Below are 71,580 nucleotides of genomic sequence, written 5' to 3'. Positions count from 1 at the left end.
ATTTCTTTTCAATTACAAGCGTTCATCCCCTTCTGTATTTTTTCAACGAGAGGAGATCAGATCATTCAAAAACGTTCTTATAGCTTTGTTCTTTGATCTTGTAATGTCTCTGTGAAAAGTTGGAATTCGGTACAGTTGTTCTATAATGGATTCAACTGGGGTGTTTCCCAGAACTTTGGAGTTCTTAATCCGAAGTAAAATTATGTGTTTCTTATTTTTGTTCTTGTGTTGCATACTTTGCTGATTCATATAGCATTCTTGTTTGAATTTCTGGAAGGAAAGTTACTTAACACTGATGTTGCGCTGGCTGCTTCATAGAGTTTTTCAAACATGTTTCATGTTAAGATTGTGACATGAACTTAACAAACTCTAAAAGCTAACTCAAGAGAAAATAATCGTCCAAATTTATATATACATCTATCAGGTATTTTATCTAACCGATTGGACAACTAACACACCCTCTCACGTCCAAAAATCAATATTTGGATCGTGAAATTTTCAAATGACCCACTATAGGTAGAACGGTGGCTCAACTATGAGCAATCCAACACATAACGGTGAAACATAAGCTCTAATTCCATGTTAAGATTGAGACTTTTACTTAACTCAACCTTAAAAACCAGCCTTAAGAGAAGATGATTGTCCAAATCCATATATACAATTCTCAAGAATTTTATCTAACCGATTAACATTCTAAGTTCTTGTTTTATAAAGTTTTCGGCTATTTTAACGAACTTTAAATCTGTTTTTTGTTTTATATTAAACATATTTTTCTTATAAAGCTTTTGAGGGTATGTTGCCACTCATTTTTCTTGACAAGGCTTGGTTGATAAATTACATAATTAGAACTTCAATAAAAAGGATATAAAATTAAAGCTCATGAAATATATATATATATATATATATATATATATATATATGGTAAAGATCTATAAGTATTTGTGCGTATAAATACATACCTTGCAACCAGACACTTGCTTTTCAACGATATTTCTCATCAAGCCGATCTTCATCTTCTCCTCATTTTTCTCTTTGATTTCTTCTGGGGAATAAACATTTACGTCTTCTTCTTTCTCCATCATTCTTTTCTTCCTCGAAGCAAATTTCAGCAGGAATGGCTTCCTTCTCCACCGAATTTTATGAATATAAGTACTTAATTTAATGAATTTATGGACTTATATATACAGGGTGAAGGACGGTGAGTCGGGGCATATTCATAATTTCACAGCTTGGTATTTTTGAATAGCATTTGGTCAAGTCATCATGTAGAAAAATAAAAAAATAATGCAATCTTCAATAAAAAAATATATATTTTGAAAAAAATCTTCAATATAATTTAAAGATAAGGGGTGAAACTGATATAGGTGGCTCATGCGAGAGGTGGGCGACCTATTATTGCGTGAGCTGCATTTAATGGTCATAACTAAACTACAACCACTCTTTTGAACTAATTTTTTATTGGGTTTTTAAGAAAATTGCAAATTTTTTTGATTAATTTCTTATATATATACACATTTACATATGTAAAAAGAGGGATGAAAAGTATTTACTAACTACAAGAAGTCGAGTTTGAAAAAGATTAGGTTGTTTGGTGACTTCTTTCTTTGTATTATTGGCGATGTTTTGCTTTGACTTTCTAGAGCTTTTGAAAAGTATATTGAAAATAAAACTCTCTTCATGGAATATTGCTCTGGTTTGGTCCAATATTGACCGATAATCAGAATCAGGGAGGTATACGACCTAAGCCGTTCAAGAGCTACTAGGAGTTCGGTTCGCTAGAAATTTCGCTTGAGATTGTTCGTTAAAATTATGGAGCCGAACTCGAATTTAAGGATATTTGGCTTCTAAGCTCGCTAGCTTGTTAGCGAGCCCGAGATCGACTAATTTTTTTGGGCTTTGAGTGTACAATAATAACTTGCATTGAACACGTAGAAATTTGTGCGTAAGGGGAGTGATTAAAATGCTATAAAATAAGAAGCATGCCCCCTTAAATTCTCATATAACTTAATTGACATTTTGGCTAAGAATGCACGACGAGCTCGAAAACGAGCTCAGGAATGATCTTGTTTAACGAGCTCGAAATCGAGTCCTCTTAACAAATCGAACTTGAGCCAGACTCTTTAAACATGATAAATTAGCTATTAACGAGCCAAACAAGCTTAAAAGAGCTCAAGCCTATATACACCTTACATGAGGCAAACTCGAGCATGATATTGTTCGACTCGACTCGTTTACATCCCTAATTCGAATAGATTCAACTTGATAAAATGAAAATGGATTGAATAAAAAAATCTTCATTGACATGAGTTTAACATATTTATTTGAAAATTTAATTTAAGAAGAATAACATATTAAATAATAATTTAATCTTATTAAAAATTCACGGGGAAAGTGAAAGATCACTTTGTCTCAGGTTGTAAAAAATATAGAAAAATAGTTATTTGGTCTACTAATTTGCTTAAATCTTGGTTTTGGTCGACTCGTTTTTCTAAGTTTTGTTTTGATATACTAACTTTTAATTTTTGAATATTTTGGTTTAATTGTCGATGTGACACTGAAAATTCTGATGTGATATCGAAAAATACTTATATGTCATCGAAAATGATGATGTGATGTTGAAAATTGATGACTCGTCAAATGCCACATCCACCATCTGACCAAAAAGAGTCGAAAACTAAAAATTAGCCAACAAAATTAAACTTTGAAAAGTTAGTGGACCCAAACCCAAAATTGAGCAAGTTAATGGACAAAAAAATCATTTTTCTATTAAATAATATCATCTTTTTATATATATGTATTTTTTCGTGGTAAAATTGTATAATTAATAAAAGTTATCATTTTCCTCCTATGCTAAGAGCTATGAGGATTTAGTCTATCCTCCACGAGAGTGATTTTTTTGATATCTCAATACTATTAGATCATGTGAGTAAGTTGTCATTTAATATAATTAAAAACCTCAAATAAGGAAACCCCCATAATTGTGACAGAGTCATTCTAATTATGTATGCAATTAATTATATTTGTATTATTATTATTATTTTTTTTAAAGACCGTAATTCTTAGTTTTAAAATCAAATCCAAACACAGCCTTGATGTATAGTTCTTTGTAAAACATTTTTCGAAGAATAATATCGCGAGTTTGACTACAATTATTTGAAAAACTTAAAGAAAAAAAGAGAAAAAAATTGTAATTATGGTTTTAAATGTTTGTCTATTTGCAATTTTGTCGTCAATTTTAGTTTTAATTTTGTATCTTTCAATTTTTGGAAGTTCGGTTATTTTTTGACACAAACCCTCGTGAGTATCATGTTGGAGAAAGTACTAAAATTTCAAAAAAAAAATAAAACTAATATAAATAACTAAGATTGAAATTTGACAATATTAATTGCAGAGAGGTCTGTTGGGACATCATATTCTCACATCCAAGACGCAGGGAAAGTTAAAAATTTTTGTTTTTGGGCCTTGTGTGTTTAAAAACATTCATAGGGCGTTTATGATTATACATTTGCGTTTTTAACGCTTGGACTTCAAACTATTCCGATTTTTACGCGGAGATAGTCCTTCTTGTAAATCCATACGAACGGCTCTTCTCATTTAATCGTCTAATTGGATCCACGATCAGAAACTGAATTCCTTGTTTGGATTGCACTAGTAATTCCAAACAATTTGTGCGTTGAGACTGCAATCTCCGAATTTATAAAATCCAGAGATGATGCAACGATGGAGGCGCGGCAATAAAAAAAAAAACCAAAAAACCAACAATTTTATTTCTTTTTCTTTGTGGTGGCCGAGAGGTTTTTCTAGGGAAGATAAATTTTTGTTTTTCTTTTGTGTGAAAAAACTAGGTTAGTAGTTATGAGTCCTAGTGGTATATATATAGAGTGAGACTCCTAATCTAAATAGGAGTCCCTCTCCCACAAGGACTCTAATAATTTCATTATATTGTAAACTCCCATATAATTCATATATAATGTATTTATTAACCTTTAATGATACATGATATAATAATATCATATACACATTTTATATCACTATATAAAATATATACATGTATATATATATATATATTAAATTAAATAACTATTATTTAATTTATAAACTAACTCCTTAGTTAATTTAATTCTAGACTCCTCTAGAATATTTATGAGAATTTATGCATGTTAGTAGTCACCACTACTAGCACAATCATTTAATTAGTAAATTTCAAATTCACTAAAAAATGATTCCGAACTCATTATAACCCTGATTGACGATCCGAGAGCGCCGATGTACCAAGGATACAAATCTTGTTCATATAATGAAAATCGAAAATTTCGAAGATCAAAATTTTAACTTACCATATTGGGCAGCTGCCAATTTTAGTGAACTCCTTCACAAAATAGGCAGTTCCACTCTCCTTCCTTATCTAGCAATCATGCCCACTTCCATTTCTTCCGTCCTATGGAATCAGCTCATAAACTTCTTTATAAGCTTCTTGTTTGATCTCCATTAAACTATAGTCGCCAAATTCCAACTCCTTGAAATTTGACTATCTCAACGGGAACACAGAATCCGATACTTGTGTGACCCTCAATGGTTCAGGGATACAGCTAGCCGTGGATTCACATTTCCATGTGATTCAGAATAATATTTATTCTTATTCGGGTTTACCTTAGTTAACCCCATTCTTTTCATCAACTCTTTGATCAAGATGTCAGAACTCATTTCCGATTGCACCCATCGGATCATGGTAAGAGCATCTAGTAGCATCGCCCCATGATCTCCTAGGTATCACTGATAGTGCCTGCAAAAACCTTTAGTCGTGGTTAGCGTACAATACGGTCCCTTCAACACATATATCCCGATCGAATCTGCAACCATTGGTATATCGAGAGTTGCATGTGAATTCGATAACGATGCGATTTATTTTTGAGTACTAACAGTGACATTGTATGTGCAACTAGGAAAACACCTTCCCTAAAGTACATTTCTTGCTCTGGCCAGAGGCTCCTTGCACTATTAACTCATCAGATTACATATGATATCTTCACTCGTAGTCGAACGGTGAATCCCCGACTACAATGTATTCTCCTACATATTTCGAAACTACACCCAACGTCGCCACCTGATGACCCTCGATGGAGTCGGTAAACGGATCAAAGTGCATGCTAGTATGTATAGCCCCTACATTGTCCCGGGTCAAAGGACTAATGGTGTACAACCATAACTACGGACTATTCCACTCGATAAGTGATAACCACTTGGAAAGTCCGATAGAGAGTAGCTAGTCTCGAGCTCAAGCGACCTTTATCCATGTTTTAGGCGTCTGAATCAACTAGGAACAAATTTAGATTATACAGTGTTTATAAGGATGGCAATTTCCTCCGAACCCGTTGGAGGATCCGATACCCGACTCGAATAGAAGAGGGTATGGAGGGATTTTTAGACCCGATTAAATAATTGGGTAATCGGATATGGGGATTTTCGGGTTCGGGTATGGAGGCGGGTTTGATATAATCCGACCTACACCCGACCCGAATATCCGTTTAAATTAATATATATAAATATATATATATATATATATATATATATGTATATATATATATAGTAATTATATTTATTTATATTAAAGATTCATCTTCTCAAATCCAAGTAAATCGGTACTTTTGTTTTCTCTTTCCTTTCACTTTCACTTTTACGTTTCAAGGTTTTACCACTATTTTATTTTTCATTCAATTTCTCATCTTCTCCACCGGTAAATTTATTTCATCTTTGACTTCAAAAATTGAAAAATACTTTATTTCTTGATTATGGTTCATTGTATTCCTTTTTTGTTTGCATATTTCCCAATTCATTTTATGGTTTTTTTAACCAATTAATTTTGGAAGTTTGGAATGTACGTGACTTTGTTTTTTTATTGGTTTTGGTTTTGATTTTTTTTTTAACTTGAGCTATTTTTAATATTTTGTTATTTTTCTATAAAGTTTATTTTGCAAATTTTTATCATTAATAATTTTTCTTATTGTTCATTTAAATAATTTTTTAAATATTCATAACTTAGTTGAAAAAATTTAAATTTGAAAAAATTCAGTTGTATATGATAATAGGGTATTCGGGTAGGGTATGAGTATCCGATAATCCGACGAGTATGTGGATGAGGATGAAATTCAATATCCGATGGGTATGGGGATGGGTAGGGGGTGAATTTAATAAATGAGTATGGGGATGGATGTATGAAATCCGACCCATACCCTACTCATTGCCATCCCTAAGTGTTTACAAATGAGTTTCAACATCGAATTACGATTCATTTGTATTAAAGTATAATTAAGGATTTTATCTATGTTGATTGCATAAGTATACAGATAAAGTATAATACCATAATCGAATAAAATCGTAAAATATTATTAAAATAAAGATTGTTTTACATTAGAGTCAATAAAAGCCCTAGCCACAAGTTGGTTTGCCGGACACCTACTATAACAATTAATATATAAAATCAATATTATAATTTTCCAAAAGTAAATTATATCTAAAAAAATTCATCCAAAATTTTCTGAAAGTCATTTCGTTGGGATGAATTAATGGCCCATGTTAGGAAAATGGTCGAAACGTTGATCTTGGACTGTTGTATGATTTACAAGAGTGAAATTGTATAGTTACTATCAGTTATGATTTTTGGTAAAACAACAAGCGCTTGATCCTACAATTGATATCAGATTCAATATCATGTGTTTGATTTTCATAGATTGCATACAATCAGTGAAATTATTAGAAAAAAAGGAACAGTTGGAGTGCGAGAATTTCATCTACTAGGATAATGGTCGACATGTGATGGTTGGACTATTATACGATATAAAATTGGAGTCACGATATTACCATCAGCTATTCCATGAATTTGAAACACACACGAACCAATTATTGGTGCTAATGTAGAAGGAATTAGCATTAAGACAACTCGGTAAACATCATTTAATTTGAACGGGGCGGATAGCTAGATATGTAGCCACATACACGTGAAGATTGGTGAGTTTTTGTTTGAACTTTCTCTATTATTTTGTGATAGAAAATTACATTTGGAATACAGCAGCATATATGGTACTAGTGGTTGGGAGCTATTATTATGGACACACTAGCTACTTCCAAAATTTTATATCCAAACCAAATATATTTTTAAAAATTTATAGTGAAATACTTTAAAAAAATATGAATCAAATTATCAATAATTTCTTCTCTAATTATTTTATTTTTGCTTCCAAAATATTTATCAATATTCTTGGGTATCTTTGAATTAATCCCTCTTGATCTGTGTTGCACAAATATTTAAGAGTAAGTGCTTAGTTATTACTTCTAAAAAATATTATAAACATTGATACTCACGGGAAATTTAGGGTCCGATTCCAGCAAGTGTCACTAGTCCAGACACATGTTTCGAATTTGTCCTGAGCCTGAAATCACGAAGAAGACCGTTAAAAGGGCCGCGGGACCGGGAGGGTGTCCCGGCGTAGCCCCTCCGACGCTCAATTCAGAGACTGATGATATATGGGGGAGCAGCTAAGGGTGCTGCCGAAAAACAATAGAGTGAATGAGAAATCAAACACTCAAACCTGGTATTTCTCCTAAAATTTCACTCGAAATCCTTAATTTACCTCTATTACAATATTGATTATTGAAAGATTGTATTTTATCTAAACTCAAAACAAAAACGAAAACAAAAACAAAAAACAAAGCATTACCACAAAAACTTGAAAGGTTAATTATAGATAGGAGACAACACACTAATAAATGTTATGGTTGCAAAAAAATTGTAATTGTTGAGAATACAATCAAAGTCCTATATCGAAAATATAAGGAGAAGAATATTAGTTAATAAAATAAAAAGATATTGTAAGGTCTAGGAAATTCGAACTACGTAACCTGACTGCATGCAATCTAAGGTTTTTATTTAAAATATGTGTTTAATGATTTTTATGCATTTATTGCATGATTATTGCATGGTTAGGTGTTGATTCTTGGTTATTTAAAGTCTCATGCATTAGGGTTTTAAGTTGCATTTCACACTCGAACGAGTAACGGAGACCGGAGATAATGAGGAAAAATATTTTTATTTAATATTTAGTTTTAATTATTTAATATACGGTGTATTTAAGTGTGATTTTTGAAAATGAGCTTTGGTTGGGTATTTTTACTCTCCGGATCATATTTTAAACCGATGCGCAAATTTTAACGATTCGGAGAACTTTTTGCGGGTTCAGACAATATTTTCTAAAATGTACCTAAACGAAATATTTCTCGGTAGTGTTTTTGGGTTCGATGAGGCTATTTTATTGCATAATGACCCTAAAATCCTTTTAAACTTAATTAGTTTAATTAAAGGCCCATTATACTAACATTTATTATAATTAACACTAAAAATAAAACCCTAACCCTAAACCTAAACACTCGGCCGCCCCCTCCCTCTCTTTCAACAGCATCCTCACGAAAAGAACTAGCATCCACTTCAAATTCTTCAAGAGTTTTCAAAGATAATCATCCTCCACCTATCCGGTGCTCGTCTTATGCATAGATATCCAAGTGTTCGAGCGTTTTAACGCAAAGACACGTCATGTATCCCTTTTTTTCTCATTATTCATGCCATTTATATGCTGATGTATATGTATTTGTACGAGGAATTCTTTTATTTATCACGTGGTATCATTTTTGCGAAGCTTTGACATGAAAAATGCATCTTTTTGTTATATACTCACGTTAATTTTTGCTATTCTTGTGTAAGGGGCTGTCGACTTGGGTTGCTAGGGGGCTGATAATGTCGAGAGTCAAGGTGTCTAAGGGTTGGAGGCAAGGGTCGGCCGAGTTGAGGGGAAAGACGACGGGTTGTGCTTGTGTTAGGGCTCAGCTATGGCTATATCGAGAGATTAGGGTGTTGCAGCCGTACATGGCTCGATTCCAGCTAGGAAGATGAACCTCTTGGGTCCGTGACAGGGCTGGAAGAGGGCTATGAACAGCTGGTTGTGGTCTTGAAACCGATCGAAAGTGTTTGGTTGAGGAGTGGATCGGGTGGTTCGATCGAAGGGGCTATCGGATTTTTACGCTCCACAACATGCATGGGGATGAGGGATAGGGTCATTTTGGTCCACGAGAGTCCAGGGGTGGTCTAGGAAGGGTTGGCTCGGGGTTGGTCCTTGTCGGTTTGGGCTAGAGTCGAGAAATCGAGGCTAGGATAAAACTAGGATTTCGTGGTAGGTGCGCTGGAAATTCCAGAAACTTTCAGGCGTGGTTCGTAGGTCCTAAGGGGTCTGGAAAGATTGGTTTAGGGGCTGGTCATGTAGGTTCAAGTCACGTATGAGTTGGGAAAAATTTGGTTAAGTTTCGGGTTGATTCGGGTTAAAACCGAGACCCCGGTCCTGATATTAAAACGAATCATATAAGTTACAGAACGGGCTAGAGATTACCTCTAGGAAATGTTTATAAATATATTTTGAGGTATTTTAAGGAGTTTGGTTGGATTCGGATCGAAATCTTGAAGTCCATGAGTAAAATAGTCAATTAGGGTTCCTAGGGGAAAATGATCATTTTGTACCCGAGTTGAGTTTTTAGTCCTGGCAGCGCCCTAAACACGATTTGAGATGTTTTAAACGTTTGTGTTATCATGTATATGACTTTTTATGTAATTGTGAAAAATACGTTGCATGCTTGATTTTAAGAAAAATTACATATATGCATGATTTTGATAAGCGATGAAAATGATGACATGTTTTGAAGGATGAGAGTTGGTTGTGACTAATACGAATATGTATACAATGATATACAAAGCTAATGTTCAGTGGATGGGTAATGCTCTCGTTGATGTCCCCGTCGCCGGGTACCACGGTTATACGTAGATGTATCAATCGAATAGAGCTGATACGAAAGTCACAACTAATAAACTGGATTCAATTAAAGAAAATGAATACGTATATGATGATATATTTAGACATGTTTCGACACGGTGTGTCTTATTATGTTTACGTTTACGTTTTTAAGATCATGAAATGTATGTTGATTACAGTACTTTTCACTGTTGCATGTTATGTATATATACTCGTCATAACTTAACAGGTGTGTTGAGTCTTTAGACTTACTAGTTGTGAATGATGCATGTGAGCATATTGATCAGGAGATTGAAGGTTCCGAAGACTGAGTATGCATAGTTGGTTGTGCACATGCGAACCCAAGGACCGTATTTTCCGCATATTATGTTTTGAGTTAGGAGTGGATGGATATTTTCATACTCATTCTTTTTATTATGTTGATGGTTATCAGGAACTTCACACGTTTCATATTTATTTTATTTTAAAACGTATGTTGAGGGTTGACGAATTCTATTTTTAAACTGCAGTATTTTCATATGTTAGTTGATTACTTTTATTTTAAAATGTGAAATTTTCAGATAATGTTGCCTACATGCATAAAGATAAAATTTTCAAAAATGAGCTTTAAAAAAAAATTTCTAGTTGTATTTTATTTAGTAGATATTTCAGATATCTCCGTTGGCCAAAGAAAATCCATGAGAGATTAGTATCAAAGTAGACAATATCATATCATTGTATAGATATGTTAATTCAATGGCATAATAAGTGACACCTTTTATGGGAAACAAAGTCATGGTCTAGATTGATACATGTTGGTTGAATCCTCGGATACTTAAACGAAGGATGTAAGGACTCCCAGCAAATCGTGATGAGCTCTCGAGGTGGGTGATGCTTGTATTTCATGTAAAACATGTGCCCCAACGCAGTGAAGATGAGTGACCTCGATTGGATGACGAATAGACATGAAGCTGGACCATGATAATAATGATAGCACTTCGTTTGAGGGGAGAATAGTTGGGAATGCAACCAAAATTCCACATTGAAAATACAGGGGAAGACCATTAGTTAATAAGATGGAAGAATATTTCCATATATGATATCTTTTGGGTAAAGATCAAAAGCAAATTCATGAGAGCTTAAGCTCAAAGTGGACAATAGTATATAGTTGTGGAGATATGTGACTTCTATGACACAATAATAATTAATACATTAATAGTAATTATGAGGAAATTTTTTTGAATACAACATACTAATAAACATCTTCGAAGCTGGAGAATATAGTTTCAATCTTGCAAAATCGACTATCAACAATATTTTTATTAATCTCGTAGTTTTTCATTTTCATAATCAACTGGTATGATAATTTTTTGGAAGTCCGGCAGTGGTTGTTATCCTATTGATTCCGGTGGATGAATCTCTCGATTATAATCAATCTTCCTTTCAGTTGTAAAAATAGTCTCCTCAAATTTGACACTAATTAGCATAGTATCATCAATACATTTTTAGTGAACTGTTGCAACCATTTGAGTTAAGTACATTTGTTTTCTATACTTAGAAAGTATTTGGTCAACAAATTCCTCGATTATCATTTTCTCCGAACCATGTCGAAATCCGATTCCAGTGCCTGTAACTTGTTCCGGTTGACTAAACCTTTTGATTCAACAGAAATGGATCTGATTTTATCATCATCCATAACTTCAAGAATCATGTACCCTTAGTTTTTCATAAATTGCATGTAGAGATATGAGCCTAATGTTTTCAGAACCATGTCAGTCAATTTCAGCCCTACTAACCTCACCATCTTCTTCTTGTTTCCCTGATACAGTGCATACTAAGAACTAGCCTCACTTAATATTTTAATGCAATTACAGCATGTGGTACTGGACTGCTACGGTATATGATGCGATCTTGCTGAAATGGGTGAGCCGGGTTAGGAGCTCCAACAGATCAAATCAATAATTTATAGTGTTTGGGAATTTTGTGTGAATGTAATGGCTGTGATGGCACCTGCAAACAATGAAAAGAACTCATGAATAGGCGCCGGAGGGGTGTCCGACGTGACCACTCCGATGCTAAAGTCAGCAGGTTTTCAGATGAACACAAGCAATATTTGAGAGAAAATATGTAAGTGCTTTTGAGTTCAAAGATTTTAGAATGTTTAAATGACATTAATACCTGCTATTTATAGTAGAAAATGGGGTAGGTACCTCGATTCTTGTGCCACCTACTAAGTATGGCAAGTCGGCTGGCCATACTTGTAGGTTCTGATGACTTCTAGGACACTCCAAGCCCAAGTTGTTCTGACATATTAGACTACTTGTACCAATCACACTCGAGTATGGTGCAAGTTTCGAGGTGGCTCCGGTAATAGGTTACCCGGGTAATTGTATGAGAGCCCGTACTATGATGACTGCTCGGGAAGAGGAGAAAATGCCCGGGAAGAGGAGATCTATCCGGGTCCTCGGGAAAATGACCAGCATATTGGTGTTAACCCTGGCTATTCAAATAACAAATTGGGCTAATGATGACCCGGACCCTTATGGGGGTATCACCACCCATCCTTAAAATAGTCGGGCTAGAACTTGCTCGCTGTCCCGATCAGTCATACTTGTTCTTTTGTAGGAAAATAACTCAGAGTGTGTAAGAGCATCGGAGGCTTCAAATATCCCACAGGTGGATAATATACCGGGGTTTGATACCACTCGGTCTTAAGCTAACATGCCGGGACCTCGCATGGCCCGGGCTTGGAATAAGATACCGGGGCCTCAAATCTCCCTGGCTTGGATATTCTGTCTTTTAGTATTCTCGGGTAGTCCAAGAGGTGTCATTATGACATATTTTAGTATTAAATTCCCGCCGAAAAACGTTCCGTATCCCGAGAATCCGATAAGTCTGACACCTTGATATATGTGCACGTCTTTTCGCATGTCCGGTACAATTTACGAGGTGCAACTTGATCATCCACGTGTACTTAGATCAACGGCTGAGATCTTCCCCACCGCTTATATATAGTAACTCACCTATTTTTCCAAAATCACTTGCAAATTCAAAACTGCAGCGAAGCTCTTGCAAAATTTTTCCTTGAAGCTCTTTCGTGTAAAAACACTTAGCTCTGACGATCCTCAGCCGTCTTCCCCTCGAAAACTCGTAAGTTTTTCCTTCACTTATGTCTAATTCAACTTCTTCGACATCTGGAGCGAATGCGCGAGGCTCTTCTAGTGATGAGTCCACCGCGATGCGCTCCAACTCCTCCTCATCTCCCCCTCGCCGTCGCCTCCTTACCCAGACTTCTCAAAAACCCAAAATTCTTCAAACCAAACCCTCATCTTCAAAACCTTCCTTCTCAAAACCCTCCCACTTGGGCACTTACCGCATCTCTAAAAAGGACAAGGATAAGGGCAAAGCCTGGGCTTCTGGCCACCCTTCCACGGAGACCCCGGGAGTTCCTTGGTTCTCCTCAATGAGCAGCTCTCTACGCTCGGGGGCGGACGAGGAACTCAGAATTCTGGGGTCTATTCCTTCCTCCTACTCTATCATAATTCCCGGGGCTTCTGACAGGGCAGACAGTCCTCCCCCGGGTTATACTACCTTCTTCCGGGACCAAGTCAGAAATGGTCTTCGTTTCCCCCTCCCTCTCTTTTATATCCAGGTCGCCAAGTTTTTTGGCATTCCTGTCAACCAATTCCACCCCAATTCCTTTCGCATCATGGCTTCGACCTATGTTTTATTTAAAATGAATAATCTTCTGATCAACCCCCTCATTCTCCACTATTACTTCTCTTGCCGGCTCGGGGATAATGCATTTTCCCTGACTGCCCGGCAAAATTCCCGATTCCTTGATGACATCCCTTCCTCACAGAAAGGGTGGAAAGGAAGGTATTTCTTTATTCAACTCCCCGGTCCTCTCCCTTGTCTGACCGGGTTTCTCCCTTCTCTCCCAACACAACCTGCCCTCCCCCAAGCTTACAAATTTGAGGAACCTTTCCTCAAAAAAACCCTGGTGGAGGGCAAAAAAAATTTCCTCCTCCGTCCTTATCTCCAACGAGAACCTAGTAGCTTATGGGTTGAGTGCCCGGGCTGAGGACCCTTTGGACAGGGTGATCGACGAGGTTGCTGGCTCGGGTGCTCAACCTGGTAAATTTTCTTTCAAACCTATCCTTTAATTTTATTTTTATGTAAATTTGCAATTTGTACTGACGTTTCTTTTTCCCTATTTGTGCAGATAACCCGAAAATGCAGGAGGCCTTTGCCAAGAAGTGGGCGGCCGAAAAGGCGGCTAAAGAAAAGAAGTTGGCAGCCCGGTAAGCCCCTGCGGAGAAGAAACAGGCCGAGGAGGCGGCCCATCAAGCAGAACAGGCTCGGGTCGAGGCCCAACGAGAGGAGGAGGCCACCCGAGATGAATCCCGGGAGGATTCTGAGGATCACGTTCCTCTGACCCAGAGGAAGCGAAACGCTATCACAAGCCCGGAGCAGATTCTGGTCGAGGATAGTCGGGAGGTGGGTCAAAGCTCCTCCCAAGCGATCCGGTCAACCACCCCTCCCCAGCAGCAACCCGACCAATAGCCTCCCCTCCTCGAGCAGCCTCCCCGAGTCAATATCCTTGATGAGGGATCCTCGGCAAGGGGGATGAAGATTCTCAAGCAGCTCCTCACTCCTGATGAGGAGGCCCGCCTGAAGAATTCCCGGGCCTCTACTAAGCTTTTTTAGGGCTCAAATAAACTCTTGGAGGTAAGTTCTCACTACTCTTCTTAATCTTTTCTCGCTCTGATTATTGTTTATTCTTACTGACCTTATTTTTGAACAGGCTGCTCACCTGCTTATCTCAGCCTTCAAGGAGGTTGCGGGGGCTGCTACTGTTTCTGGCAAGCGAGCCCGACATTTCCAAGATTCTCAGGAGAGGCTGCAAGAGGAGCTAGCCCGAGCTCGAGCCACTCATGAGGAGGAAGTGGCTAATCTGTGCTCGGCCTTGGACAAGGCCCAAGAGGACATCAATGAAGGCCTTGTCCGAGAGGAACGTCTGCAAAGCTCTCTGTCTGTCTCGGAATCGAGGATCCACGCCCTTTTCGAACAGGCAGAGGTGCAATTAAACCGGGCTGAGAGAGCTGAGAGCGCCCTGGCCCTGGCTGAATACGATAAGGACAAATGGCAGGCTTCCTTCCTCCAATCTCCCGAGTTCAAGAAGGCCGTGGTAGACAAGACCTATCCTCTTTTTCAGACCGGCTTTGAAAAATACCGGGAGCAATTTGAAGAGGCCAGACTCTTGCCCCAAGATAAGTAAAACTTTCCTGATTTTGGCCTGGCTATTGCATCCCTTCCCAAGGATGGCGAGGAGGAGGAGGAGGAAAACCGAGAAGAGCAGCCAGGGCCCGAACATGTAGATATAGATTAGGATTGTATTTGCATTTTTCTTTTCTTGTTTTGTAATCTCTCGGCCTTCGGGCTTTTATCAATGAAAATTTTCATTTCCATTTTATCTCTTTGGCAATCATATCATGATAAATCTTCAATAACTCGGGTAACATGATGGCTGGTGCTCAAAATAATAAGGAAATTTTTCTAAGTGTTGTGGATTAACCGGTAACTTCAAATAAATACCCTGGACCTTGATCCTTGTAATGAATAAAATGCCTTATATTCAGTCAACGACCCAGGTGTAGGCAACCTTGAAACCCGGATATAAAACCTTGGTGTATATAATAAACATGGAAAAATCGGTCAAGAGAGCATATCTTCGGGATTTAGAATGGTTGAGATGTGGTACCCCGAGCCAGGGTGTAGTGCCCTGGTCTTTCAAGAACCAATGTGCGGAGCCTTGGGCCGGTGATTATGTCCCGGGACTTGGGAATGATTGAGGTGTGGTGCCCCGAGCTAGGGTGTAGTGCCCTGGTCTTTCAAGAACCAAGGTGCGGAGCCTTGGGCTGGGGATCATGTCCCGCGACTTGGGAATGGTCGAGGTGTGGTGCCCCGAGCCAGGGTGTAGTGCCCTGGGCTTTTAAGAACCAAGGTACGGAGCCTTGGGTCGGGGATCATGTCCCGGGAATTGGGAATGGTCGAGGTGTGGTGCCCCGAGCCAGAGTGTAGTGCCCTGGGCTTTTAAGAACCAAGGTACGGAGCCTTGGGTCGGGGATCATGTCCCGGGAATTGGGAATGGTCGAGGTGTGGTGCCCCGAGCCAGAGTGTAGTGCCCTGAGCTTTTAAGAACCAAGGTACTGAGCCTTGGACCGGGGATCATGTCCCGGGACTAGGGAATGGTCGAGGTGTGGTGCCCCGAGCCAGGGTGTAGTGTCCTGGGCTTTTAAGAACCAAGGTACGGAGCCTTGGGCCGGGGATCATGTCCCGGGACTTGGGAATGGTCGAGGTGTGGTGCCCCGAGCCAGGGTGTAGTGCCCTGGGCTTTTAAGAACCAAGGTACGGAGCCTTGGGCCAGGGATCATGTCCCGGGACTTGGGAATGGTCGAGGTGTGGCGCCCCGAGCCAGGGTGTATTGCCCTGGGCTTTTAAAAACCAAGGTACAGATCCTTGGGCCGGGGATCATATCCCGGGACTTGGGAATGGTCGAGGTGTGGTGCCCCGAGCCATGGTGTAGTGCCCTGGGCTTTTTTAAATAACCGAAGCTTGTTAGTCCCCAAGTTAAGATACAAGAAATAATACATGATACTCCTCTCTGAGAAAAATAGATCTTTCATTATATCTTCAACCAAACAATTACACCTGTTAGGCATAATACTTCTTTAAATTAAATACATTCCAAGGCCTTTTGAGGGAATATCCTTGAGCATTTTCTAAATAAAAGGATCCCGAGCTGACTCTCCGGGTAATTTTATAAGGTCTTTTCCACCGTGCTTCCAGCTTCCCAACATCCCCAGCAGGGTTGACCTTCTTCATGACTAGATCCCCTACTTGGAAGTCTCGGATCCGGACCTTTTTGTTATATGATTTCATAACTCGGCTCCGATATGCTTCCATTCGAATGAAAGCGCGATCTCTTTTTTCTTCCACCAAATCCAACTTCATAGCCCGGCCTTAATCATTGTTGTCCGGGTAAGATTCTACCCGGGAAGATGTTTGCCAAATTTCCAATGGAAGGACTGCTTCAGAACCATATACCAAGTTAAAAGGAGTTTCTTGGGTAGGTGCTCGAGGAGTGGTTTAGTATGCCCAAAGAACACTGGGTAATTCTTCCACCCAATCCTTTCCTTTGCCTTGTAACCTTGTTTTGAGTGCTTGTACAATGATTCTATTGACAACTTATGTTTGACCATTAGCTTGAGGGTAGGCAACAGAGGTGAAAGATTGAGTGATCTTCATTTTCCGGCACCATGACATCATTTCTTTGCCCTGAAACTGTCTTCCATTGTCCGAGATCAATCTCTTGGGTACCCCAAACCGACACACAATGTTCTTCCATAGAAATTTTAAAACTTCCTGCTCAGTGATTTTAGCAAAGGGCTCAGCTTCTACCCACTTGGAAAAATAATCAACAGCTACGAGCAAAAATTTCTTCTGAGCCCGGGCAATCGGGAAAGGACCCACGATATCCATGCCCCACTGATCAAAGGTGCAAGATGCCCAAATAGGCTTCATTAGAGTGGCCGGGCTATGTCAAAAATTTGAATGATGTTGACAGCCCTCAAAAGCTTGGACCACCCGAGCAGAATCTTGACTAAGAGTCGGCCATCAGAAACCAGTAAGCATTGTTTTACGGGCCAAAGATATTCCTCCGAGGTGCTCAGCACAACACCCTTCATGAATCTCTCGGAGGACATAATCCACCTCTTTCTCAGATAAACATTTCAAAATAGGTCCCTGGAATGATCTCCTGTACAAGACATTATTTAAGAGAACGAACCTGGGAGTCTGTCTCTTAATTTTTTGAGCTCGGGCTTTGTCCTCGGGTAGTTCATTATTTACAATGAACTTGATAAGAGGTGTCATCCAGGAGTCTTTGGGTCCTGGTAATATTTCTTCCTCGGTGGAAAGGATTAGCCGAGAAACATACAAGACTTCTCGGGTGTTGACCTATGATAAAGAAGCAGCCATTTTTGCCAGAGAGTCTGCCTCGCCATTCTCCTCCAGGGGTATTTGTTCAATACTCCAATCAGCAAAAATTCCTGTTTGGGCTTGAATGAGCTGTAAATATTTGAGCATCATGTCATCCTTAGCTTCATAAACACCTTTTATCTATTGAGTGATAAGCTGTGAATCAGAATACAGGATGATCCGGAAAGCTCCAACTTCCCGGGCGGCTCGGATACCGGCGAGGACAGCTTCATACTCGGCCTCATTATTGCTTACCCGGGAATCGATCCTTAATGCCAATTTAATCATTTCTCCCGGGGGAGATATTATCACCACCCCTACTCCACACCAAGCAAGGCTAGATGCCCCATCCACAAATACTCTCCATACTTCTTCTTCCTCGGGTTGAACCATTTCTGTTAAGAAATCTGACAAGGCTTGCGCTTTGATGGCAACCCGAGGCTTGTACTCAATGTCATATTCTCCCAACTCTACTGCCCACTTGATCATCCGCCCGGATTCTTCTGAATGAGTCATGATCCTGCCAAGAGGGCTATTGGTAAGAACAATGATTTGATGTGACATGAAGTAAGGTCGTAATTTCCGAGGCGGTCATGATCAAGGCCAAAGCAATCTTCTCTATTTCACTGTAACGGAGCTCGGGGCCTCTTAGAGCATGGCTGACATAGTAAACAGGCTTTTGATCAGAGCCTTCTTCTTTTATTAGAACCGAGCTGACAGCATACTCCGTAGTAGAAAGATAAACAAATAGTTTTTCCCCGGGCTCCGGCTTTACCAAGACAGGGAGCTCTGCAAGGTGACTCTTCAAGTCCTGGAAGGCCTGTTCGCATTTCCCTTCCCACCCGAATTGTTGGGCCTTCCTTAGAACCTAGAAGAAAGGATAACTTCTATGTGCTGACCGGGATATGAATCGAGATAAAGAAGCAATCTTCCCGGTCAGCTTCTGTACTTCTTTGACAGATCGGGGAGATGACATACACAACACGGATTTGACTTTTTCCTGATTCACCTCGATCCCCCGATCTGTCAGTATGAATCCCAAGAATTTGCCACTCTTGACACCAAAAATGCATTTGGCAGGGTTGAGCTTTATTCCGTAAAGCATGAGAGTGGCAAAGGTTTCTTCTAGATCAACGATGAAATCCGCAACCTCCTTGGACTTGCCCAGAATATCATCCACGTAAACCTCCACATTTCGTCTCAGCTGCTTCTCAAAGACTTTGTTCATTAGACGCTGGTAAGTAGCCCCTGCATTCTTCAATCCGAAAGGCATTACAATATAACAAAATGTACCTCCCGAGATGATGAAGCTGGCTTTATCTTGATCACTCTTGGCTAGGGGAATTTGATGATATCCCTGGTACGCATCCATGAAAATCAGTCGTTCAAAACCTGAGGTGGAATCCACCAGCTGATCAATCCTGGGTAAGGGATAATGATCCTTGGGATAAGCTTTATTAAGATCGCGGAAATCTACATACATCCGCCACTTCCCGGTAGCTTTAGGCACCAACACCACATTCGAGAGCCATGTAGGAAATTGAATTTTCCGAATGTGACCGGCCTTCAGCAGCTCCTTCACCTGTTCATCAATAACTTTGTCCTTTTCAGGACCAAAGTGTCTCTTCTTCTGCTTTATTGGGTGAGAGTCCGGGAGAACGTTCAATTAATGTTCCGATATCAGGGGTGAGATCCCTGTCAACTCCTGCTCGGACCAGGCAAACACATGAATATTAGCTTTTAAACAATTGATCAGACTAACTCGGGTGGATGTACTGAGGTCCCGAGCCACCCGAATTTGCTGCCCTGGTCCGACCTCTATCATCTCCTGTTCCTCTTTTGCCACAAAATGTACCTCTCCCTTCTCCACTACTTTAGCTTTCTTTCATTCCCTCCTAGTTTTGCTCTGATCAGCTCGGACTGCCTCCACATAGCACTTCCGAAAAGATGGCTGATCCCCCCGGACTTCTCCTACCCGGGCTGCGACAGAAAATTTTATCTTTTGATTATAAGTGGATGTCACGGCTCTTAATTCATTCATAGCCGGCCTCCCCAGAATGATATTATATGAAGATGGGGAGTCCACTACAGTGAAAGAGGTCATCACTGTCTTCTTGAGATCCTGAGAGCCCAGGGTTAGTGGTAAGACAATCTCCCCTTCCGGGTAGACCACATGGCCAGCAAAGCCAAAAAGTGCAGTTTCCATAGCTTCCAAGTGAAAACCCTGCAAATCCATCTGTACAAAGGCATCTTTAAAAATTACATTTACAGAACTGTCCGAGTCAATAAAGATCCTCAAAATGTCATAATTTGCCACCCGGGCTTGGATAACCAGGGCATCATTGTGGGGTAGATTCACCCACTTCAAATCCTTCGGGTCAAAACTAATGACCGCCTCATTCCTTCTCGTCCCCTCTACCTCCATACATTTCCTCCTACTTCTCGTTTTCCTCGCCCGATTGGAGTCTCAATCAGTGGAGCCTCCTGATATCATTTTAATCAACCCCGTGGCGGGGGGCGAATTCTTTTTTCTCTCGGGCTCGGGCTCTCTTCTTCTCCCGAGCTCACTCCTCGGGTTACTCCTCATACCTCCTCCTCAGGCACTGAATCCTGGCTGCCGAGATGTCCAAGGTGGCAATCTCGGTCTCTTGTTGTCGTGACTGGGTCCCGAGGCGGAAAGTAAGACATAATCTCCCTTCAGTGTCTTGCAGTCCTCGGTGTTATGATAACAAACATTGTGGAGAGTGCAAAATCCTCTCTTCTCTGGCCGGGATAATTGATGGTCCGGGGCCAGGTCTCCACTGCATTCTTGCACTTCCCTATCCTGGGTAATCTTCAGAGGCACGTGATGAGAAAAGTGTGAGGCCCGGGGCCGAAGAGGGCGGGGGGTGATCGCCGGTGCCATGAGATTGCACGGACAATGAGCGGCTCCTGGCAGGCTTCTAGGTGGAGGGAACATGAATGAACCGATCCCACACCGGAATGAGAGAGATTCCGAGACTGTTCAATGTAATGGACTGTACAGTTGAAGAGGGCTTAAAAGATTTGATTTGTACTACTCATATCACGAAGGTGCATCTTCTTTTCGGTAGCTCATCGCATAAGAACTCCGAAGTTAAACGTGCTTGACTTGGGGCAATTTTGGGATGGGTGACCTCCTGGGAAGTTTTCCAGGGTGCGTGTGAGTGAGGACATAAGCACGCTGGAAAGATCCGTCTTAATACAGTGAGGACAGTCGTCGAATCTGGGGCGTTACAGTTGGTATCAGAGCTGACCTCTCTTAGTACGGTGTGGTTCGGGGACGAACCAAGTGGAAGCTGGTGGGCATGTGAGGCCCAGGGTCGAAGAGGGCGGGGGGTGATCGCCGGTGCCATGAGATTGCACGGAAAATGAGCGGTTCCTGGCAGGCTTCTAGGTGGAGGGAACATGAATGAACCGATCCCACACTGGAATGAGAGGGATTCCGAGACTGTTCAATGTAATGGACTGTACAGTTGAAGAGGGCTTAAAAGATTTGATTTGTACTATTCATATCACGAAGGTGCATCTTTTTTTTCGGTAGCTCATCACATAAGAACTCCAAAGTTAAGCATGCTTGACTTGGGAAAATTTTGGGATGGGTGACCTTCTAGGAAGTTTCCCAGGGTGTGTGTGTGAGTGAGGACATAAGCACGTTGGAAAGACTCTTCTTGATACAGTGAGAACAGTCGTCAAATCTGGGGCGTTACAAAAAGTGCCCTGGATTACCCCTCTTCTGTCCTATTTCCTCTGGCTTAGACACCCGGTCCACTCTCTCCTTCCTTACAGCCTCCCTCTTCTATTTCTGAGCTTCTTCCATATTGATATACTTCTCTGCCCGGGACAATAAGTCTTCGAAATCCCCGGGCACTTTCTTGGTTAGTGATTTGAAAAATTTACACTCCCTTAAGCCTTGGATGAATGCAGTTGTTTTTGTTTCAGTGGCTCAAGTAGGAACGTCAAGAGCCACTCTATTGAATCTTCTGATATAAGCCCTCAAACCCTCCTCCAAGCTCTGCTTGACCTCGAAAAGACTAAAGGCAGTCTTCTTGTACTTTTTGCTGCTGCTAAAATGGTGCGAGAAACCCTTTTGGAAGTTTTTGAAAGAACTAATACTTTGAGGAACCAAACCCTCAAACCATCTTTGAGCCGAGTCTACTAATGTTTTCAGGAACACCTTACACTTAATTCGATCAGTATAACAGTGTAACATGGCCATATTTTCAAACCTGGCTAGGTACTCCTCCGGGTCTACGTTACCATCATAATCTTTCACTTTGGCAGACTTGAAATTTCCGGGAAGGGGTTCCCGGACAATAATGTCAGCGAATGGGCATCCTTTGGTGATTGCCCGGGAAGTGCTATGATTCTCCAGTTGTCCCTCCAGAACCTTCATCTTCTGCCTCAGCTCCAGCAACTCTTCTGCGACAGTCGGGGATTTGGACCCGGCACTAGACTCCTCGGCCTCCCGTCTCTCCTCCTCTTCTCCCAACTCCTGCTCTTGCTCCTGCTCACGTTCTTGTCTATTTTCGGGCAGTGTAACATGCTGAGAAAATTCTTTCCTGGCCATAGCTTGCTTTACTGCATCGGATATCATCTTTTTCAGTTCTTCTGGGGTCATGGTAATGAGATTTGATCCGGTGTTATTAACACCAACTTGTCTCGAAGTCTGCCCTCCATCATCCTGGGCCCGAGAATTATCTTGGTTAGTTCTTCTTGTACGAGCCATATCAACGTCTTAATCTCGATTTCCCACGGACGGCGCCAATGATGCGATCTCACTGAAATGGGTGAGCCGGGTTAGGAGCTCCAACGGATCAAATCAACAATTTATAGTGTTTGGCAATTTTGAGTGAAGGTAATGGCTGTGATGGCACCTGCAAACAATGAAAAGAACTCGTGAATGGGTGCCGGAGGGATGTCCGGCGTGACCACTCCGAAGCTAAAGTCAGCAGGTTTTCAGATGAACATAAGCAATATTTGAGAGAAAATATGTAAGTGCTTTTGAGTTCAAAGATTTCAGAATGTTTAAATGACATTAATACCTGTTATTTATAGTAGAAAATGGGGTAAGTACCTCGATTCTTGTGCCATCTACTAAGTATGGCAAGTCGGCTGCCCATACTTGTAGCTTCTGATGACTTCTAGGACACTCCAAGCCCAAGTTGTTCTGACAGATTAGATTTCCTGTACCAATCACACTCGAGTATGGTGCAAGTTTCGAGGTGGCTCGGGTAATAGGTTACCCGGGTAATTGTATGAGAGCCCGGACTATGATGACTGCTCGGGAAGAGGAGAAAATGCCCGGGAAGAGGAGATCTGTCCGGGTCCTCGGAAAAGTGACCAGCATATTGGCTATAACCTGGGCTATCCAAATAAAAAATTGGGTTAATGATGATCCGAACCCTTATGGGGGAATCACCGGTATAAGTTCGAGCATTCCTCTTGTTCTTCTATTTTACATTTTATCTTGAATAACCACGATTTGTTGTTGCGTGTCTTTTCTTTAATGTGAAGTTTTTGGGGAATGCCGTCTACTGAACAAGGGGACGCTGCCTGGATGTGTATGATGGATATAATCAATTGTCCAAGTACCCGAAGAAAATAGAAACTTCTGGTGAAAGGATAAGGTCGGTGGGGTATTGGATTTGTGGCACCAGAAGGTCGATCGGTGGGGTATTGGATTTGTGGCACCCACGCTCTTCTCTTCTCGCTACCAAACCTCAACGTTATTTAAACAAAACAATTATTATACTTCGGTAGGAATGACGTTGGTAATCAACCAACCACAGCCGTACCCGTGTTCGATCGAGCTTGAAGTGAAAATTTTAAAAAACGGATCCTCTTGTTAACAAATAATGCAAAAATTCAGTTAGAAAATAATAAATACAATAAATAATACATAAATACACTGAAAACAATATATTATATAAAAAAACAAGCCAATAAATATTTGAAATAATTACATAATACTGATCTAGCTCTTTTATATATAAATATAAATTTGTATAATCTAGTTTTCGGATCATTTCTTTGTCAATCAACAATATAACTAGCTCTATCTTGTGATATTATTCATCCAAGATAAATCTTTATTAATTTCAACTTCAATAAGTTTATTTATACTTAAACAACTGTTACTAGTATGATTAAAAAATATCTTATAGACAATACAATTATTTGAAAATAAATTATTCATTTTTTTCAAACATTGTAGCATATTCAAAAATTGTTGAAAATCTATACAGTACTGCAAAAGCTAGTTAAATGACTAACTCTTTAACTTCTCCAAACTCAACAAATACCCCAAAGTCTATTGATATTGTTTAAATTGTTCAAGCCAAACTCGAAGAAAATATCGAGTTTGATCAATTATAAACAAAAAAAAATCAAATTTATCTTTTTAATTTAATATTGGAGCAAATTTTTTTTCCGATAAGGCACCAACTCAAAATATAAATGTTGGACTCCCTCCAGAATCGGGCTCTGAGTCAATGGCCATCCTTGGCCTCGTAGAAAGTTCGGCCCTTAACACCAACGATAATGATTCTTGATTTGGTTTACATTGTGTTGCAGCTATATGTACAGTGATAAGACTCCTTTCGAGAAATGGCCTGATTAAGTACTTTTGTCCAGGTAACCTGTATGATACACCGGTTCGGTCGACCCTACCCCTGCGGGCACTGCCTGCAGTGGTCGATCCAACGGCTCGGATTTTTTCGAGCCAATTTTTTTTTTTTTTTTTTACAGGGTTCATTGCCCGTGCAGGCGTAGGTTGAAACAAACCATGATACACCCCAATATGTAGAGAAAAATACTTCTGAACATAGAAATTGGACTATATATTTGGGACAGTTGAAAAAAGAGATGTATCCAATATATTGGTTGTATAATCGTGAATTTTTCGATCTCACACATGTTCTTAGTTAATATTATTTTATATTTTACTATATATTTGAAAGTTTAAAATAATTCATCCAATAATTTTGGTTTGATAAAAATAAGACAGCAACTTTATATTATGTGTATAAAGCGGGCAGGCATTGCCCTTTGCAATTGGACTTGGAGCTACAGTATTAATAGGCTTATACTTCTATCTCAACTCCACCTACCGATATCTTCGATCAAGCAGTATCGTTAATCTTGTTATTTTTTTTTCCATGATTCAAATTGTAATAAAGTAATAATACTTAAATTTATCTCTTAACGACAAAGATCACAAGATAACCTAATAAATTTAGTGGGTTTTCAATAATTTAAATAAGCGTAGGGCTCTTTTGAGAAGGTCTCACGAATCTTTATCTGTGAGACGAGTCAACCCTCCCGTTATTCACAATAAAAAGTAAAAATCTTAGTATAAAAAATAACAATTTTTCATGGATGACCCAAATAAGAGATCCGTCTCACAAAATATGATCCGTGAGACCGTCACACACAAGTTTTTGCCTTTAAATAATACTATTTATTGTGATGCAAGCTATATATCAAACAATCCATTGACGATGGTGGCGGCGACGACAACTACGGGTAATGATAAATTTGGATACTCATATTATGAAACAAACAAAGTAAGTTATTTATCAATCAATAAATACTCACTTTATTACACATCTTCCCATCCATATAGTTGCGGAAATACACCCAAAATCAAATCGCAAGAGGAACACTCGGGAGGATTTGTCTCATCAAACTCCAATAGTCAAATGGCGATCGAGTCACGCTACTGTTTTCCTTAAAACAATAGACGGGGGCCTGCCAATTGGGATCATCAAGTATTTTTCCAACCTCAAATGTGATTACATGAGCCACCATGCCTGCATTTCATAAATCTCTGGGGCGAAATCAAATTTTTTTAATCGAATGCAAAAAAATTCGTTGATAAAAAAGATTATATACATATATTACTCGGTCAAAATCAAGATTATTTAAAACCTCTTATTGTTTTCAAATCTTGAGCACAATCATATTTGCTCCTTTAAGTGTTTTTAGGGGTGTGTTGAGCTCAAAATTTAAAAACATGGAGAGTTAACAGTCGTGTGAGATTTTCAGCGACATAGAGATTTTACGATGGAGTGTATTTAAATAACATATAAAAACTTTGAAATGATAATTTTTTTAAAAAAACTAAGAAATATAAAAGATATGAATCATACCATTTAGAACACTTCTTACCAATAGTGCATGGTTTGTTTATAATCTATTGAATCATTGATTAATCTATTGGACTCTACATTCCCAAAAAAAAAAAACGTACAGTGGAGGCTAGTCCACTTGTTCTAGTCCTCCTCTCTCGTTGTTACCATTTACCAATAATAAGACGCAATGCAATGCACCGACCAACTAACTGGAAAAATATATTTATTTATTTATACTAGTAACAAAACACGAATATTGTACGTGAGTAACGAACTTGAGTACACTATCAATATTAATCATAAATTTTCAAATCAATGTAGACACATAACTTTTTACAAATTATTCAATAACAAATATTATTTCACGGTTTATATATCATTCAAACAATTACGATTTAATTTATCCAATTTTTTCCCTTATTTGAGTTATGAATCATTCAATATATTTTTCATCTATTTTCTATTTTTCCTACCTTTTTGTTCTAATAAATTTAGCAATCTCATCATCATATTTGATTTTCATTTTTTTCATCATCAAATTTGACGTTGATTAATTATTCTTTGGTGCTTGCTTTATTTTTTCATATGACCTTATTTTGTTTATTTGAATAGTTCACACTTCGAATCTTACTTTATTTTATTTCCTCTTGTTTTTTAAAAATCTCACTTGGTTTCTCTACATTTTTACCACCATTGACAACAAATCATTGTTCAAAGTAACTAATTGGTCTAATTTGAAATAAAACTTGTGATGTTTCTTGTTTCGTTCTCTAAGATTCCCTTTATGTTTAAACATTTATTTTTCCTGTCAATGAACTAAACTCATACTTAAATAAATTTTCACATCTCTCTTTTGGACACATATAGACAATTTGCAATCGTTAAAAAATTTCAGTCCCTTATTGCACTCACATTGTTTTCATTTATTTCATTTCCCAACGTATTTATATATTCTACCAAAAAATATGTTATTTCCATATTATTATTCTTTCACAAGACAAATGAAAAAAATACAACACTAAAACTTGTCTATGTTTTGCTTATATTTTAGGTTATGCAGCACTCTAAATCAAATAATGGTAATTTAATTTTTTCTTTTAAATGTGTTCGATAATTATGTCTCAAAATAATAAAAATTTCAATGAATAAATAACAAATAATCATAAACGGAATAGAAGAATCAATTATTTAAAATCAGATGATAAAAGTCCATTTTATAATGTCTAAATACAAATAATAAATAGTGAAAAAAATAAATTGTATCTATATAGCAAATTTAAAATATAAAATAATGTTTTACTTATATAGTTTCTATTTTTTAAAAATGACATTTGCTTTGATGTCATAACCCAATTATTCATTGATTGGAATTTTGATTTACAATCACGTTTCAAAACAAAACGAGTGGAAAAAAGAAAGGAATTAAAGGAATTAAGACACAAGAAATAACCATAATTTTAATTTTTTGAAATACATAACATTTTTTCAACATTTATTAAAAAATCAGTCAATTGACAACTCAATATTTCACACCATTACATAATTGTTTAATAATAATAATAAATGATAGTAATTATATATACATTTTTTAAATCAAAAAGAAAAACTATGATTTGAAAAAAAAAGAAGGTTAAAACATATAGAAACCATAAGAGTTAAATATAGTTTTTTATTTTAAAAAAAATAATATCAATTTAGCATAATTGAAAATAAATTAAACAATTTTACATATTCAATCTCGGGAAAAAACAATTTAAACACATGTTATATAAAGTTTAAATGTTCGAAAAAATGAAGAAACAATACAATATCACATTGATGAATTTGTATTGATTGAAAAAAAAAAAACTAAGTCAAATTACTGGAATCTTTATATGAAATTGTTATAAAATAGAAAAAAACATGATCAAAATATCAACGTTGTAAGAATAATAAAAAGAACTATATTGTGATTGCATAAAAAACCAAGCCAATTTTTGTCGATAAATATAACACATCCAAATGAAATCAAAATATGATTTTAAAAAAATTCACTACAAATTAAGAGTGTTAATTAAAAATATTGTGAAATGAAGTAATATAAATTATTATAATAAGAGAATTACGAAAATTGAAAATTTTGTTATAAATAATTTACCTTTATTATGTTTTAAGTTAAATGACATCATATTTCAATTTACTCGAAATGACAATATTAAAGATTGAATTCCTGAACATTTTAACAAAATAAACAAACTAAAATGACAAGAATACATCATATATATTAAGGATAGATTTATTATTAATGATAAATATGACAAATCTAATACATATGAAAGCATCTTCTTGATTCAATTTTTGTACAAAAAAAAAAGTTAAATCAATCATTATTGATACAAAAATCTATGTACTCAACAATTAAAAACACGTTAAATTATACATAGATCAATCAAAACAATATACATTAGATTAACACTAATTTGATTTCGTTAGTATATTAACTCATTTGATTAAAAAAACTCAACACTCTCACATTAGAACGAAAATAACGATCGTTATCCACAAAAATTTATTTAAGTTAAAAATGTAAATTGAAAGCACATATCATTTAAATCTGATTGTTTTTTAACACAACCGAAGAAAGCATCCAAGTTTCAAAACAACAGATATAATAAAATGATTGAACATCGATGTAATTAAAGCAAATAGCAAAATACTTATAACGACATATGAGGACAATTTAATAAAAAAATAATAAAAATTCAAATTTTTATAATAATATAATAATATATTAAAGATTTGAATGCTTATACCCGAGAAAAAAGCCCAGTAAACAGGTCTTTTGGTGGCAACATCCTCGTAATAGGTGATAAAATCGACCTTCTTCCACACATTACACAGGAATCCATCCTTAACCACCTGCCCAACATACTCCGCCGCATCGAGCCAATCCGGCCGGAGAATCCCGACCGGGAAATGCCTTGTGCTGCACTCCTGATTCTCATCCAACGTGTAGTAATAAGAGGTCCCATTATCCCATTCCAAATCGTATAGCTTTTTCCCGAGCTGGTGCTGGATTATGTTGAAATTGCGCCCATTGGGCCAGTCGTACCAAAGATCCGTGACTTGGAGGAGGCCTTTGCTGCTGTTTATAACGAGAATCGAGTGGAATTGCGGAGGCCATGGCGTGGGTTCGGGGGATTGGGATGAAAGGGAGGGGAAGAGAAGCAAAATTGCGAGGGAGAGACGAATTGTCAGAGGGAAATTCGTTTCTTTCATATTTGCTTCTTGATGCTGAGAGTGGTGGATTGAATTCAAAGAAAGTTTGGGGAGAATGGATGAGGTTTTAGCAAAATTATTTAAAATTTAAAGTTTTCACAAATAATATTTTCATTTGGTCTTTTTGCTTTCTTTTGTTTTGTTTTTTTTTTAAAAAAACATATCAGAGAAATTTTAAAAATTATGGAACAAATATCAGATTTTCTAGATTATATCTATATTATTATATAAAAAATAAAGTCTAAAATATTTAATTTTATATTTATATTTTTTACATCTATCTACTTTAGCTGAAACTTAAGTCGCTCAACATTTTTATAATAATTTTTTTTTAAAATTGAACAACTCTACTAATTTAAAATAATTTCATATTAATTCTTTAATATTATTTGATCAATTTAAAAAAATAATAACACACAAAATACATTTACATTTTTTTATTTAAAGAATTCATCACTTACCTATTTGGTTAAATACAAAGATTATTATTATTATTATTATTATTATTATTATTATATATATATTTTTTCATTCACCTTATCGAAGCACATGTCAAATAAATTAAATAAAGGTGAATGAAAAAACCACTAAAAATTTACAAAATACTTGAATATGGACATATTATGAACAATTGCATACTAATTAACAAAAACACATTTATGCTTCAAAACCTTTTGTATCCAAAGTACAACACTCGCCGAAGCCAATTTAGTATTACAATCAAGGTAAAAACTTGTGTGAGACGATCTCACAAGTCGTATTTTATGAGACAGATCTCTTATTTTGGTTATCCATGAAAAAAATATTATTTTTTATGTTAAGAGTATTATTTTTTATTGTGAATATCGGTAGTGTTAACCCGTCTCACAGATAAAGATTCGTGAGACCGTCTCACAATAGATCTACTCTACAATCAATATATTCATTTTAAATAGACATCCCTCTCGTTTCTCCTCCATTAAATCAAGAGGTTGTTTATGGAATGCATTCCAAAACATGTTAATATCTAACCATAAATTTTTGCTAAAAGCAACTCAAAAATGTATATAGAAGAAAAACAACTTTCAGAAACTAATCTCACGCCTTTCAGAAAAAAACTTGCCGCTCACAAATTGATCCGGAAGCAAGGCAAGCCACACCGCGGTGTCGGCTCCTTCCTCAGGTGAAACATGACCAGCCCAGCCAGTCATTGCAGTCTTCACCCACCCCGGGCAGTAGCAATTTATATAAATCTTATGCCCTTCCGGCCGTTGCGATAATATCCTTGCCATTAGCCTCGTGTATGTGTTGACAGCTAATTTTGACAATGAGTAGTCCGTGAAAACTTGAGGCCATCCGCTGTCTCTCCAACTGCCATCTTTCACTTGTTCTAGAAATATGTTCATCGTCTGGTCGATCAGCTCCTCCGACAGCGACTCGTCGTCTTTCAGTTGCTTTTGGAGATCAAGATTTCCAATTCTCTACATGCCCAATCAACCAGATATTTATAACAATCACGAGGATGGGATATGAGAAAGGGACCAACACCATTACTTACATTTCGCTTCCCGTTCAATCTTCCTAACCGCGAACTCACACTAACGATACGAGCACCTGAATCTGAAGGCCTCATAATAGGTATCATGGCTTTGATCATGTTCTTGGTCCCAAAGTAGTTGGTACCAATTACTTTTTCAGCAAATTCCTCAAGGTTGTCCATGTTGGAATTTATTCCTGCATTATTCACCTAATCCTCACATAATCAGCAGAGTTTTATCGAAGATAATTTTTACTTAAAAAAAGAAGAAGAAGAGAGACAACGAAACATCATTGTATTCTTATCATATGAGAATGCTCTACTTTTGAGATGATTTCATGCGTGGATGTGTAAAAATGATGCACACCACGAAGAATTTAGCAGCAGTTTCCCTGCAAATTACTCTCTGGTAAATGACAACAAACATCTAGGAAGAGGGTTTTTACCAAAATATCAATACCACCATACTTTTCTTGAACCCATTGAGTAAAAACTTCAATTGATGAAGGATCAACAATATCTAGTTGATGGAATACAACATTGAGACCTCCTTCTTGCAAGACCTTTGCTGCTTCTTCTCCAACCTCTTCGTCCCGAGAGGTCAGAATAACGGTTAACCCGTGCAACGCGAGCTGATGCACAATCTCGAATCCTATTCCCCTGTTTGCACCGGTGACAACTCCAATTGTGTCCGAGGTCCACCATCTAAACATGTATGCATTCATGGTTATCAAAAAGTATTCATTTTTTAATCATCTGCTCTATCTTGGTTCTTTGACACTATTCAAAAATTACATATATAATACAGAACTGAAAGAAAGCACCATATACAATATTGTACAAGCTTATCAAAACCATTCCGATCACAAACTCTAACGCACCTCATCATGTAATCATCGCATTATTCACGTCGTATATATGAGATGATCGAACGACATAACATATCGCGGGATAATAGATATAAAACGCTCGATTTCCGACATAGAAAATTTTGAAATGGTCATCAACAAATCTTTGATCCGGTTAGATCGAACATGGCTAAGACAAATACAAAAACAGAGAATAGTAGATCTCATTGCATTGCATTGCATTTCGTATTAACTAACCTTTGGTGATCGGAATATGGGATGGTACGGGCCAGAGAGATCTCTTGCCGCCGCTTCTCTCTTCTCTCTTTTGCCCTCTCTTTTTTATCCATATTTGTAGTAAATTTATTCTTTTCAGCTTTGTTTTTGTGTTTGTTAAATACTGTACCAGAATGTTGGGTTGCTTACCCTGTAGATTTGCCTCTTCTTTTTAAAAACTCTTTTCTGGCCAAACATATAACGTGCATATAATCGACCCAACCCTTGAGTGAATATCGCAAGTGCTGTTCCGATAATTTTGAAGTGATCTCATTTTTTCTTTCACGTAGACCAATGCATTACATCACATGAAAAATACACGTGATCTTTTAATGAATTATAACCACCGGAGAATATCCGTAAGAAGGGTCCGAACTAACCCTTTATCCTGCATAATACCTTTCTATTAAATTTATGTATGCAAAACGCCTTGACTCGACTCGACCTGACCTAAACAATTCAAATTGGTAATTTGAATTTATCGAAGGGAGTAGTTATTGTCTAGAAAATAACCTACCTAATTATACATGATATACAAAATTATTATTCATTTAGGAAAAGATGAGAGCCGAGACTTGTTTTTCTTTCATATGAGATACATCACATGTTTGTTAAGCATTTGGATTGCTCAAATTCGATTATTTTCTATTTATATTTTGTGTCTGACCTTCGAAGAGCATTAATGTAATGTCCTGAAGTAAACATAACAATTTGTTGATTTAGTAACGTTGGATTACTAAATAATTAATAATTTTTTTTAAAAAAATAAAATATTTAATATTTGTATCTATATATAGAGATGTCAATGGGGCGGGTTTGGCTAAACCCAAGACCCTCCCTATGAAAAAAACTTTGACCTATTACCCGCCCACCCTGGTTAAATATACTTCGGACCCACCCCATATCGAATACGAAACGGGGCCGGGTAGACCGTGAGACCCGTGAGACCCGAATTTTTTTAAAATAAAAAAGTAATCTTTCTTTTCACATGACTGAATTATGAAACAGACAAGTCTCTAAATACAACATTGTGAAAAATTAATTAATGTCTTCGACCACACTTAATAATAACAAACAAAGTATTTTCACGACATAAAGAATTACATAAAAAAAAAAGTTACTAGCTCTCCAAAAAAATCTTGACATCCCCAAAAATAAGTCATAACATAATTTAAACAAATCAATATAAAATCAGCGACTAGAAAATATTTAATCTACTAAGATGAGGATCGAGTATTCTTCCACTATTGCTAAAAGCAGATTCAAATGCAACAGTTGACTTAGGAATAGCTAAAATCGTTATGGTTGAGGTGAGCTACTAAAAAAATTAAAATTAATAAAACTAAAACCCTAGAATATTTATATATCCACATATATATGGGGCGGGTACAGGGAGGGTGTAAGGCCCGAGATGTGGATTGGTAAGCAGAACTTATTAATGCATGATTTGATGTATTTATCGAAGGGCGAGGAAGCGACGTTGCGATTCGAATTGAGTTGCAAAATATATTGTTGGGACAGCAAAGACGGTGCACCCGCGGTCGTTTAGCATAAAATGTTGAAAGTTAACAGTAGCTGGACTGCACCCGCGGTAATGAGAAGACCGCACCTGCGGTGGATGCACCGAGACAAGGCCGCACCCGCGGTGCTAAACAGAGCGCACCCGCGGTGCTGCTACAGTAGGATCAGCGCACCCGCGGTCGTCGCTTCTGAAACTTTGGATGTGGATCAGTATAGCAAGCGCACCCGCGGTCCAAAAGCTAGTGCACCCACGGTGAGACGTGTTACACAAAGGCGTGATCCACCTAGCATTAGACATGCATGATATATATATACTAACAATCGATTTTATCCCTCAGAATTGGTAAGAAAGAAATTGAGGTTAGGGAGAAGTTTTCCATTCTTGATAATAGAAATTGAATTACGAGAAATCTGGTCGTCATATTTTAAATCCGACTACAGTACTGTGCTCCTATCGTTACAGGCTACAACTGGACGTAATTTTTATTACGTTTAGACATGATTTGAAATTATGATATTGTCAGAATTGAATATGATTCATATATGGTGTTTCTGATACAGTAGACATCGTATAATTGAAGTCAGATTGAAAAACAGACTGTTTATGTCATTGTTATGATTTTCGGAGTTGATTTGATCGAGAGTCGATATCAGATTTGTATTATCATTGAGATTATGAGTTGTACTGATACTGTTTACGAAGTCTAGTATTATATCTGTGATGTTGAGATTGACGGGGTTATCGAGACTGTATTGTTATACCGTCGAAACATCAGTTGATTGATATTGATCATATTTAGTATTGATTGATATTGTACCTGTTCAATATTGTCATTATCAAATTGAGTATGGTCAAAGTTGAATTCGGGACTTCGTCTTCGTCAGACCGAGAAGAGAAAGGTATAAATTAATGTTGAGTTGGGATTGCACAACTCGATGGAGGTTTGACTCGACTTTCCCTAAATCACATACTTTACCTTATTGCATTGATATTTGCATGGACTTGATTTGATATGCTTGTTCTATTGATTTATAGAGAGCATGTTTTAGATGAAGATTAGATGAGTGATCTTGTGACAGAAGTGCCTGATAGTGGCGGGATCGCCACGGGCACCTTGCACGATGTCACAAGATAGTGTATTGGCGATAGTGTCATCCTCTGTGACGGATAGGTCAAGACACTGGATGTTTGGTTATATTGACGTGGATAGAATCGGAGTTTCTTCTATTACTGTTGGTCGATATAGGAATACCAACGTCTGAAAACCGGGATCCCTAGACTAGGATTGAGTTTAGTCTGAGATGTGGAGTCACAAGTATGATTGGCAGTTTATATTGATTATGTTTCTGATTTTGTTGCATGTTACTGACATCTGTTACATGTTTTACATGCTTTTACATTTTTTATATAACTGCATGTATCGTTGGTTTATACTGGGAATGTAATTATCACCGGAGTTATTCGGTTGTTGTCTTGTTTGTATGTGTGCATGACAACAGGTGGGACAAAATCAAGGTCAAGAAGAAAACGAGGCTGGACTAGATAGCGTGGAGATCCGGGCTCAGAAGTAAACTATGAATCATCACTTGATATATAGTAGTGGAACCTAGTTGAATCATTGTAGGAAATACAAGACTTGTACTTTTATGTATAATGTGTATTTCATATTGATTTATCTTACGTTTCTGCATTGTATGTTAAAAAAAAATTTTAGACCATGTTTATTATAATTGACTGATTAATTTTAAGAACGATTAAAATTGGAATTAGCGTCCGTGTCCCCACAACAGGTAATCTGATAATGACAATATTGAACAGGTACATTATCAATCAATACTAAATCTGATCAATATCAATCAACTGATGTTTCGACGGTATAACAATACAGTCTCGATAACCCCGTCAATCTCAACATCACAGATACAATACTAGACTTCATAAACAGTATCAGTACAACTCATAATCTCAATGATAATACAAATCTGATATCGACTCTCGATCAAATCAACTCCGAAAATCATAACAATGACATAAACAGTCTGTTTTTCAATCTGACTTCAATTATACGATGTATACTGTATCAGAAACACCATATATGAATCATATTCAATTCTGACAATATCATAATTTCAAATCATGTCTAAACGTAACAAAACTTACGTCCAGTTGTAGCCTGTAACGATAGGAGCACAGTACTGAAGTCGGATTTAAAATCTGACGACTAGATTTCTCGTAATTCAATTTCTATTATCAAGAATGGAAAACTTCTCCCTAACCTCAATTTCTTTCTTACCAATTCTGAGGGATAAAATCGATTGTTAGCATATATATATCATGCATGTCTAATGCTAGGTGGATCACGCCTTTGTGTAACACGTCTCACCGCGGGTGTACTAGCTCTTGGACCGCGGGTGCGCTTGCTATACTGATCCACATCCAAAGTTTCAGAAGCGACGACCGCGGGTGCGCTCAGTCATGTACCGCGGGTGCGCTCTGTTTAGCACCGCGGGTGCGGTCTTGTCTCGGTGCATCCACCGCAGGTGCGGTCTTCTCATTACCGCGGGTGCATTCCAGCTACTGTTAACTTTCAACATTTTATGCTAAACGACCGCGGGTGCACTGTCTTTGCTGTCCCAACAATATATTTTGCAACTCAATTCGAATCGCAACGTCGCTTCCTCGCCCTTCGATAAATACATCAAATCATGCATTAATAAGTTCTGCTTACCAATCCACATCTCGGGCCTTATAGCGGGTATTATAGGACCCATGACCAGCCCCATATCCGGACGGGTCTGAAAAATTGGACTCGAGACCCACCTCATGACCCATTTAGTATGCCCAAACCCACCCCATACACGCGGGTCCATTGCGGGTCTGGGTAAAACCCGGACCTATTGACATCCCTATCTATATAATGTCCATCTGGGTTGGGATTTGAATATAAGATAGAAAACTCAAAAATATATAAGGCTCGTGTTTTGAGTTTTGGCAAATACAATCGTTTTAGTGATCTGAACGGATATATTGAATTTAGAAAGATTGAATATTAAATATTATAATATTAAAAAAATAAATTAAAATGACGAGGCCATGAAATGTTTGATTTTCGCCTCATCTATTCAGAGAGAAAAAGAGAATTAGAGATAATAAAAATTTTCAATTTCTTGTTTACTTTGTGACTTATCGACAAGCCGACTTCAGTTTTGGGATCGTTGGTATAATATTCGATTTTAGGTATAAATTCCATATTTTTAGTGATGTTTGGAATTCGTTAATTTCTAAAAATAAATATGATAAATTGTTAAATCATACTAAAATTGAATATTATTGAATAATATATAATTTTAACGAGGAATAGAAAATTCTAGTTGGGTCACTTGAAATTATTCTTAATTTAGTTATAACGAGAAATTTTAATCGTTAATTGAAATTGAGATATTGTTTGTCGGTTGTTATTAAATCACATTATATATTTAGAGTCTACAGAGTATAGATATAGAGTATATTTTGATATAAAAATTTGTAGCTTAGCGGATGTTTCGATATAGCCTATCATTTAAAGTTAATTGTTTGATATTAGCATCGTGAACTAAATGCATCAGAATATTAATTGTTGAACGTAAAGATTTATGATAGATTTTTGTATTTTTGTTGAAATAGTGTTGTTGGGCTATTTGATTTATATTGAGTGTATTATGATTGTGTTGATATGATGCAATGATTTGATAATTATTGTTGAATTATATAGATACTTCACAAGTCTCGGGATCAAAAAAAATAGTCAAATTTTATATATACTCGATTATCAGGTATGTTTTAACGTACAAACATATTTTTTATTGTTTAATATTGATGAATGTTATTGAATTGAACTATGATAAATTACCGAAAATAGATAATTTGACATTATATATATAGTTGTTTATTATTGTTGATGTTTTTTTGTTGTCGATCATTAGGCAGTAATTTATTGTTATTATAGTCGCAATAGTAGAAGAGCGACATATGTTGATATTGTTAGTCAAAGTACCAGGGGAGCAACATATTGTTTATATTGTTTATCACGGTAATTGTCACGCACCCGAAGCCGAGACGCGTCATCGGCGTTATTTAACAATTTATAATCACGAAACAACAAGCCACATAATACATAAAATAGCCAAAGACCAGTCTATTACCCAACTAGTTACTTTTTTTACAGTGTAAAACACAAATACGGAAGCGATAACTTATAGGAAATAAAACTAAAATCGATGCTTAAAATTTCATGTCTCGAACTTGATCACTAGCCCCAAAACACATGTTGTTCATCATCTTCCAACTGATCTTCGCCTTTATCTGAGAAGGAAGTAAGGGGTGTGAGTGTTTGGAGAAAACACTCAGCATGTGAGGACCACAAGAATATCGAAATATACATATAATATGAATTCAAAAGTGAAATATCGCAACATGAAATCAAGACACGGGAAAAACAAAATTCGAAACAAGGCATGATGGGTCTGTCGTCCACTTGGGCTAAGGATGAGCCAGGGGTAATGGACCCATCCATGGGTATCAAACAACATCAAATTTAATTACATTGTTATGAACATGAATGACATTTTTACAAGAAAGTTGGAGGAATATGCCAAAATCTAAAAAAACTAGGATGCTGCAAATCGGGAAATATGCAGATAAAATATAGAGAGAAATTGAATAAGATTTGCTGCTGCTTTGTTGAATGTTTGTTTTTGTGACCCTATTCAGATTATTCTTTCTGTTTTTGTTACACTCCACGGAGCAGTTCTAGCCACATTCCACGATCATCCATGATGCGTCGTGGATCAACTCTTCCATCGTGTTTTTTCTCGGACAAACTATATCTCTCATGGCCTTAGCAACATGTAGTCCTTCATGTCTGATGGGCTTTACTGGATTTCAAGTGTAACAAATGCCCCCCGTAGCCCATGATGGGTCAAATTGGCTATGTTTAATAATTCAAATATATTGCATTGGCCAATTTACAAGTTGGTCCAAATTCACAATACGATATATATGAGGAGGATGATGAGAAAAAAAAAAAAGCAGTGTAGTTCACAACACCATGCTTTTCAAACTTCCACCTTGTCTTCTTCCCCCAAAATCCTCCAATTCTTCGCTGCTTTCACAACCGATTCTCTTTCACTTTGAGACAACTACTCGCAAATTTTCTATGTTTAATAACTCAAATATGTTGTATTGGCCCATTTACAAGTTGGCACAAATTCCTAATACGACATATATGAGGAGGAGGAGGAGAAAAAGAAAAAAATGCATTGTAGTTCACAATATCATGCTTCCAAACTTCTTCCTTGTCTTCTTCCCCAAAAATCCTCAAATTTTTCACTGATTTCACAACCGATCCTCCTTCACTTTGAGACAACTACTCAACCACTCACGCAGATCCCATGTCCCGTATCATGGCTGATTACATCGCCTTTGTGATATCGTCTCAGTTTCTGAAAATTGCCTCATCAATCTCCTTTACATCAAGCCACACCTTCTCAAGGTATGTATACTTTACCATTTTCCCAATCCTCCATCACAAAAACATTGTAGAATATGTTGCTCCTTTCTATTTCAAGGGAAATAGGAAACTAAACCTTCCTTAGTCTGAAGCTGGTGTTGCCACTGATGCTGGCAACATCGCCTCCTCCTCCACTAAAACACCGCAGAGTTATCTTCTTGTGTTTCCTTCTGTTTTGCAGGCACAAATCGACTTTGAGCTGAAGCAAATTCAAAATGCTAAGGAATTGATCGCCGACTATGAAGATCAGATAGATGAATACAGATTGCTCCTGGAAGTTGCAGTCCATTCTGGACACAAATGGGAAGCACCAAAAACAACAACTGGTGCTGAGGCTGATAAAAATAAATATGATGATGATGATGCAGAAGCTGCAGAGGACCTTGTCGAGGAGACTGATGGACAAGTCTGATTCTAATTTGTTTTTTGTTTGTTTCATCTTGTTGTTTTAATTTGTCACCCTACTAAGTTTGAGTTGGTTCTTGGGTTCGAGGTGGTATAAAACTCTCTTTTGTTTCTATGTTTTGCAATATGCTTTGCACTCGTGTTGACAACACTGTCAATAACACATATCTCATAAACTGTGCTAACTCGCTTATTCAGGGAGAGATATTCTTTTGCTCAAGGGGAGTTACAGTGAATGCGAAGATGATCATGTGTGTCGTTTTTAGAATATTGTGTCTAGAAATATAAAAAAAGGTAGATTGAAATGAATATTTTATTCTGAATTAATCCTTGTCTTTTATTTAAATTGAAAAATAAGAGTTCGCATTTCTAGACTAAATTGGTTTGATCTAATAATGAGATTTATTCCTAGATAATTTAATATTGACATTTATCCTACATGATTTGTTTTTTGTATTTATCCCTAAAATATAATATTTTAGATTTGAATAGAGTTTTATTCCTAATAAACTAATGATTTCATGCTTGTAGTATTTGATCTATGGAAAGATAATTAGGTCAAGATATGAAGATCTAAATATGAGAAATATGGAGAGACGACTTTGGGAGGGATTTTTTACGCAGATGCTAGAGTTTTTCTAAACTTGCACAAGTTTAGTATTGGAGATTTTCGTGTGAAGAATTTGAGTGATCGAATCACGTTTATACCGTGTTGCTGATTGGTGTTGAACACACTTGAAGAACAACACTGGAGCTAGACTTGTCAAATTGGGTCAGGCACGTCGGGCTTGCCCGCCCCGCTATAAAAATTGAGTGGGTTGGATTGATAAAATAGCAGATCGTTTGGGTTGCGAGAGCCTAAACGGGGAGGGCTAGCCCGCCAAATTAGGGTAGAATTTTATATTTTTAAGTTTTATATAAAAATTGAACTAAGTCTCATGCGTCTCCATCACTCTTTTATATTATTTTTTCCTTATCTTTCTCCTATGCCTCGCCTCCATCATTCACTCTGGTAAAATCTGAATCTCTGTGCTAATGTAGAAGCTCAAGATTGAATAGAATTTAATGAGAATTGACTTTATAGTATTTGTTTAATTTCTTCATGTTTGGTTTAAGCACTTTACACTTTTATGGATTATGTTGCATGCTTTCTTAATTTCTTATTTCAATGTTTTTAAGTATTTTATGAAACTATTTGACTGAAATATATATTTCTTCTATGTTTAATATGATACTTTGTAGCATTTTTTTCTTAAAAAAATAAGCGAGTCGGCCAGCATAATCCGGGCCCAAGGTGGGTTGGGCTGGGGTGGCCATTTATGGCGGGCTAGCCCGCTCCGCTCCGCCAGTCCGTTTTGACATGTCTAACGGACGCATAGTGTTGATCGAATAGTGTTCTTTTATTTGTTTTAAGCAACTTCGGTTTATGCATATAGTTTTTAGTTTGGTTTATTTTAATTCATTTTAATTCTTTGGAGTGTCGAGGAATTTAGTTTTATTATACTCACTAGTATTGTTTTGGTGTAAACGATTTACATATTTTTCTAGTGAATTTGTGTCAATAATTAATTTTGTTGCATGTTGAGCTCTCGTATTGACAACCAAACCACAACACTAATGTAACATCCCGAAAATTTGAAATTCCACATGAACCACATGCATGCAAGTTATCAAATTTCTTATGTATTGTAATTAAATTGTTTTAATTGCATGAATTGAATATGATAGGCATGTTTACATATTTAAAATATGTTTTCTATTAGAATGCATAAAACTATGTTTTAAATGTTATTCGAGACGCGATCGAAGAACGGATACCGGGGACCATGGAAGAGAAAATATTTTATTAAATAATTATTTTTAATTTTTTAATGTGGGGTGTATTTAAAATGAAATTTTTGACAATGAGGTGTTTTGAGGTGTTTTAATACGCCGAGTCGTATTTTTAAATGGTATTCGATTTTCAATAAAAATAGGGACTTTCTGAGAACTCGGCTATTAATTTCATAACCTTTCTTAAACAAAATATTTTAAATAATAACTAATGGCCTTAATGAGCCTATTATATTTGGCTAATGAGCCCAGGCTTGCACCATGAGTTTTAATTAACATGAAAGCTAACAAACCCTCCCCAACCCCCTTTAATAAACTCACGCCTCTCACCCCTAAGCAACAAGGATTCTTCTTCTCTATCAGCAACACACACCACACAAATTGGAAGGAAATTTATGCAAGGTTTGAAGAAAAAATTTATCAAGCTTCCTCCCCCGTCTCTCTGCCAACATTCCTCACATCGCAAGTTGATTTTCGAGCGTAATACACGCAAAGGCACGCCTTAACTTTCTTTCAAATATATTTCACACCATATTATGTATATTTGATTAACTTTACATGAAAAATATGTTGCACAAGTTTTAATTTCGTTTTTATGGACATACATGCATATAACTCATGTTTTGATGATATAAAACTCTTTCTAATGATGCACAAAGGGACTGTCATGGTATGAGAACTTGAAGGGGTGTTTTTCAATATGTTTTAGGGGCCATAGATGAAGGTTAAAGGGCTGGACAGTAGGGTGATGCATGTAGAACGAAAATAGACTCCTTAAGGACAATGACTCTTCGACTAGGAGTCTTCGAGGGTCACGACTACTAGCTACGGTTAGGGAGGTTTCAGTAGATTTAAGTGGGCTGCATGATGTTCCTAATATGGCGGCATTAGTGTGGCTCAAAGGGCAAGGTCAATGTGCATGCACTTGGACGCAGGGCCGTGCTTATTAAGAGTCAAATGAGTCCAATGACTCAGGCACATCTCTTTTTTGGGGCCCAAAAATTTTTTAAAAAAATTATTATATAATAATAGTTAATAGATAGCCCAAAACTAAGTATTTATTAAATGGAACTTACTTAGCCTGTTATCGATTTATTCCCCAATCTTCCCCAATATTCATCTGCAGACAAACCCTAATCGACTCTAGTCGTTGCGTCGTCTCTAGGCTTGATTGAAAGACTCGTGAGGAGCTGTAAGTCTATTTTCTCGCATTTGATTTGTTCGGGCTTCTAATTTTTTATTGAAGTTTTTTATTTTCTTCGGGGCTTTATGTGGTATCTATAATCTACGCTTTTGGCTGAAATTTTGGTAGATGTAATGCTTATCCGGCTTTCAATGTGTAATGTATTTTCTGTTTTAATTCAAAGTATTTTTTCTCGAAATTTTGGTCACGAGTCTTTCTCAGACTCTGTTGTCTCTGTTTGCTCATGTTTTCTGTTTCGCCTCACGTATGACAAGTTTTCTTTCTTCGTACGAGCTATTTGTCTTCCTCTGTATTTACTTTCTTGGTAGTTTCCATCTGTATATGAAAAAGGTTAAACTGCTTCATATTTACCTTCTAACAAAGGATCCCAGATGATTGGATTTTTGTGGAATATATTTTATTCCTGTTATTGCAGCGTACAACTGCAGCAAACTTGTGTGTGTTCGTAGTTAATACTTGATATCTAGTATGCGTGGCACCAAAAATTTACAAGCATATCATGCGATTACAATTTAGGATTAATAATGTATTTGTATGATATTTTTTCTCGAATCTCTATGTAGCAATAACAGTAATATGACAATAAGTACGTAAATAAATAGATAGACTGGGATAGTGTAAGTGAATTGCTCCCATAAAAAAATAAGTGGATTGTATTTGAATTCTTTGTCATTTATTTATTAAATTGTTCATTGAATTAAGTGCAGAGCAAAGTTTCTCAAATTTAAAGCTCATCAAAACTTTTCTCCGATCAACCATGTCACAAGAAAGATTGAATGGATTGGCTATGTTATCGATTGAGAAAGAAATTACTGAAAAACTTGATTATACAGACTTGATTAGTATTTTTAACTCTAAAACTGTTAGGCGGGTTGTTTTTTAGTGATCGTTTTGGACATGTTTGATATTTTTATTCATTTAGTTTTTATATTGTCTTTGACGTATTGATTTAATTTGAAAAATTGCTATGGAACTAAAAAAATATGAACACACATTATGATTCAGAGGCCTGTTTTTAAAAGTTAGACTCATGCCCAAATATTGTTAGGATCGGCCCTGCTTGGACAGGTTTGGGGGGAAACAGGTGCATGCGTTTGGACGAGATTTAGGGGCTGTGGGTTTAGGCTTCTCATCTCGGTCCAGTAGAGTGCATAGGGGTCCAGTAGAATCTTAGGGTGGTAAACTATGGGCTGGTCGAGTTTCTTTAGGCCTAGGAGCAAAGGGATGCATGGCAAGTTAGACTAGGTTTTTCGAAAATAAATGGCAGAAATTCAGTAGGATTGCAAGGCAATTCCGAGGGTGTTAGGTGGATTGATTTGTATTGAATATGGTTTATTTAGGTGTTATTAAACTTTGGTTCAAGTTTGGTTAAGTTTCGAGTCAATACGAGTCAGAATCGGGATGTACGTCTAAGCTTCAAAACGATTTGGGAAATTAGTCGAAGAGCATAATTTTTTGTCTAAGGAATATTTATGGGAGTATTTTAAGGTCATATGTTAAGTTTGGAATGATTTGGGACGTCGTTTCAAGGTCTAAGGATAAATACGAAAAATTATGCTTCTAGGGATAAAACGTTCATTTTACACCTGGTAAATGTTAGGCGTCCTGGCAGTGCCCTGAATGCTGTAAAATATGTTAATATGATTATTTTAAATGTTTATGGAAATTTATGATGAAACATTAACTCTAAAAGATATGTTGCATGCTTGGTTTAAAAAGAAAAATGATTATTTTATGCATTAATTTTTTAAAGTGATGAAAATATGAAATGTTGTAAGGCCAATGCTCAGTTAACGGATGAGAGTGTCGCTGATGTCCCCGCCTCCCAGTACTATGGTTACACGTAGATGGATCCATCAACCTTCAGCTAATACGAAAATCACAATTAACGATCTGAATTCAACGAAAAGGAAAAATATATACGTATACGATGAAATGAAATATGTTTATGATAAAAGGAAAATGTTTATTTTTATGCATGATCATGAAATGTTATGTTAAGTAAAAATATTTTCACTGTTACATGTGATTGTATACGTATTACTCGCTATTATGGTTATAGTTTGCTGAGTCAATAGACTCACTAGGTGTAATCGATGCAGGTGAGCATGTTATTGATGTTGAGAGACTTGATGGTTGATCTTACTGGACTGAAGGTGCACATAACCCGAGGACCAGCGCTAGTTTTCTGCACTTATGATTTAAAGTTTACGTTAAGGATTTTTACCACTTTTATGATTGATTTTGAGTGGTTTATGAGAGATTGTTAGAGTTAGCCTTATTTTGAAATATTGCTAAGTTTAGGTTTGGTTAAACGTTTGACGATTTTATGTTTGGAATTCTTTCCTTTGAATTATCAAAAATAGTTGATTGTTTTATTTTTAAAATGATGTCAAAATATTTTATATGCATGCGTGTGTATCGGTCGAGACTAGAGTAGAAAAAAATTCTAGTGTATTCTAAAGAAAAACGAGTAGTTGACGTTTCAACTAAACTTCTGATACACAAAACATATTAATTTCATGTATGTTTATGATCAATAACCCTTTCAATATATATAAAAAAAACTTTACAAAATTTAATTTTATATAGCTTTGAATTTTAATAGAACATAATCTATAAAGAAAAATTACTTAATGAACAATATTTTAATTTATATCACGCACAGCATGCCAATAAGCAGTTATGTGAGTGTATATATATATATATATATATATATATAATGGACACCAATTTTTTTTCCTAATTTTGAAGATAAGTAATACCAATATCATATTTTTGTTTTTTTTTTAATTTCACCATTCAAATATCAATTTAATCGCTAGATAATTTGTCAAATTTCACTTTATTATCTCGATAATTATAAAAAAAAAACTGTACACACACGTACTGCATGTGCAAAGTAACTAGTTAAAAAAAAGAGAGGATGAAGATAACGTCTGAAAAATGGACGAAGATAACGTCTGATAATCAGACTATACACATGCACCACATCTACAAAAATAACTAGTTAAAAAGAAGAGAGGACGGAGATAACGTCGGAGTGTGAATACAATCTATCCAAACAGAAAAAATCTATTAACAAAGTATTCTTCTCGAAGATGTATGGACCTTTCCATTTGTCTTCTTCCTACGTAAATCCGCCCGTAAACTACAAACCTTCGTTTTCTCCACGTTACCACTTTCCAGCAATATATTGCAAATCTGGACCATTACCCAATTTAACATAGGATTTAACAAAGTTTCTTAAATTTTAACATTAGAAAATTATATTTTTGGTTATGTAGTCGATTTACTTGGTGCAATAATGGTTTTCAACCGTGTCGTTCATCCTTGAAATGTTTTTTTTTGTGACTTCACATTGGTGTAACACTCCTATGTGACGATGACATTACACCCATGGATGGGCCCACTACCCCTAGCCCATCCCTAGCTCGAATGGAAGACAGGCTCATGACGGGCCCATGTATTTCTCTATAAATACCAGGTTTGAGTGTTTAATTAATTTATTATATTGTTTTCAGCAGCATCCTTAGCTGCTCTCTACTTATATCCCCAGTTTCTCACTTGAGCGTCGGGGAGGCTACGCCGGGACACCCTCCTGGCCTCCTTCTAACAGTCTTATTCGTGATTTCAGGCTCAAAACAATTTCGAAGCCTTCGTCTAGACTAGTGACGCTTGCTGGAATCGGATCCTAAATTTCCCGTGAGTATCAATAGGAAAATATAAGACTAAACTAAAATTTAACGACATAAATAACCAAAACCGTAAAGAACTCATATATATAAGACTCCTCAAAGAGGGTATACGAGTTGGTCGAGTAGGTAAACGATTGATCAATCATCAGGAATTCGATTCTTCCTTCCAACACCTTCTCATACGAGCTTGTCACGAATGACTGTTCAGCCTTGTTTACCTAATTAACGTAGTTTACAAATCGAGGGTTTACCCGATTCTGTTCATGCTGTCTGCATAGCTAGTATTCTTATTGATTCAACACATAAAACGTATGCTGAGTGGATTTCTCAACTCACCTAATGTGCACGGATAAAAAATGAAACTTAAATTTTAAATAATAAATGATCATGTCAATGTTATTGGTTCTTTAGAGATAATAATGTAAATTCTCAATGTTAGAATATACCAAGTTCCAATATCAAACTTTTTTTTTTCCTAATTTGCGAGAGGGATCTCCTCATAATGCACTAGCCTACAAACAAAGTTGGCCAAGTAAAGGACAAACTTTGAGCAAGCGCAATAGCTCACAAAGAAATATTGGTAGGAAATCAGTCCGATTTTAATGTGGGCTTAAAGGTGGGTAAAAAAATGGCGAAACGATACTTTAAATTTTATGGCGTAAGCGCTGTGATCAGCAAAAATAAAATCGAAAATGACTAAATTATATATATATATATATATATTATATATATATATATATTACGTGTATGGTTAATTGATTTCATCGAATTTATAACGACGCTGCTTCGGATTAAAAATACTTGTTTGTTGCAGAAAGCGCTCGTTAAATCTTTGCTCTACGTATTCAGATTTAAGCCTCACTCTTGCTACATGTGTCCTCTGGTTTGTATATATTGTGTGAGCTTCCGTCTCCTTTTTTATTTTCTCTTCGATTATCATCATATGATCCACGTATTCCCAATCTGTACGAAATTACGTGCGTAAATCTTTTTTTTTTGAGGAAAAATAAATAAACTTTTGTTAGCAAATTATTGGGTTTTGAGTTATATAACTAAGTTTGTGATTTCTTTGGTTGATGGGTATTGTTTTAATTCCGCTTGATGACTCTTTAATGGGATTCAGAGTTTTGTATTCTTTAGTAGAACGATGAATATGCTGTCTTTAGTTCAATTCAATTTACGTTGATTCTTGTAATTGATTATTGTGATTCTGCCAGTTTGGAGAATACTTTTTATGACAAACTTTGTACAGCTCTGTGCACTGATTCTTGATTTTGATTTTGATTTTGATTTGAACAGATGTGACCTGTGAAAATAGGAGTAAAAATGGCTCATGGTTCAGGCTGCTGGTTACTTTACCTTGCAATCCTACTGCTAGTGGCGATTGTTCAATGTTTACAAGCTAATGAAAGAAGCGAAAATGGGTTGAAAACTGAAGTCTTTTCGTCGCCGGAGTTTGTGTTGGAACCAGGATTGGTTTCAAACAAATATTACTACAACATTGATTTTTCTCGAGGTCATATAGCTATCAAGAGTTTCAATGGAGAAGTAATAGATGAAAACGGGAAGTCAATTCCTCTTCATGAAACGTATCTCCATCATTGGGTTGTTTTGCGATACTATCAACGCAAGGGCGTGGATATTCCGAATATTCATGGTGATCTGGGATTCCTTCGATCCAAACATATTATTGTGAAAAATAGCGGTGTGTGTGACAGTGGGCTTTCGCAGTATTTTGGGCTCGGATCCGAGACTCGAAGAACCACCACAGATGTGCCTGATCCTTATGGAATTGAGGTTGGCAATCCGGATGATATCCCGGATGGATACGAGGAGAGATGGATGCTTAATGTTCATGCAATCGACACTCGTGGTGCCGAGGATAAATTAGGTTGCACCGAGTGCCGGTGTGATTTGTACAATGTTACGGTTGACGAATATGGCTATGTCTTGCCCCGAACATATGGAGGTGGATTGAGGTGTTGTTATGATGACGCAAGATGCAGAGTGAAAGAAGGATTTCAGGCTGAGAAGAGAAGTCTACGTTTGAGGTATACGGTGAAATATGTTGAATGGGATCCCTCGATTTTGCCCGTTCAAATCTATATATTTGATGTCACAGATATATGGACAAAGTCCGATGAATCAAGGGGAGTTCGTGCTAGGCATCACTGCCTGGTAAGTGCCTAAGTGGTAACAAAGCATCTCCCATATTCTGTTGAATCAATATTATCTAACTGTATTTATGTTTGCCTTGATGAGTTTTATGTCAATAAGGATCTTAAGAACTGGTTCTGGAAGTGAGTATCTTCTTCTGATTTCAATCTCTTTTTTGGTATAATTTAATGCTAGAGATATCGAGGAAGGAATATGAATGATCTGAGGAGGTATATATTTTGTATTGGAGAGGATATTGTTAAATTCATTTTCATTTGAATCGATTCGGTCAATGTTTTCTACTTGGCAAGTTCTTGGGATAACAAGCATCGCTAACTGATGAATAAATATCGAAATTTCAGGAAACGTTTGGTCTTTATGAAGCAACTATTTATCGATGTAACATTCATCTGTGTTTCTGTTCTTAATGTATTTCGCCGTTGCTCATTGGAAGTGTTCTGTTGCAGATTGAATATGATGTCGAGTCGTGTACTGTTGCTGAGGCTAATGATGGTTGCTCCCATTCAAAAATCCTTACCATTAATTTTCCTACTGGTGGCGAGGTAGTTTATGGGGTTGGGCACCAACATGCTGGAGGAATTGGCACAACTCTATACGGGGAGGTATTTTGACAGCTTATGCCTTTTTCTTTGGTGGTCATAGATATTCTTTACTTTACTCGTATATTTCTGATGCTTGATCAGAGATATTCACTACTTCGTATAGCTAATTCTCTTATCTTAAGATTCATGGTTTGTTGGTGCATATGGATCTTCATGAAAAGCTGTCTTTTGCCTTGTTTTCATGAAAAAACATAAATAGTTGTTGTGTGGTGAACTTGTTCAGGGAGGAAGAGTCATATGCTCATCAAATCCAACTTATGTGAATGGAGTTGAACCTGGAAACGAAGAGGGTTACATTGTGGGAATGTCAACCTGTTACCCTTCACCTGGCTCTGTGAAGATTTCTGCAGGGGAGACACTGACTTTAGTTTCAAATTATAGCAGTTCACAGAGGCACACAGGAGTAATGGGGCTCTTTTACATTTTGACTGTCGATTCATCAGCAAATTCAAACGCTGTCTTGCATGCTCCAGTTGATGTAAGACTTATGCCTCGTCCAGATTCTATCCATGGTGGACATGACCAAGCAATCATTTAATGGTTTATGATATGTAGCTGAAAGTAAATCGTGATAGCATGCGTAAAAATAAATCGGACTTGATAGTTATATAAAATAACTTTAGGATATAGATGTATCAAGAGTCGTGCCAAATGAAGTGCCCTAGAAAATATTAAAGACTATTTACATGTTACTTCTCTTCAAATCAATGGAGGTCTGCTGAAAACGTGCCTGGGGACTTCAAGGGGCACCAAGACACAGGCTCATTGAAGGCCGTCAAGCCCTCAGGCGCAAAGGTTTCACCTCGATGTGGCTTCAGCCTAGGTGCCCATTTTATGGGTTTTTCATGTGCTATAAAGAAGATGCATATGTTATGATTTGAACAACCGTTTTATATCGTGTTCCATACTTTTGATGGAACTCCTTGTGTGAATTGGAGATCATCTTTCTATCCTTAACAACGGGGCTAGTGTAGTTTTACACTGGCTAGTCATTCTACTTCAATCTGTGCTAAAAGAAAATTGACACTCTTTAGTTTTAAACATTTTCCTTGCTTTTGAGCTCAGTGGAGTTTTAACCAAAATCCGTTAACTCGTCTCCTGCAGGTACATAAAGGTACAGCAATATCTGAATATAGCTGGGCTATCACTCTGTTAGGAGTCGCTCTCGTTGCAGTCGTCATTTTTGTGGTTTTTCGTAGGAGTGGAAGAGAAGAAGGGTATGAAGCTATACTTGCATGAAGCTCGTTCTCTCGAATTTGGCTGGTGTCTGAATTCTTGCGCAGGTTCATATATGTAAACCTGATGTCTCGTTTATAGTCACATCTAAATTAATTTCCGAGGTCTATGATGTACTTTATAAAATGAATAAAAATAAAGTTTTTTTGTAAAATATACACTTGAAAGAGGATTTCACTTGTATGAGTCTTTCTTCTTGGCAAAAATTTTTGTGAGACGGTCTCACGGATCGTATTTTGTGACACAGATTTCTATTTGTGTTATTAATGAAAAAATATTACTTTTTATGTTAAGAGTATTATTTTTTATTGTGAATATCGTTAAGATCGATCCGTCACACAAATAAAGATTCGTTAGACCGTTTTACGTTATCTTAAATTGAAATACGACCCTTCATTATCAATGGTTATACGAAAGAAAAACAATATTGTACTTAATTAGGTGTGTCCCAATCATCGTGCATTGTTTATTTGTTGACAGCTCATTTTCGAATTATTTTAATCAAAGAATCGTAGACCACTTAACCTTTATTTTATTGGGAATGACATTCAAAAACAAAACCATAAAAATAAATGTTGTCTAGTCTTGTACAACACTACCTTAAGCTACGTTAAAAGCGAGATAGATTTGAATGATAATGACACGAATATTTCATAATTTTTTTATATCAAAAATACTAAATTATAAATTGGTAAATTTCTTGAGATATAAGAAAATTTTATGTTGTTTTGGTTGGGAACAAATTCATCCATGCTGAATCCATTTATATAAATTCATTTCATTGACTTAATATTTATACGTGTAACGTCATATCAGCACTCTTAATATAAATTTGCCAAAGTTGTTAAAAATTTAAAATATGTTTTATGCTATATTTTGATAATACAGACAACCAAAATTACAAATATACAAAAATTGCAATTTTCCCAAGTTCTCATACCTAGGAGAATCATAGATTGTGAAATCCCATTTTAACATATAATTTTTGCACGCACGTAAAATTCTAAAGATACGAACACTCTACTCAGCCATTATCAAGGTGCGCAACTCAGTTTCTTTAATCCTAGAATTTCGGCAAAGACAAAAGTCACATAAAATAATCGCATATATGCTATACATACATACTTCTGTCTGCTTATCCATACATACATAGCCACCAAAAGCCGATTGTTGGCATAATGCGGCAGTATCATCTAGACAAAAAATGAAATACATCCCTCAAGGTAATTACACCTTCGATGCGTCGGCTGGACGCCTCAACTATAATAACACGACGTGTATCTGAATATAGCGTAGAAAAAATGGTCAAACAGGGAACTTATATTTAAATTTGTATTATTGCTTCTTTCTTAGGAACTTAACTTTTGGAATTTACAGAGACAAAAAACGAAAAGAGGCCGACCTGGTTCGGATAGAAGTTCCATTACCCTGTACAAGGAATCAAACCTTGTACATGTTTGTAGGCGATCTCTACGCACATCAACACTAATTTCTATTGCCTGTCCAATTGATAATCCGACTGATTATGGATCAAGCGAGGACGAAAGGGTTACTAACTTACTATACACTCAAGCCATCGGGTGATATTAATGGGGAGAATTGTTCCATATTTTATGCAATCCAAGGCCATATCATTATAGCCTTCGAAATATATTTTAATTTCATTGATAAATATACATGGAGAAAAACCGTGTAGAATTGATATCTTTTTTCGAAAACTCTTTATCAAGCCGGAATGATAATGCGCGGTTAAGATGATTGACCACCGAACTTCATATCTTAAAATGCCCATAAGAAAAGTTAGGACTTACTTGCAATATCGTCATATGGTCGAGTTGAATATGTGTATACATGTTATCCTTTGCTAAGGAGATAATATCACTGCATAAACACGGCCCCATGGTTTAACAAAAATACAAAGGAACCAAATTGTAGAGAAATAAAAAGATAATGCTTGAAGTTCAAATTCAAGCACATATTGATTACCTTCTGGAGTACGTATCTACAAGGTTACCCCCATCATCAACTATGGGTATGGAACTTATTTGAGCTGCGATAACAAAGATACATGTCATCAAGTTAGGAATTCACTGTATTCAGTAATAAAAATACATATTTCCTGTACATTTTACTCATAGGTCAGAAAGTAGCCCAAAGAAGAAAACACTAGTTGTTCTTAAATACAATTTTCCAAAAGCTAGAGTTAGTGACCAATCAAATAGTTGTATCCAGAGTGGAAACGGTTCGAGCATGACTTAAGTGCACTCAAAGACCGTTTCATTGATGCTGAATGCAGAACAATAAAGTTAACTTTCACCTTCTAGTAACATCGTAAGAGCATCATTAAGAGAATCACTGAGGTGCAACGTCAACAATGGACGAGCCATCGTTCTCTGAAATTCTTTTGCCCATGTACCTAATGGGAGGTAACCAACAGGTTGCTGTAAAAGAGTCAGAAATCCAAGATGGTGCTTCAAATGCCTGCACACATCTAGAATTTCAAAATCACAGTAGTAATCAAAATGTACGCATCTGTTATGGCAAAAAATTCAGCAAAAGAATAGAATCTTGACTAACTTCCCAAAACATACGTTTTAGAACTCCAGAGAGGCATGCTATATGCAACAAACGAGGGCACAATCCATTTCCTGAATGTACAACTGGAATGGCGGAAATGTTATTCTGTAGAATTCTTGAAGCAACATCGGCTAAAGACTCATCAGGACCAGCCTGTAGGTAGCAAAATAAGGAGGGAACACACAGAAAATATGGAGTACCACATAAAACTTCAATCGAAATAACATTTACATGGATTAAAGGCATTCTTTCACGGGGAACCAAAGTCCTAAGCACATCTCTGTAGTGTTGAAATTTCCAGCCTTTCCAGGAAGATACCGTCTGTCTTCCAAGATCTTCATTGGAAAAAATTGCATGAGTACTCTGAAGCTGCGGGAGTTGAGGAAAATCATCTATTATGAAGAAATATGTTAAAAATAATGCCCGACATGGCAAAATATGTATAGAACACCAAATAGCACAATTAGTGGCAAAAGGCTAGTTATACTATGAGACTTCTGCTAGCTAGGATATGTCAGGTATATTAAAGAAAATGGGGGATCAGCAGCATCCGCCATAGTCCATGAAGAGACTAGAACTAGGATTATGGAAAACATCCCCACTGATCTGAGCTTAAAACTTGAGACAAATTCAAATACAATCTCTAAAATTCTGAGTAAAACACTGTCCATTAAGATCTTGTAAACGGAAAAAGAAAGTGTCAACAAAGATTTAAAAAGACAATGCAAAAAAATATCATGGTTCATCACGATAATGACAAGAATGACCAAAACACTAAATACAGGATAGTTGTATATACAGTACTCCAACATCCAGGACTAAAATGAAGTCTCCCATCACTGGGATGCATATGTATTCACAAATATAATCCATTTGAATAAAACTGCAAAGTCCAAAACAAAATAAAACACTAATGGATGATATAAAGAGAGATTCCATATTTTCCCTTCTTTTTTTCATGATTCACAATGTTGGTATGCCTGGATGATATACATGCCTCTCACCCTACCTCGTAACTTCTCTCCATGATCCATCAGGAGAAAGAAGAAAGTATTTACTAATAAAAAATACTCTAATTTATTGCCAGATGAATGGCCGCCAGGAGCTTGTATCAGTGTTGGATAACTAGTCCTCATGATGGGCAAATATTTCCAACATCATAAAGACCAAGACATACTTCTATTTATAGACAATGATTCCATGTTGTCCAAGAAGGATCCGTATGAATTGGAAAAACGTGATATCATAGCAATACATGTTTCTGTTTTGGTCCAGAGGTTATGAGCCAAAATCGTAATTTTTCAACACTACACGGATTACAGAAGTATGACATATATGAATACTTAAGGTCTACAAATTCTACACTGCAATTTCAATCCTATGTCTCCCATCACGACTAATTCTCAAGTTAATATTCAAGGGAATATCTTAGCCGCTAGTTGTAAAATCTACCTGAAGTAAGATCAAAATAAAATCCGAAGAGGTCAACATTCCTGCCATCAGCCTGTTATGTTCATCCCACAAAGGCACAACTCTGAGCCCCTAAAATAATTTGATAAACAACTTTGTAAAAAATTTGTGAAGCCTGTAACAAAAATATTGGGTAAACAAAATTTTATGTGACAACAAGGCCAACATAAAAATAACAACATTTAGGGCCTTTGTAGAACATTAGGTCATCCAAGAAACTGGTAAAATTTTCAAACCTGGTGATCAAGAAACCCCACTCACACACATGGATTAAGAGAATGAGAGAGAGGAAAAGAGAGAATGCATATTATTATCTTGAGGTAAATCAAAATTTAGACAAGATCATAACACCAAATTAAATGAAGATGTACTAACAGTTTACCTCCTGCAGTGTGACGCCCAGTTAAATACTTTTCAAAAGCTTTAACTAAATTAGGCTGTCATTTTATAGTTAAATTAGTTTATGTGGCTCAGGCATGAAAATATCATGCAAGCATAGTCAGACTTCAAAAAGATAGAATATCCCATATAAAATCTCCAAGTACCTCGTCATACATAACATGGAAGGCCTGTTCCACGTCTACTTCAACATCCAATATAAGGACCTAGACTTAAAAGAATATCACAAAATTGAAAACTGTCATACAGAAAAATCAAGAAAGGTGTAACAGAAGTCAAAGAAATTTAGTACAAATAAATCACACCGAAGAAAAAGCCAAAGGCATTCAAACCTTGCCTGAATTCGGGATTAGCTCATATACTGCAGCAGAGAACAAATGCATGGATAGAACTTGACGAAGAATATCCATATCAGCATCTGATAACTGCATAGCTGGTTCATTACAGAGACTGCCAGAAGATGGACCCTGGTCGACCGTCGAGAATAGCGCACAAACTTAATGGTTTAACAAATCAACAAAATGATATGGGATGCATAAAATTTAAAAGACTGACCATAGAAAGCATTTCTCTGTGATTTGCTCCACTTGTACTAGACTGAAAAGCTTCAGCGTTAAAATCTGGAGACATGGACTCTGTTCCACTGACGAGAACTATGTTGTATACCGTTCCATACTCATCAACATCACATATTTGATGCTTATCAACTTGCCATTCGCTATCGACCACAAATTTATACTGCATTGATTGTCAAGAACCAGAAAATATGAGTTCCTTGATAAACTGTAAAAAAAAAGAAAAAAAATTTCCAGAATTAAAGCAACCATAAATCCACTGCATGCAATAAAAAATGCAGAATGACCAAGTAAATGATGAAAAAGTCAACTTCGAAAATTCCGAGTAAAAATATTTCATTCTAAAGAGCAGCAGAACAAAATAACAAGCCGGTTTAGTTTTAATGCCATGTTATCGCACAAATTGCAGAAAACAAGCAATTAAGAAAATTATACACACTAATCACTTCCTTCAATAGATAGTTGTCCCATAACCATCATTCATGTCTACCATATATCACGTTCAACAGAAAACTAAGTTCAGCTTCTCCGTCGAGTGAGACAGCTTACACAAGTCTCTCCACACAACAACAAGAGACTGAAAAATAGGCACTTGGCCTAACCAATGTCCCCAGCGTCGTTACGATATATTCGGTAGCAATTACTTATATATACCTGATAACAACCAGGTGGAAGATCAATAATTCTCTGGAAAACAGCAGCAGAACCCTCCAATGGAATCAGTTGTATCCTCTCGCTCCACCTGTAAACACACTAAAAAACATCATTCCGAACACAATTCAACCAAAAGAGCTGTTATCTAATCACCTCAAAAAGAAAAAAAAAATCAAACTTTATCGACCCATAAAAGTTTCTTCCCGCATCCAGCAATCGAGTTTCTGAGTTAGCTCTTTCCACACACCCAAACAAAAACACGAACACACACGCTAGCCCGGTGGAAATTTTATCAGCAAGAGAACAAAGGAATGTCATGAATACCCATTAAAGGAGCCAGAGAGAAAGACTTCACGACCTCCATAACGCCAAGTGAACGGGGTTTGCACCATCCTCGTGTCGCAATCTGCATCTTCCCACCAAAACACCAAATATTTATACCCAAAAACTACGAGCAACTGAATTGTCAAAATTCATTATGCTATAATATAATAACAATCGTACATTATTAGTAAAGCTGTAGTCCGAAAAGCAAACCAGTCCAATGTGAAATCCGCCGGCTTAAACAAAAAAATTGCGTAAACCCACCTTCAAATCGATTAATTAAACCAAAATGGTACGAAACAAATTTTTTTAATGCAGGTCTCCTCGAATTTTCCGGGGAGAGTGTTAGTACTTTTTAGATTAGAAAATTCAGAACGAAAAAGAAACGGGATTATTTAACAGCACGGGTCAGTGTCCTCAAGAAAATGTGGACATTTAAGAAACTGTTGATAATGATATCATGAAAGTATGAACGGTTCATTCATTCAGTAACAAACCCCCGAATCTTAAAACAATAAACAAAGTCGGCGTTTGGTTGGACTGATTAGATGGGTTTATGATTTTTTAACCCACTTGATCTCAGGTTTTATACGTTTTTTATTTAATTAAGTCAATCTCTCTTATAAATGATTGGTTGTATTAGATGGGTTAAAAATAATCACTCCTCACCTCCTAATATTATTTATCACACTCTTAATCCATTTTATTTTTTCAATTTTAACTTTCTCCTAAATCCAAACTCACCACCACTTCCCTCCACCGACCGCCCACCCCGCCGCCGCCGCCCGTCGCCAACCGCTGTCCGCCGACCATCGTCGTCGACCCCCAATGCCGCCTGCCATCGCCTGTCGCCGCCGACCGCCGCTGCCGACCACCCCCTCCTCTTGTCGGTCGACCGCCGCTGCTGCCGACAACCACACCGCCGGCCGACCACCATCGCCGTCGACCGCCGCAAAAGTGGGAGGGCAATTTTGTCAATTCATCGAAAAATTATTAATTATCTAATTCTTAAACATCATACCAAACATAATATTATTTTATCATTATTTATTATATTTCTATTTCAATCATTTTTTTATCATTTCTCTCTTAATTAATCATTTCATTATTTTATCATCCAACCAAACATAGCCAAATAAGACTCGAATTTTGAGTTGATAAATTAAATGACTTGTTTGGTTAATATTAGTAGCTTTATTTCTTTTATCAATATTTTATCATACAAACTTTTCATACAATTCTTATCTAGTGTGGTTTACCTAGTTGATGTTGCTCGATAAAATTAGGTGAACTGGTAAGAAATTTTTTGGATAAAGATATGTTCTTTCCCTACACGTGCTAGTGATCGAACATGACAAACCCAAGCTAATAGCCTATTGACCCAAGAACAATGAACGTTATTGGGACACCTGAAGAGTTTCTAGTGTGGTCACTCTGATGCCCAAGTTATCAAATATGCACGCAAAGGAAAGAAAGTGTGTTTAAGTAAATATGTAGAGAAGTGCCAATAAAAAGATTGAACTTACTGATTTTACTCTGTTGTGGTATTTATAGGGTATCAAAGTCGGTGACCATTCTGAGATGCTCGGATAGTGGCCACGTTGTGAGGACGTGGCCTATGTCTTTGTTTAAGTATGATCTGAAAACGTGGAGGGGAACATACACCTTGATTATTGGAAGACAGGTCCACGATCAACTGAATTAGTTTTCTTGTGTTGTTCGGTTGAGATTATGAGCCCGGACTTATACAAGTTGTAGTTGTCTCACAAGCTTATTGGGTTGATGCATGCCCAGGATGGCTTTCACCTAGTCTCTTCTCGGCTTCTCGAGATCAGCTCTAGGTTCTCGGTCTTTCTTCCATACGTCCGAGTCCAAGCATGACTCAAGCCTTTTCAAAGGTATCATTAACTAACGTGATTTGCATATTATTGCATTAATCCAAAGTTTATCCATATTCACATTAATTCCTCCTGTCAATATTGTTTTTGAGCAAGCTTGTCACACAATTTTTATATATTTTGGTTACCTAGTTAATGTGATTTAGAGATTATTTAGTTAACCCTAAGATTATGCATATTCCCAAGTCATAAACAAATCCATTTATATATTTAAACCAAAAATAAAAATAGTGATATATATATATAAGTACGAATTACGTGAATATAGGGTTATAAAATATCTCTGGACTCAAAATATGAATAGAAAATATAAATTTTAACCATATTTTCTCTATTAGTCTATAGTATATAAACAAAAATTTGTCAAATTTGAAAGTTTTCACAAAAAAATTTGTTATAAAAAGAAATATTTATTAATATTCACCTATCTTATTTTATATTTGAAAACAAATATGAAATAATTGTGTAATTAAATGTAATTTTTTTTAAAAAAATAAAATTTGAATTTGATACGCCTTGAAAATATAAATTAAATTTAAATGTCTACATTAGTTATATCAGTTCATTTAATTTTGGTTATAATTTTAAATTTTGTGTTATTTTTATATATTTATTTATCACTACTTTCTATCATATTAAATATAATACATATTTTTATAAATGTTACTTTTTCAAACTTTTTAAAATAATTTAATCGTGAACTTTGACATACTGATTATCTGTAAATTGTTATTATTATGTATCTTAATTAAATATTCGATACGAATATTTTTTAGCATGTTCTAAAAATAAAACAAAAATTAATTAAATATTAATTCATCTAATAAATGACAAATTTTTGAATTTTTGAAAAGTATTTATTTGTTGTTAAAAGTAAATTTTTTATAAACAAAATAATTAATGATTTTTTAGATATATTTTTCTATTTTTTTTATTAATAATAGCTCCACTCAACTAAAATTATATTACATCAATAATTTTAATAATTATTCAAATACTAATATTTATTAATTTTAATCATTAATTATATACAATAACACTGAAATACTAGTATAATAAATTTACTAATTTTTGGATTCTATCTGATACTCACGGGAGATTTAGGGTCCGATCCACGCAAGCGTCACTAATCCAGACACGGGCTTCAAAATTACCCTGGGCCTGAAATCACAAATAAGACCGTTAGGAGGGGGCCAGGAGAGTATCCTGGCGTAGCCCCTCCGACGCTCAAGTCAGAGACTGAGGATATATGGGGGGAGCAGCTAAGGGCGCTGCTGAAAACAATATAGTGAATCCAATAATCATACGCTCCAACCTGGTATTTATAGAAGAATACCTGGGCTTGTCATGGGCCATTCACCTGTGGGCCTTAATGATGGGCCGGGAATTTGGGCCGGATCTTGATGGGTTCATCCCTGGGTATCACCAGTCTCCCCCTCCCGAGTCGAACTGAATCGTAGGTTCAAAGTTCGATTGATTGCGTTGTTCTCGGTTTACAACACGTGAGTTGTGCATTTTCTTCCAGGCCTCCGTCAGTCTCCAAAAAGTTGGAAACAAATCAAATATCAATCCTAGCACCGCTTCATCATCACCTCGCCGCCTGCACGCTAGCCCCAACAGCGTGCGTCCGCCCTTGCGCGCGCTCGCCCGGCGCCCTCGCCCCGCGCGGCCGCACAGCTCCCGCGCGCCACGCCCTCACCGAGCTCGTCCGGCGCCCTGCCGAAGCACTCGCCCCCTCGCGCACCACGCTCGCCTGCTCGCCTGGGCGCCGGCTCGCCCGCGTGCCACAGGCTCGCCCTCAAGCCCTCGGCCATGCCTTTGCCCTAGCGCCTGCTCGCCAGCGCCACGCCACGCCAGCTCGCCCGCACCCCGCAGCTCGCCCGCCACTCCAACTCGCCCGAGCACCAGCTCGCCCCTAGCCCCTCGCCTGCCGCTCTCGCCCTCGCCCGCCGAGCGTCTGCTCGCCGTGCGCCCGAGCGCCACACGCCAGCTCACCCGCGCCCGGCAGCTCGCCCGCCACTCCCGCTCGCCCGAGCACCAGCTCGCCCCTAGCCCCTTGCCTGCCGCTCTCGCCCTCGCCCGCCGAGCGTCTGCTCGCCGCGCGCCCGAGCGCCGCACGCCAGCTCTCCCGCGCCCGGCAGCTCGCCCGCCACTCCGGCTCGCCCGAGCGCCTGCTCGCCCCCGCCACGCCACGCCAGCTCGCCGAGAGCCTGCCTGCCCGCCACGCCACGCCACAGGCTCGCCTTCACGCCTTCGCCCACGCCTTCGCCTCGTCCAATACGTTGAGAAATTTGATATATTCCCTTGCGAATGATTGTGTGATTTCTGAAAAAATTATGGGGGCGTTGCCCCCACACCCCCACGACCTGACCGGGCAGGTCGATCCCCGCGACCTGACCGGGCAGGTCGATCCCCGTAAACTCTGCTCCCCTTAAACATCTTTTGTTATCGACTAACCAAATAAATTTTTCTCTTCCCAAACTTTGCTCCTCTGCTAGGCGATGTCTTAGCAGGAAAATAAAAACTCAACATCTCCACCCTCCAACTCCTCTGCTAGGTGACACCTTAGCAGGAAAAATAAATTTAATTCTCCTCATCCACTCTTCTCCTCTGCTAGGCGATGCCTTAGCAGGAAAACAACATTTTTCTCCTCCCAAACTCTGCTCCTCTGCTAGGTGATGCCTTAGCAGGAAAATAAAAATTCACTACCCCCACCCTCTAGCTCCTCTGCTAAGCCGGGTCTTAGCAGGAAAATAAAATTCAACTCCTCCATCTAACTCCTCTGCTAGGTGATACCTTAGCAGGAAAATTTAAATTCAACACCTCCACCCTCTAACTCCTCTGCTAGGCCGGGCCCTAGCAGGAAAATAAAATTCAACTCCTCCATCTAACTCCTCTGCTAGGTGATACCTTAGCAGGAAAATAAAATCAACACCTCCACCCTCTAACTCCTCTGCTAAGCCGGGCCTTAGCAGGAAAATAAAATTCAACTCCTCCATCTAACTCCTCTGCTAGGTGATACCTTAGCAGGAAAATAAAATCAACACCTCCACCCTCTAACTCCTCTGCTAAGCCGGGCCTTAGCAGGAAAAATCAAACTCTCACCTCATCATCTCATAACTCCTCTGCTAAGCCGGGCCTTAGCAGGAAAATAAAATCAACACCTCCACCCTCTAACTCCTCTGCTAAGCCGGGCCTTAGCAGGAAAAATCAAACTCTCACCTCATCATCTCATAACTCCTCTGCTAAGCCGGGCCTTAGCAGGAAAATAAAATCAACACCTCCACCCTCTAACTTCTCTGCTAGGCGATGCCTTAGCAGGAAAATAAAATCAAAATCTCCACCATCTAACTCCTCTGCTAAGCCGGGCCTTAGCAGGAAAAATCAAACTCTCACCTCATCATCTCCTAACTCCTCTGCTAAGCCGGGCCTTAGCAGGAAAATAGAATCAACACCTCCACCCTCTAACTCCTCTGCTAGGCGATGCCTTAGCAGGAAAATAAAGTCAACACCTCCACCCTCTTACTCCTCTGCTAAGCCGGGCCTTAGCAGGAAAAATCAAACTCTCACCTCATCATCTCCTAACTCCTCTGCTAAGCCGGGCCTTAGCAGGAAAATAGAATCAACACCTCCACCCTTTAACTCCTCTGCTAAGCCGGGCCTTAGCAGGAAAAATCAAACTCTCACCTCATCATCTCCTAACTCCTCTGCTAAGCCGGGCCTTAGCAGGAAAATAGAATCAACACCTCCACCCTTTAACTCCTCTGCTAAGCCGGGCCTTAGCAGGAAAATAAAGTCAACACCTCCACCCTCTAACTCCTCTGCTAAGCCGGGCCTTAGCAGGAAAAATCAAACTCTCACCTCATCATCTCCTAACTCCTCTGCTAAGCCGGGCCTTAGCAGGAAAATAGAATCAACACCTCCACCCTTTAACTCCTCTGCTAAGCCGGGCCTTAGCAGGAAAATAAAATTCAACGCCCCCACCCTCTAACTCCTCTGCTAGGCGATGCCTTAGCAGGAAAATAAATATTCTCCACCTCAGCCTCTAGTCCTCTGCTAGGCGATGCCTTAGCAGGAAAAATTTAACTTTTCTCCCCCCCACTCTTCTCCTCTACTAGGCGCAGCCTAAGCAGGTAAAATAAAATTCATATAATCCTCATAATACAAGAACAACCACGAACTTAATATAAGAACTTGGCTTTATTAAATATCAACTGATAACGTAAGACAAATTCAGGAACGAAATACATCAAAAATGAAGTAAAGATGTTCTCTAAGGTGGTAAGCGTTCCCATGCCTCTTTAGAGCCTTACCCAGCGCATTCTCCAACTTTCCTCTCAGCTCCTCTTGTACCTCCACAGGACAAAGTTACCCATTTTGAAGCTTCTCCGAATGACTCTACAACTGCAAGACTGAGCTCAAGCTTCCATGCGAATGCTCGTGACTTCTCTTTTCTTCTTCCTTCACGATTCTTTCATAACAACGACGTGCGACTTTTTGGTCCCCGCACAGGACTCCAACTCCTCTTCCCACAGGAAACTTAAGCTTCTGATGATAACTGGAAGCTACTGCTCTAAAATCCTTCAGGGCTGGTCGTCCTAGAATTCCACTATACGCTGACTGGGTATCTACTACAGTGAAGGCTATCACCTTTGTTACCCGCCGAGGATCAGTCCCCAAGGATAGGGGAAGAACAATCTGACCCAAAGGCAAGATGACGTGTTCTGCAAACCCATACAGCGGGGTGGATACCGGCTCAAACTCAAATCCTCTCATCTTCATTTGATCCAACGTGCTCTTAAACAAGACGTTCACTGAGCTTCCATTATCAATAAATATCCTTGCCACATCATAATTGGCAATGGTGGCCGTCACCACCAAGGCATCGTTATGTGGAGTCACAACGCCTCGGAGGTCTTCCGGCCCAAAGCTGATGACGGGGTCTTGTGGTAAGTCTGCACCACTATATATCTCAAAGTTCTCCAATTTTCTCCCATGTGCTTTCCGAGCTCGCCCAGAGTCTCCATCAGTAGCACCCCCCGAGATCATATGAATCATTCCTCTCGTAGGGTGGTTATCCTCATTCATTCCCCTCCTCGGTTCCACGAGCTCCTGAGGGACATCTTGACATCCACCTTCCCCTCTCTGCTCACCCATCCTCTGATTTATCCATGGAGGGCCTTGACCACGCCTAGGGGGCGAGCGAGACCTTTGTCGACTCCTTAATGAGGATCCTCCTCGTCTATCCCTTGAAGACAATCTAGCACTGTACCCAACCCTTCGCGACTTCTCCCACTTCCCCACGGGCTCCCTCACCTCCATCACCTCGTCCCGACTCCTATCTAGGGGAACATGGGATGAGAATTGTCTTCTACTACTAGTTCTGTCTTCCTCTCTTTTCCCCGCACCCCTCTTCCTTCCTCCTTTCTCCGCTCCCTCAAGATCCGGCCCATCAAGATCCGTCCCATCAAGATCCGGCCCAAATTCCCGGCCCATCATTAAGGCCCACAGGTGAATGGCCCATGACAAGCCCAGGTATTCTTCTATAAATACCAGGTTGGAGCGTATGATTATTGGATTCACTATATTGTTTTCAGCAGCGCCCTTAGCTGCTCCCCCCATATATCCTCAGTCTCTGACTTGAGCGTCGGAGGGGCTACGCCAGGATACTCTCCTGGCCCCCTCCTAACGGTCTTATTTGTGATTTCAGGCCCAGGGTAATTTTGAAGCCCGTGTCTGGATTAGTGACGCTTGCGTGGATCGGACCCTAAATCTCCCGTGAGTATCACTATCAATGAGACCAAGGTTGACTAAAAAAAAGATAAGAAAAGAAAACATAAAACGTGATCGTTTGAGACAAAGGCCAGTATTGATATATAAGCTATAGTTTTTTTTTAAAAAAATATATATACTTTATTATCTCAATTTTAAAGTAGATTTTTTTTAAAAAAAATAGAAATAATTTTCATGTTTTCCCGAACTCACCCTCTCTTGCCCCATTAACATTTTTGAAATGAAGATGAGACGGGAATGAGTATTTGGTCTCCGCGGTTTTGAATTTCTGAACCCGGAAAAACGAGGATCGAGTCAGGTATCCAGATAGAGAAAAAATTCGAAGACAGGAATGGAGAAGGTAAATGTGTGCTCATCTTCTCCCATTGTCATCCCTAAGTTAAAGTTAAAAGTTAAAGCTCAAAAGGCATCTAGCTTGTCAAGCACTTTAGGCCAGTCCCGGGACGTAGCTCAGCCCATAATTTTTTTAAAAAAGCTATTATTTATGGAAGCTTTTTACTTAGCCAACTAAAGTTCACTCTTTCTACACCTAAATTAAGCTAACCTATTTAATTACAGGAGCACAATGTAATTTTTTTTTTGTTATATATATATATATATATACCCCAAATTTGATTCTCGAATTCGTCCCTGGTTTATAGTTTATACAGTTTAAACACACTCAATATTATTTTATTTATTTATTTTTTATGATTAGCCAAACACAGTCAGATTTTATATAAATTTTTCTCTGGGGTTTGTTGTGCGAGTCTTCGCCACTTCTTACCAGGGCACCTGCAGTGGTAAACCTCTCCAAATGATTTATCTTGTATGTCAAAAAGTTAGGCAAAAACTTGTGTGAGACGGTCTCACGCGTCGTATTTTGTGAGACGGATATCTTATTTTGGTTATCCATGAAAAAGTATTACTTTTTATGCTAAGAGTATTATTTTTTATTGTGAATATCGGAAGGGTTGACCCGTCTCACAGATAAAGATTAGGAAAACCGTATCACAAAAGACTTACTCCAAAAGTTAAAACACACACTCTTTTTAAAAATCTCTCTTTATTATAATAAACCTCTCCAATAACTATTTTATGGGCATCACTGTCAATCAATTATTTTTATTAATATTTTTCATTTATCTTTATTTTATCATTTCATGCAGCAAAAATAATTTTGATTAATATATTTAATTTAATGTTTGAAAATTAAAAATAAGTATTTAAAATAAAACTAAAAATCAATATATGTAACGATCATTTATATTTAAAAAGTGAATTCAATGAAACTGAATTATATAATTTGAGAAAAATAACACCGCATAAGATGGTAAAATTTAAAAACAACACAAAAACTAGAAAATGAAAATACAAATATATGTCAGACCAAATTTTTTTAATCATTTCACAAGCATGTAAATGTATACAAAGTTGTTCCGTTGTCATTTCCATGATATCTCTCACAACAATGATGATGTGATTCGGGCGCATTGGGCGAGTTGGGTCGGGACAATCCACCGAATCTAATAAAAGTTTGTGTTTAAGAAAAATGAGCAAATATGTCATACTCACGTTGGAAGGATTCATATTTTTATTTTAATTAACAGTATTCAAACCCTCCAATTTTTCCAACTTCCGATGAGTGCACTCTGTAAACTTTCTGAAGATTTTCTCTATACTTATTTCATCTTGATCCGAGGAAGTGAGTAACAATATTTGGGACAAATTTTATTTAGTTCCCAGAAATCTACGCACATCCTCAATTTTCCGGTGACTTTTGGAACAAGGACCACTTTTGAGAGCCAAGTAGAAAATTGTACCTCCCGAATGTGGCCGGCCCGCAACAGCTCTCCCACATGTTCCTCAATGACTTTATCTTTCTGGGGGCCGAAATGCCTTTTCTTCTGCTTCACAGGTCGGGATCCCGGGATAATGTTCAATTTATGCTCAGCCACTTGAGGAGAGATCCCGACTAAGTCCTGTTGAGACCAAGCGAAAACATTGATGTTAGCTTTTAAACAGTTTAAGAGATTTACCCGGGTGGAAGCATTAATGTCTCGGGCCATCCGGATGTGTTTCCCTGGCTCCACCTCCACCGCTTCTTGTTCTTCCTCCGCAACAAAATGCACCTCCCTTTCCTTGGCCACCTCCTCTGCTTGACTTACTTTCTTCCCCTTGTCCTCCCTCCTTACCCTTTTTTGATCCACCCGGACAGTTTCCCCATAACACCTCCGGGAGGAGGGCTGATCTCCCCTGACTTCCCCGACTCGTCCTCGCACTGAAAATTTAATTTTCTGATGATAAGTGGAGACCACAGCTCTCATCTCATTCAAAGCTGGCCTCCCAAGGATAATATTGTATGAGGATGGGGTATCCACCACTGAAAAGACCGTCATGACTGTCTTTCGCAAATCTCCAGTCCCATGGTTAATGACAATGTTATTTCCCCTTCTGGATATACAGCGTGACCCGCGAAGCCAAATAAGACAGTCTCAACCGCCTCCAACTGGTACTCATGTAAATCCATTTGAATCAAGGCTTCTTTGAAGATGACATTGACAGAGCTGTCATTGTCAAAGAACACTCTTAATACATCGTAATTGGCCACTCGGGCCTGAATAACAAGAGCATCATTATGGGGTAGACTGACTCCCCTGAGGTCTTCTGGGCCAAAGCTTATGACTGGTTCGTTCCTCCCTTCCTATCAATTTCCAGACACTCTTTTCTACTTCTTGCTTTCCGAGCCCAGTTGGAGTCGTCATCTGTGGACCCTCCCGAAATCATTTTTATTACTCCTCGAATCGGGGAAGGGTCTTTTTCTGTTTGCTTACTTCTCTTTTCCCGAGAGCTTCCTTCCTCTCTCCTGCTCCCACTCGGGACATCTGCCGAACTTTCAGAGTTGTTAGGCCCGGGGTGCCGGGTTATCCAGGGTGGTTGCCTTGGCTCACTGTATGTACGAGGTGTTGGCGTAGAACGTCGATGGGACTCTTTCTTCAAAGTTCGACACTCATTAGTGTCATGGGAACATTCTTTATGGAGGGTACAAAACCCTTTCTTTTCTGGTCTCGACAATCGTGCCATTGAACTCGGGTGCTGGGCCAAGTCTGAGTTGCATTCCTGAATTTCTCGATCTCGGTTAACTCTCAAAGATACATGAGAGAAATGCCCTGGACCATTCTTCTTATGAGCTCTCTCATCGGGCCTGACAACCCGGTCTCCCCTGGATCTCTTCAGAGTTTCTCTTTTCTGATTTTGGGCCTCCTCCATGTTGATGTACTTTTCTGCTCGGAATAAGAGCTCTTCAAAGTCTCCGGGCAGTTTTTTGGTCAGAGATCGAAATAAATCTCCCTCCCACAACCCTTGCATAAAAGCATTAGTTTTTGTCTCAGGGGCACAGGCGGGGACATCCAAAGCTACTCGATTAAATCTCTTGATGTATGCTCTTAAAGTTTCATCTTGGCCCTGCTTCACCTCAAACAGGCTGAAAGCAGTCTTCTTGTATTTCTTGCAGCTACTGAATTGGTGCAAGAATACTTTCTGGAAGTCTTCGAAGGATTTAATGCTTTGAGGTGCTAACCCTTCGAACCATCTTTGGGCCGAGTCGACCAGGGTGGTCAGAAATACTTTACACTTGATTTGATCCCTATAACAATGTAGCAAAGCCATATTTTCGAATCTGGCAAGATGCTCTTCAGGGTCGGAACTCCCATCATAGTCTTTAATCCTGGCTGATTTGAAGTGCCCGGGAAGTGGTTCCCGGACAATGATATCAGAGAACGGGCAACCCTTAATAACAACTTGAGCGCTGCTCCTAGAGCCGATGTGTCCCTCTAACACTTTCACCTTCCTTCTCAACTCCTCCAACTCTTCTGCCACAGTAGGAGATTTAGAACCAGCACTCGACTCCCTCTCTTCTTCTCTTACCTCTTCCTCTCGATCCTCCTGCAGTTGCTCACGCTCCTGCTCTGGATGGGTGGAATGATGAGTAAAGGCTTTCTTCGCCATGGCTGCCTTCACAGCATCAATTACAATCTTAGTCAATTCATCAGGTGTTAAATTGATGGTAGGCTGGGGATCATTAGGTGGTGGGCCACATGCACCAGAAAGACGGGTGTTATTCTCTTCCTGGATCCGAGAAGTGTAATGCCCAGGATTTGTTTATCTGTTAATCTGCGATTATTGATTTATGAATTGATATGATTCTGAAGGATCGCTCTGAGACTTGATTTGAGTTTGCTTGTGAGATTTCATGTGCGACATGATGCGCGCATGTGCGCGAGGTAGGTAGAGAACCTCGCGCATATGCGCGACCAGGACCCGCGCATAAGCGCGAGGATGGTACAGAGTTGCAAAAAACCTCGCGCATATGTGCCGAGTGAGGGCGCGCATATGCGCGAGTTGCCGATAAGACACGCGCCGAGACATAGTGTCTCGCGCATATGCGCGAGACGTGCAGCGTATAGATCGAGCCACCTAGCCTTCACATGCATATATATTTATCAAAAACGAATTTTGGCCATCAGAATTCAGAAACAAGAACGAGGGTTCCAGAGAAAGCTTCAGAGAAAGTGCTGAAAATCCCTACGCCTTTTATTTTAGGAATTTGAAGTTTGTGCAAGATCCGCCCGTAAGAATTTCAATCCGACTTCAGTGCTGTGTTTCTATCGACGAAAGCTTCAACTGGACGTAAGTTTTATTACGTTTTGTTATGTTTCGAAAATATGATATAGAAGAAATTAGATATGATTCATATATGGTGTTCTCGATATGTTAGACATCGTATAATCGAAATCGGATTGAAGAACATATACCGTATGAAATTGTTATGATTTTCAGAGTTGATTTGATTGAGATGTGATATCAGATTTGTATTGTTATTGATTATGAGTTGTGGGAATCGATATCTGTTGATTTGTATTACTGGGTATATTGAGATTGTGCCGTTATGCTGTTGAAACAGAAGTTGATTGAGTTCTGATTATATCCATTATTGATTGAGTGATGTATTGATATTATACTCCTCGATATTGTCATTGCCATATTGAGTATTGACAGGCTTCGAATTCGAGACATCGACTTCGTCAGATCAACAGAAAGAAATGTATAAATCAATGTTGATCCGGGATTGCACAACTCGAGTTTGATTTAACTTGAGTTTCTCAAAATCACATACTTAATTGTCATTGCCTCGATATGTTGCAATGTTTGAGATTGAGATGCTTATTCTATTGATTTATAGCAAAGCGTGTATTGAGTCACGAGCGGAAATGCCTAGTCATTGGCAGGATATGCCAAGTCTGTGGCGGATATGTAAAGACACCGGATGTTTGGTTTATATCGATGTTTGCTTAGGAGTTGATTCATTCATATCGCTGAGATTCGATATATGAGACAATGTCCAGGAACCGGGATCCCTAGATTAGAGATGAGTCGAGTCTGAGATGACGAGTCACGAGTTTATTTACAGTTTGATATCATTCATGTTTTCGGATTTGATACATATTATTGATAACTGTTATATGCTTTTATATATGTTTTTATATGATTGCATGGTTACATGGTTTATACTGGGATTATATTCTCACCGGAGTTATTCGGCTGTTGTCGTGTTTGTATGTGTGCATGACAACAGATAGTACAGGATCAGGGTCAAGAAGAGGATGAGAGAGGACAAGTTAGCGTGGAGATCTGAATCAGAAGTAGATTGGCTTCAGCACTTGATATATAGTAGTTGAACCCTAGTTTGATTTTAATGTATTGAGTACAAGACATGTACTTTACATTTGATATGTATATCAGATTGATTACATTATGTTTCCGCATTTGTATTTAAAAAAAATAAAAATTTAGACACAGATTAATTAAATGATCCTAATAATGATTAAGAAGATGAATTAGGTTCGGGTCCCCACAAGAAGTGTCTTGGTTCGCCCTTCTAGTAAGGAGCCATATCAACGTCTTATAACTCTCTTTCCCATAGACGGCGCCAATGATGCGATCCGGGTGAAAAAGATGAGCCGGGTCGGGTGCTCTACCGGATTTGCTATCAGTATGATGAGAGAAATAAGAGCAAAATGTTTGGATCAGAAGCTTTCTTCCTTGGGCAGTCGAGAAGATCTGCGAACAAGAGAGTAACCATGTGAATGGGCGCCGGAAGGGGTGTTCGACGTGACCACTCCCATGCTTAAGTCAGTGAAGGACTCAAGCAAGAAACCAATGTAACCAAGTGATGGTTGTGATTTTGGTGTTAATGTGGGCAATAAATGAGTAATAAATGTGTGCATTCAATATTTGAATAGAGAGTAAATGCAAAGAGGGAACCTGGTATTTATAGTAGAGGACGTAATGATGACCTCGTTCTTTGCGATGCTCATTAATTATAGTAGGGTGGCTGATTATACCCTATTATTCTGACATGTCAAATCTCATACTAGTCACATCTAGCCTACCTGATTTTGTCAACCACTTGTATTGGTATCAGAGATAGGTCGGCCGCACACACCTTACTTTGTCGGCGTAATTAAATGCGGCACTCATATCGAAGCGGCCTGGCCTTTTCACAGATTCTCCCTATCAAGTCGTATTCTCAATGTCCCGGGCCAACTTGAGATTCAGATTTCTACTCAGATTGTCGTCTTATTGACCTGGACCGCCCACGACCAGGGAATAATCCATCTTCCTGACCCGAGTACTATCCATGGCCCGGGACATCACGGGATATCATCAGTATTTCAAATTTTATTCCATTTTTTTATAAAAATAATAACTCGATAAAAATAAACTAAAATTAAAAATCAATATATGTAACGATTATTTTATTTTAAAAGTGAATTCAATGAAACTGAATTACATAATTTGAGAAAAATAACATTACATAACATGGTAAAATTTAAAAACAACACAAAAACTAGAAAATGAAAATACTAATATATGTCAGATCAAATTTTTTTAATCATTTCACAAGCATGTAAATGTATACAAAGTTGTTCCGTCGTCGTTTCCACGGTATCTCTCACAAAGATGTTGATGCGATCCGAGCGAATTAGGTGAGTTGAGTCGGAGCAATCCACCAAATCTGATAAGAGTCCGTGTTTAAGGAAAATGAGCAAGGATGTCATACCACGTTGGAAAGATTCATATTTTTATTTTAATTAACAGGATTCAAACCCTCCAATTTTTCCAACTTCCGTTGACTGTACTCTGTAAACTTTCTGAAGATTTTCTCTATACTTTATTTCATTTCTTCTAAAATTATAAATTTGGTTTTACCTTTTCTCTTAGCCGCCTTTTGGTCAATTGGACGAGTGCGAACTTCGTCGTCATCCACATCAACAATCGTATATGGATTATAAGATGATGTGTGAATCCTGATTCAGATGTCCTTGCCGAGTGAAGAATGTCACTTGATTTGGAGCGTACTTCTCTATGATACGTTTTCAGAAAGATTTCTTCTTCTGTGCATTTCTTATCACTGCCATGATGTGTAACAAGATAAATTTGTTTTAAAAATGTGATTCTTCCATTTCGATACTCAAATTGATGAGAAAATACTCGACCTTCGAGTGACCACTAGAAATGAAGTTTGTGTTGGTGTTGCCAAAGAAGATGCATTATGATGTCTTATTAATGTATTTATATATTTAAATAACATGTTGCGTAAATATCATGAAATATGGCTAAATACTTAATTCAGACTAAGTACATAACCTCATTTAACATATATCTTATTTTTGTCATGTTTATTCAACCTAAAAAATAGTT

At 37.8% G+C, this 71,580-nt stretch overlaps 7 protein-coding genes across 19 annotated transcripts in view; 1 reads left to right on the top strand and 6 right to left on the bottom strand.

The window, feature by feature from the left end:
- LOC142548173 (uncharacterized) overlaps positions 1-1,175 on the bottom strand; it is a 5,584-nt gene extending 4,409 nt beyond the window's left edge. Inside the window, exon 1 of one of the 2 annotated variants that reach the window (XM_075656498.1) lies at positions 960-1,175. In XM_075656498.1, coding sequence (XP_075512613.1) covers positions 960-1,082 — 123 coding nt within the window. In that variant the 5' untranslated portion in view covers positions 1,083-1,175. The remainder of the gene's footprint in view (positions 1-959) is intronic. The other variant, XM_075656499.1, reaches the window with a different exon arrangement.
- A 15,903-nt stretch (positions 1,176-17,078) lies between these two features.
- On the bottom strand, positions 17,079-17,414 carry LOC142550234 (uncharacterized). The gene has a single exon (XM_075659472.1). It carries the CDS (start codon positions 17,412-17,414, stop codon positions 17,079-17,081), a length of 336 nt encoding a protein of 111 aa, XP_075515587.1.
- Positions 17,415-25,335: 7,921 nt separating this feature from the next.
- Positions 25,336-29,361, bottom strand: LOC142549340 (uncharacterized protein At4g14100-like). The gene is made up of 2 exons (XM_075658251.1): positions 28,816-29,361; positions 25,336-25,702 (listed from the first exon to the last, which is right to left on the bottom strand). The coding sequence occupies exons 1-2, from the start codon at positions 29,279-29,281 to the stop codon at positions 25,536-25,538; spliced, it is 633 nt and encodes a 210-aa protein (XP_075514366.1). The 5' UTR covers positions 29,282-29,361; the 3' UTR covers positions 25,336-25,535.
- Positions 29,362-30,237: 876 nt separating this feature from the next.
- LOC142549339 (uncharacterized) lies at positions 30,238-32,085 on the bottom strand. The gene is made up of 4 exons (XM_075658249.1): positions 31,904-32,085; positions 31,244-31,502; positions 30,819-31,007; positions 30,238-30,741 (listed from the first exon to the last, which is right to left on the bottom strand). Exons 1-4 carry the CDS (start codon positions 31,993-31,995, stop codon positions 30,346-30,348), a joined length of 936 nt encoding a protein of 311 aa, XP_075514364.1. The 5' UTR covers positions 31,996-32,085; the 3' UTR covers positions 30,238-30,345.
- A 14,801-nt stretch (positions 32,086-46,886) lies between these two features.
- On the top strand, positions 46,887-50,434 carry LOC142549337 (uncharacterized). Of its 4 annotated transcripts, none has more exons than XM_075658245.1 (5): positions 46,887-47,029; positions 47,431-48,309; positions 48,756-48,911; positions 49,135-49,389; positions 50,016-50,434. In XM_075658245.1, the coding sequence occupies exons 2-5, from the start codon at positions 47,458-47,460 to the stop codon at positions 50,148-50,150; spliced, it is 1,398 nt and encodes a 465-aa protein (XP_075514360.1). In that variant the 5' UTR covers positions 46,887-47,029; positions 47,431-47,457; the 3' UTR covers positions 50,151-50,434. The 4 variants fall into 4 exon arrangements, with proteins under 4 accessions (XP_075514360.1, XP_075514361.1, XP_075514362.1 ...); XM_075658246.1 differs by having other exon boundaries at positions 46,892-47,014; XM_075658247.1 differs by lacking the exon at positions 46,887-47,029 and adding an exon at positions 47,085-47,108.
- An 843-nt stretch (positions 50,435-51,277) lies between these two features.
- Positions 51,278-56,651, bottom strand: LOC142549335 (sucrose nonfermenting 4-like protein). Of its 9 annotated transcripts, none has more exons than XM_075658237.1 (14): positions 56,327-56,649; positions 56,147-56,228; positions 55,823-55,910; positions 55,149-55,331; positions 54,926-55,060; positions 54,740-54,799; positions 54,177-54,266; positions 52,956-53,093; positions 52,739-52,877; positions 52,465-52,638; positions 52,134-52,197; positions 51,959-52,028; positions 51,550-51,646; positions 51,278-51,428 (listed from the first exon to the last, which is right to left on the bottom strand). In XM_075658237.1, the coding sequence occupies exons 2-14, from the start codon at positions 56,212-56,214 to the stop codon at positions 51,337-51,339; spliced, it is 1,398 nt and encodes a 465-aa protein (XP_075514352.1). In that variant the 5' UTR covers positions 56,215-56,228; positions 56,327-56,649; the 3' UTR covers positions 51,278-51,336. The 9 variants fall into 9 exon arrangements, with proteins under 9 accessions (XP_075514352.1, XP_075514354.1, XP_075514353.1 ...); XM_075658239.1 differs by having other exon boundaries at positions 56,360-56,649; XM_075658238.1 differs by having other exon boundaries at positions 56,411-56,649.
- An 8,847-nt stretch (positions 56,652-65,498) lies between these two features.
- LOC142550233 (uncharacterized) lies at positions 65,499-66,215 on the bottom strand. The gene has a single exon (XM_075659471.1). It carries the CDS (start codon positions 66,213-66,215, stop codon positions 65,499-65,501), a length of 717 nt encoding a protein of 238 aa, XP_075515586.1.
- Between the last annotated feature and the right edge of the window lie 5,365 nt (positions 66,216-71,580).

Source organism: Primulina tabacum, chromosome 6, assembly GCF_025594145.1.
Source record: "Primulina tabacum isolate GXHZ01 chromosome 6, ASM2559414v2, whole genome shotgun sequence".
NCBI lineage: Eukaryota > Viridiplantae > Streptophyta > Magnoliopsida > Lamiales > Gesneriaceae > Primulina > Primulina tabacum.
Note: the sequence above shows the minus strand (reverse complement) of the source record. Positions and strands in the feature narration are given on the sequence as shown.

What these genes read in the sequence shown, in the direction of transcription:
- LOC142550234 (XM_075659472.1), bottom strand. Translation starts at nt 17,414, where the DNA reads ATGAAGCCTATTTGGGCATCTTGCACCTTTGATCAGTGGGGCATGGAT.
- LOC142549340 (XM_075658251.1), bottom strand. Translation starts at nt 29,281, where the DNA reads ATGAAAGAAACGAATTTCCCTCTGACAATTCGTCTCTCCCTCGCAATT. An exon ending in TTACTGGGCTTTTTTCTCGG is followed by an intron (nt 25,703 to 28,815) that starts GTATAAGCATTC and finishes TATGAAATGCAG; the next exon opens with GCATGGTGGCTCATGTAATC.
- LOC142549339 (XM_075658249.1), bottom strand. Translation starts at nt 31,995, where the DNA reads ATGGATAAAAAAGAGAGGGCAAAAGAGAGAAGAGAGAAGCGGCGGCAA. An exon ending in ATGGTGGTATTGATATTTTG is followed by an intron (nt 31,008 to 31,243) that starts GTAAAAACCCTC and finishes TGTGAGGATTAG; the next exon opens with GTGAATAATGCAGGAATAAA. An exon ending in GATTGAACGGGAAGCGAAAT is followed by an intron (nt 30,742 to 30,818) that starts GTAAGTAATGGT and finishes TTGGGCATGTAG; the next exon opens with AGAATTGGAAATCTTGATCT.
- LOC142549337 (XM_075658245.1), top strand. Translation starts at nt 47,458, where the DNA reads ATGGCTCATGGTTCAGGCTGCTGGTTACTTTACCTTGCAATCCTACTG. An exon ending in GTGCTAGGCATCACTGCCTG is followed by an intron (nt 48,310 to 48,755) that starts GTAAGTGCCTAA and finishes GTTCTGTTGCAG; the next exon opens with ATTGAATATGATGTCGAGTC. An exon ending in TCTTGCATGCTCCAGTTGAT is followed by an intron (nt 49,390 to 50,015) that starts GTAAGACTTATG and finishes CGTCTCCTGCAG; the next exon opens with GTACATAAAGGTACAGCAAT.
- LOC142549335 (XM_075658236.1), bottom strand. Translation starts at nt 56,214, where the DNA reads ATGGTGCAAACCCCGTTCACTTGGCGTTATGGAGGTCGTGAAGTCTTT. An exon ending in TAATCCCGAATTCAGGCAAG is followed by an intron (nt 54,800 to 54,925) that starts GTTTGAATGCCT and finishes TTTTAAGTCTAG; the next exon opens with GTCCTTATATTGGATGTTGA. An exon ending in ACCATATGACGATATTGCAA is followed by an intron (nt 51,647 to 51,958) that starts GTAAGTCCTAAC and finishes TCAATTGGACAG; the next exon opens with GCAATAGAAATTAGTGTTGA.
- LOC142550233 (XM_075659471.1), bottom strand. Translation starts at nt 66,215, where the DNA reads ATGACGGTCTTTTCAGTGGTGGATACCCCATCCTCATACAATATTATC.